A 72,089-nucleotide genomic window follows, 5' to 3' on the forward strand; every position below is an offset into this window, starting at 1 on the left:
CTGCAACGCCTGCTTAGATTTTTGCTGCCACAGCTGCAACAGCAGCAACCCCTGCAACACCTGCATTTAATTTTGCAGCAACAGCGGCAACCTCTGCAACAGCGGCAACACCTGCATTGATTTTTGCAGCAACAGCTGCAACAGCGGCAACCCCTGCAACACCTGCATTGCATTTTGCTGGAACAGCTGCAACAGCTGCAACACCTGCATTGATTTTTGCTGCAACACCTGCAACAGCTGCATTGATTTGTGCAGCAACTGCTGCAACATCGGCAACCCCTGCAACACCTGCATTGCATTTTGCTGCCACAGCTGCAACACCTGCAACAGCGGCAACACCTGCATTGATTTTTGCTGCAACAGCGGCAACACCTGCATTGGATTTTGCTGCAACAGTGGCAACCCCTGCAACATCTGCAACACCTGCATTGATTTTTGCTGCCACAGCTGCAACACCTGCAACAGCTGCAACGCCTGCATTGCTTTTTGCAGCAACAGCTTTATTTGTCAGTCTTCTCTCTGGTGCCAATCAAGACTCTTAACACACATGTGCCAGAATGTTGAAAACTAAATACAATCACTTGGTATTCACTTGTCTGTTCATGTCTATAATGTGAAAACATACACCAATCACGCTCAAGTCTGTGTGGTCCAGGTTTATGTATTTGATTTACCAATCAAGACAGTTTGGCTCTATGAAAACTGATGTACTTATATGATTCTGTTTTCTTCAAGTGTGTATCCTCCTGGTCGAAAAGCGTCAGCTAAATGCAATGTAATGTTTGATGGTGCTATATCACTTTGATATACAGTAGAGCAGTGGTTCTCAAACTTTTTTCAATAATGTACCCCCTTTTTATTTTTTTTATTTTTTATTTATTCTAATAAAATCATACAAAAACAAAAACGTATATAATTCATACACACACATGAACAAAATTAGTAGAAGCGGGAGGGCTGAATCATAGCTTATGGGGAGTAGCCCTCCCGTGCATTATCATTAGCATCAATATAATAATGGCACTTATTTCGTCAAAAACGTATAGAAATTCAGGAGTACAAACAAAATAAAGAAAACTGGAAATAAATAAATAAATAAAATAAAAGTTAGGGCAAGAAAAAAAGTAAATGCATATATAAGTAATACTGGGAATATCAAATACTTGTTAGCTGGAGTAATGTGCAAATATAATTGTTTTTACTTTAGTTTTGAATTGTTGATGACTAGTAAGTAATACTTGAAAGGTCTGGGTGAAGTCCATTCCACGTTCTAACTCCGGTTATGGATAAGGTGTGTGATTTGATGGTTGTGTCTACAGGCAGTGATGTACCTGAACGCGTTCAATGAACGATCGTTCATGAACGAATTTTGGGCGAACTTGAACTGAACGTACTGTATTTCCGCTAAATGAACGTAATTGAGAACGCGTTCATTCTCAGCGCTGTATAACGGCGTTCAAAAGTGCGTTCATTCGCAGCACTGTATTATAATGGCGTTCAAAAGTGTACCAGATTTCATATGCCTTTCAGCCGAAAACCCAGTTAAAACACACCGTAAACAGGCTTCAAAATAATCCGGAAAACCACCCAATCTGGCAACAGCAAGCTGCCTGTGACGCGTACGCGCCTGTCACCCCTGGCTATCGCACTAAAATATAAATATACTAAATATATCAGACTCCTCACAACAAACAATGTGGAACCGCGGAACCGGCGAGCATTGAATGAATGAATGAATGAGTATGGACCAGTGGCGGCGCTAGGGGGTGGCTACTTGGGCTCAAGCCCCGGATGTGTTCTGAAAAGCCCCGGATGTTTCACTTACAAAAAAAATGTAAAAAAAAAAAAAAAATTATATATTTTTTTTGAAAACGTCTCGGGAGTAATGTGCAGTACCGTAGTCCACCAGAGAGGCAACCACTGTGGGACATTAGCCTGCGTACTGCGTAGCCTGCCCTGAAGAAGAAGTGATCCTTCCTAGTGCCTGACGAGTTTTAAGCTAATAGCCTATACAGTTATGGATATTAGAAAGTTATTGTCATCGAAGCAGCCGGCGCCACAAGCTGCAGCAGCAGCAGTATCAGCAGCTGACAAAAATGTCATCACCAGCAGTCAAGAAAATGGATGATGTTTCAGGTTTGTTAATCTAATGGTGATATCTGCACTCTGGCTGACTGAGTAAGAAGTGAAAAAGAGTGATGTAACGTTAATGTTATAGCTACTAAACATGGAGTAACCACACTAAGTATACCCTTATATGTTAGTATGTATACAGAACATGACTACAAATTATCCTAAGTTTTAACGTTAACCCTTCATACCTCAGTCTACTTTTAAGACACTAAAGTAACGTATTCCAATTTTTATTTTGTTTTTGCGCGTGGAATTATACCGGCTCTCGTTTCAGTACACATAACAACAGAACTGACAGGCAACCCTCTGAATCAGACTCCGATTGGCTGTGACTGCATCCACTCAGAGTGTCCGATTCAGAAACGTGACTCTTACACTCTTTACGTCACAAACAAGATGGTGGATGGGAATAGATCTATAAAACAATAAGCAATGCGCCAGAATCAAGGTGAGACTATCCGCATCCTTTAAAAAACCCTACGCACATTCATTTCACCTTAATAAGTAAACGACTATTTGAGTGAGTTAAGGCATTAGTTTGCTTCATTAAAGGGTGTTAATGAGTGTTCTCCAGTGCCTTTTGTCCGCTTTAAGGTGTTATTAAGGTAGGGTTAATGTTGCTCTCAAAGTGCACCAGATTGATGCTTTCAACTTCAATATTTAAAAAAAATCTTCCCGGGGGAGCATGCCCCCGGACCCCCCAAGAGGAGGCGACGACCCCCCTAAAGGATGTTCGGTCCACCCCCCACTTATAAAAAATAGCACTGTACCCCTGCACCGCCCCCCCCCCCCAACCCAACGACTCCTGGGCTAAGCCCCGGATCTCCTACAATCCTAAATCCGCCTCTGGTATGGACGAAGCCGAGAGCAGCTGCAGCAGCACTCGCGGCAGGGGTCGGCAACAGGCGGACCGCGGTCCGGATCCGGACCCAGTCGCCGACCTATACGGACCCGGAGCTATAATCAATACATTAATAGGGACGCTGATTTGGGTGACTTGTGTAATTCGTGGAGAACCGAAGAGTTTTCGTTTTGGGGGTGGGGGGGAGGGAGTCAGTCCGACAGACGGACAACTTCTCACTTCAAAAAAGAAGAAGAAATCTAGACCGCAAAAATAATTAAACAAGCGAGTACCTGTTTTTCCTGGCCAAGGACAGGTTCATGAACACAACACGAGCGTAACGTGTCTTCACGTGGTATATGTCTCGTCTGAAAGGAGTGCTGACGGAGAGCACCGGAACGCCGCTCCAGCCCTTACAATATTGCAGTACCCATAAGCAGCCGTACACATGCCGCAGTGTTTGCGTGGCTGTGTCTTTAGTTGTAAACACAGTGGCGATCTGTTGTTATTAGCATCTGGTTAGCTAGCTATGCTAACGAATTTAAAGAGCTTTTCTACAGCCAGGTGGAGAGTTCACTCCTGAGAGGCTCAGTAACCTCAGTTCAGTGAGGTTAAGGCACACCTTGATATGATCATTATAGTTATTAATGAGACTAAATGAAAAACAGGTATAAAATACTATATGACAGCAACAAAAAAGTTGTTAAAAATAACAAGGATAGAGTTTAAAAGGGGAGTGATTTGTAAAATATCCAAAAAGGAAAATATGCTACAGTTCTGTTTCATCTGGGTGTTGAGAGATGTATCCATAGATCTCTTAATGTTGCTCTCAAAGTGCATCACATTGATGCATTTAACTTCAATATTTAAACATTACACAGTAAGTAATGTTAATTGACAATAAATATTGTTGTTTTTGAATTGTACTTTCTTTATTTGATTGGCAGTCAGTTGTTGATTACATGCAGACGTTGATAAAGCTACAGGTCACTTCAATATATATCACACTAATTTATGAAGCAACTTAGACATTTTGATGTTCCGGACCTTTGGGGACATCTTCTCTAACTGGACCTCGTTGCATTTTAGTTGAAGACCCCTGCTCTACGGCGTCGGCGTATAAGCATTTAAAAGAGTTTTACGTTAAAGTCAGTACTGACTCAGACGGATAAAACGGTGTGTAAACTGTGTCCGCCTGGTTTGAAAAAGCAAGTCCGTACATCGACGACGTCGACAACAAACCTTAAACGGCACATTGAGAATAAGCACACGACTAGCCTTTCACGGTATGTGTGAGTGGCGAATAAAAAAGAGAGCCAAAACAGATCCACTACCACCCAAATCCCATTAACATCGTACAGGAGACAAATAATAGCTCGCAGCAACGTATTGAAAAAATAACTATAAACTATAAATTAGTTCATTTTTGAAACCATGAACTTTAGTTCAAGATTTGGAATTATGAACTATGAACTGAACTAGTTCATTTTAAAATGTGTGAACTGTGAACTGAACTAGTTCATTTAGAAAGTGAACTTTCCCAACACTGTCTACAGGGCTTGCTACACAACCAGTTAGGATGCCTGGTTGGGTATTTCCTGACTGTGGTTTGGAACTGCTTTTGAATGTTAGTAGGCATTTTGTTATGGTAAATGTTGTGCATAATCAGTACTGTTTTAAGCTTAACTATATCAACACATTTGAATAGATTGAGTTTTTTGAATATGGGAGTTGTGTGTTCATATTTACCAACACCACAGACTATTCGTGATACTTTTTTTTTAGATGTTATTCTTTTTTTGTAGATTTGTTGCGTACGTGTTTCCCCATATTTCGGAGCAGTAATAAAGGTAAGGGAGAAATAGACTGTTATAAAGAGTTCTGAGTATTTTTTCCTCGAGAATGTTCTTAGTACGATACAAAATACCTATTATTTTTGACAGTTTAGTTTGTACATAATTTATATGGTGCTTCCAGTTGAGTTTTTCATCAACAATGAGTCCTAAAAATGTACATGCACCAACTTTCTCTATCTCAGTATTGCAAATCCGTATAATACAGTCATTTCTACTCTCAGACTTTGTATTGAATAACATGTAATTTGTTTATTAAGGGATAATTTATTAACTGCAAACCAGTTACATAGTATTTCTAATTCTGCATTAACAATTTTAACAAGATCACCAAGATTATGATGGGAGCAGAGAATGGTGGTATCATCGGCAAACAAAATGAATTTTAACATGTCTGAGGTGTTGATAATGTCATTAATATAAATCAGGAACAGTTTTGGACCTAAGATTGATCCTTGAGGGACTCCACATGTTATAGGAAGATTGTTTGATTTCGCCTCGTCTATGTCCACATATTGTAGCCTATTTATCAGATAACTCTTGACCCATTCTTTGGCTTGACCCCTTATGCCATAATGTTCTAATTTGTGAAGCAGTATGGTATGGTTCACAGTATCAAAAGCCTTTTTAAGGTCAATGAATATACCAGCTGTAATCATTTTTTTTCAATGTTGTTGGTAATTTCTTCAACCAATTCAATTACTGCTGAAGAAGTAGAGTGATTTTTCTGAAATCCATATTGGCTGGGGCATAGTATATTAATTTGCTGAGGAATGACTCCAGACGGTTGTTAAAGAGTTTTTCCAGGATTTTTGAGAATTGTGGTAGTAAAGAAATCGGTCTATAATTATTAAAACTAGATTTATCACCAGATTTGAAAACCGGAATTACCTTCGCGATTTTCATTTCATTGGGAAAAATACCTTGTTGAAACGATTTATTGCATATATTTACTAGGGGGGCTACAATATTTGGTGCAACTTGTTTAACAATATTCATACTAAGTCCTAAATAATCTTTGGACTGTTTACTATGTTGAGTATTAATAATATCAAGCAGTTCATTTTCTGTGATTGGGTTCAGGAACATACTCTGTTGGTTGCAGTTTTTCAGAAAATCATCCACTTTAGATGAAGTTGGGCTGATTTTACTCGCCAGGTTGCGGCCAATTTCAGTAAAGAACTCATTAAAGCTATTTGCAACATCCGTTGGGGTTTTTCCTTCAGTTTGGAATTTCTTGAATTCGTTTCTGTTGTCAGTTCTTTTCTTCTTAATTATGCTATTTATTACCTTCCAAGTGGTTTTCATATCTCCTATGGCATTTTCTAATTTTTCAGAGAAGTATCGTTTTTCACAGTTTCTAAGGATTGTAGTCAATTTGTTTTTATACAATTTATAACGGCTTTCATCTTCAGTGCTTTTACTTTTCAAAAAAGTCCTATATAGTGCATTTTTCTTACAGCAAGCGTTTTTCAGTCCACGAGTGAACCAGGGTTTTGAGTCATTATTATTCCTGTTGCCAATCTTAATTTTAATATATGGACAACATTCATTCATGTTTTGCATGAAAATCCTTACAAACTCATTATAGGATTTGTTTACATCTTTAATCTCAAATACTTCTTGCCATTTTTCATTTTTTAAGTTAATATTTAATTTATTTAGAGAACTGTCATTTAATGTCCGCTTATGTATTTTGTTCTTTGTTATTTACAGGTTCTCTTCCGCAAATTGTGAATATTGGCAGGTGATCACTGACATCAGTGATGAGGGCCCCACTATGATGTTCCGTTTCAAGGACGTTAGTGAAAATGTTATCAATTAACGTTTCAGTAGTGCTAGTTAACCTGGTTGGTTTGGTTATTAGAGGGAGAAGCCCGAGAGAAGAAAACATATCCATGAAGTGTCTCGCCTGTTGGAGCGAGTTGTATTTTAATAAATTAACGTTGAAATCTCCACACACATAAAGGTTTTTAATTCTATGAGGTCTGAGCATTTTTTCTACTTGTTCATTAAATTCCTCAAGATTGCTTCCAGGCTTTCTATACATGCATGAGACGAGTATATGTTTGTTCTGTTTTAGCTCAATGTCTACGGTGACAGATTCAAGGAGGTTGTTGCAACAGAGGGAAAGACTCTCTACCAATCTCGCAGAGAGTGTGTTTTTAACAAACAGTGAAACCCCTCCACCTCTTTGGAGCTTGCGATTCATATGAAAAGCCACATAATCGGGTAAAAAATTGTCAACAGTGTTTGAGTCTGTTTGCCAGGTCTCTGAGATTGCAATGATGTCAAAAGATCTATTTATGAGTTGAAGATATAATTTGATTTTGTCACTATTTGAATTAAGGCTACGGGCATTAAAGTGTATTAATGAAAAGCCATAGCTTTAAGTTCTAAGTTAAAAAGTGTTTCACTATAGTAGCAGCAGTTGTTGGTAAGATTCCTGAAGAAATTAGAGTCTGGGTCAATGTGGGAGTCGAAACAGTTCTGTCTTATTAGATTTTCATCAAAGAGATTTAAATCCTTAGAGTTCACTCCGGTCACTGTGGTCACTGGGACTGGGTGATTTGAGTCCATGGTGCATACACGGAGGTAAGTTCATGACTGATCATACAATACAGAGGATTTATATTAACACACAGGACAAAATACAAAACTGAATATAACGGATTATTATCGAGTGGTCGATGTAACTTTTGACTCACGCTTAATGAATGAAGTGAGGGAAAATAGCGCATAGATGTAATTGCATTATTTGTCAATACTTTACCAATATCCTCAGAGTTCATTAAAATATAGATAAGTCCTTACAGTCCTTCACAATCGATACTTTTCCTTCGTTTGTTTTAATGAATATTTTACAGTCCCTGATCCAGGTAGCTTCGATTTTGTTCCTCTTCCTCAGGTCTCTCGCAGTTCTTGCGATATCCGCGTTCCTTTTCGTGAGGTGCTCGTTAATGTAGATTCCGGTCCCTTTCAGTTTCTTGGCATTTATCATCATACGAACTTTTGTCTTTCTGCTCACAAGTTTTATGATCACCCTTTGGAATCCACTTTCCGACGGCTTCCCAAGTGTGTGGCAGATCTCAATCTCCTCAGACTTCAGGTACACGCCACGATCGTTAAGTGCCTCGAGCACCTGTGTTTCGACCGAATCATGTCCGTCTTGTCTGTAGAAGGCGCAGAATCTCCTTTCACTACCTGGGAATATGGTTTTATGATTTTTAATCCGGTCACGATAACATCCTCTTTTCGGGTGTGTTGTTCAAGCTCCTCGATCCTTCTCTCCAGCGTGACAATCTTCTCGTCTTTTTCCTTCATTATCCTCTCCATGCTTCCGATCGTTTCCAGCAGTTTTTTAATTGTTATGCTGTCATCCTTTCGGGTCTTATTTAAGTCACTTATATCCTTGGTAATACTGGATAAAGCGCCCTTCATTTCTAGGAGATCAGCGTTGGCTGCATTCGCAGCATTCGCTCGTGTCTCCATCTTTTGAAAAAAAATTCAGCCAAGTACCCCCTGATCAGCTCAAAAACTATTTGTTAAGGAAAAAATGCATATATAAAGAGGTGCAGTGGCCTACAGTGCTGCACCATCAGTGTCTGATTTATTAAAACAACAACATTGTAACTGAGAAAAACTTAAATGCTACATTTAAAATGTTTCCAATCCATCACTAAATTCATGGCAAACCAATTTTAACATCATGCAATAACCAGGCATGAGAATCACTCACCTTTCGGCGAAATTCGCCGTTTTGAATCCAAAATAGGTCGTTTGTGTGATTCATGTAGATCTGCAATAAAATATTTTTGGGGTATGGGGGGGGTCTGGGACCCGGAGTAATCTGCGGCCGCGAGCTGTTATGTGCCATCATGACACGCATGGTGTTCTTTTTTTATATATTATAATGCAGCGCGAGCTGTGTGCTCGAGTCTTCCTGCCTGTCGGCTCTGCTGCTCCGCGATGATGGTCTAGCTTCAGCAGCCACATTACCGACGGGTGCGTTCGTTAATGTTAACTGTGCGGTCGGGAGTCACTGTGGTACAGACTGGACCGCTGGTGAACAGCTGTTGAACGGGCCGTTCAGAGCAGAGCTCCCTGTCGGAGCGCAGAGCGTGATGTGCACTGAAACGTTTTTCTGTCGCAATATTATCGTTGAGCTATCTAGCTAGCATACATTGTCACTATCTGCTAACGTTAGCTTTAGCCTTCGTTTTCTAATAGTTTTTTTTTCATAGGCGATAAACGGAGGTGGTATAAGTATAGATCTTGTACTTGAGTAAAAGTAGCAGCACTCAGATCTTGTACTAGAGTAAAAGTAGAAGTACTCAGATCTTGTAATTGATTAAAAGCAGAAATACTCAGATCTTGTACTTGAGTAAAAGTAGAAGTACTCAGATCTTGTACTTGATTAAAAGCAGAAATACTCAGATCTTGTACTTGAGTAAAAGTAGAAGTACTCAGATCTTGTACTTGATTAAAAGCAGAAATACTCAGATCTTGTACTTGAGTAAAAGTAGAAGTACCAGAGTGTAGAAATACTCTGTTAGTAAAAGTACTGCATTCAAAATGTTCCTCAAGTAAAAGTAGAAAAGTATTCTCATCAAAATATAGTGAAAGTAGCGACAGTAAAAGTAGTCTTTGTGCAGATTGGTCCATTTCAGAATAATATATATGATATGTTTTATAATGATTGATCATGAAAGTCTTCTCAAAGCTGGTAAAGGTGCAGCTAGTTTGAATGACTTTGTATACTGCAGGGTAGCTTGTGGATTTACTCAAGGTGGAACTAAAGTCTGATTCAACACTTGATTAGATTTCACATCATTCATCCACATCTGTAAAGTAACTAAAGATATTAATACATGTAGTGGAGTCAAAGTACACAATTTACCTCTGAACTGTAGAGGAGAAGAAGAACAAAGTAGCAAAACATTGAAATACTTAAATAAAGTACAAGTATCTCAAAATTGTACCCAAGTATAGTACTTGAGTTTATGAATTTAGTTACTTTACACCAGATGCCATAAAGATAGAAAGACTCAGCCTTGCACAGAGGCATGACAATAGATTTTCAAAATGCTCAACAGTGCTGCCAAAATTATAAACTGACTGCTACACAATTAAAATAAATGCTTTTATATATTTCTATTAGATGTGACTCTTTAGCATTTCTGTTATTATTAACACTGCTGCTTTAGTTGTTTTGACTGCTAAAATCCTCTGTTATTCCTCATTTTAAAGCCGATATTCCGTGGGGTCGGGGGGGCTCGGGTCCTTGTCACCTTTTCCATACCCGATGAGTTTGCATCCCTGATAATACTTAGTAAGGAGGCCATAATATTTTTGACTCATGGCCGAAGTTAAGTTTCTCCTGCTCTCCCCAGGTTGGCAAAAAAATGCATCTCAAAATGCATCAGATTGATGCTTTAAAATATGGAATATTCCAAATGTTCTTCCGGGGGAGCATGCCCCCGGACCCCCCTAGAGGGATAATATCCTTCTCACCTTTTTCACCCCTGACCCGTTTTCATGCCTGAATAACACTGAGACGACATTAGTTGCATTGAACTCATCTTTTTAATAAATTGTACTTACAATGTAGTGAGAAACATGGGCTTGTGCTTCACTGAGGAACTTTGTCATTCTGACAGGGAGGCAAACTGCAGTTATTACACTTCACGTCTTGAAATATGTGTAACTCTGTTTGTTAATATAAAACACTCAAGTATGTGTTATGTACAGGTTAATGTATTAGATTTAGTACCAATCAAGACAGTTTGATGGTGCTATATCGCTTTGATATACAGTAGAGGGTTTAAAAGCTGTTATAACTCCCACCTGTCGAGTACGGCTGTACTGAGGTGTTTTTCCTCCGGAGACGTCGCGAAGAGACGGAGCGGCTCCACCTGTTGCTGCCTGCGATCTGCGATCAACGGAGGCCTGCTCCCGCCTGTGGAGTGCGGCTGCACTGGAGAGGTTGTTGCCCCGGGGTCGTCGCGGAGAGACGGAGCGGCTCTACCTGTTGCTGCCTGCGATATCTGCGATCTACGGAGGCCTGCTCGTCGCGAAGAGACGGAGCGGCTCCACCTGTTTGCTGCCTGCGATCTGCGATCTACGGAGGCCTGCTCCCGCCTGTGGAGTGCGGCTGCACTGGAGAGGTTTTTGCCCCGGGGTCGTCGCGGAGAGACGGAGCGGCTCTACCTGTTGCTGCCTGCGATCTGCGATCTACGGAGGCCTGCTCGTCGCGAAGAGACGGAGCGGCTCCACCTGTTTGCTGCCTGCGATCTGCGATCTGGGCCTGCTTTCCACCTGTCCTGGTTCTGCTGTTGCAGAGGCCTGCTTTCACCCCGGGGATACCACGCTGCTGCTTTCGTCTGTCCTTTGCTGCTGTGCTGATTTTGATTCTGTGTGCTAGTCTGGGAAAATGGCCCATATCGGGATGCTGCTGTGCCTGTTAACTATTTTGGACTATGAGAAGATCTCTAGTCATTCTGAGGAGTCTACTGGATTCAGGTCTGTTCTGCCACCCGCAGTGGGCATCCCCTGCAAAGGTTCGGATGTGTTACACAAACAATTACCGGTTGCCTTGTCACAGTCAATCTGCTCGAGAAAAAATGGTTGTCTTTTTTGTTTTCCTGCGATGATGGTTCTTCAGGACTGCTTCTTAAGCTCTAATCACACTCTCGCAGACTTTTCCGGTGATTCTAAAGTAGATGACAATGTATGTGTGTCGCTTAAGAGGAAAAGATGCCTGTTTTTTTTGTTGTTATTACTGTCAGGAAATGTACAACCTAACCCTGGTCCGCCCAGTAGTAATAGTCAGATCGCTACTCCTGCTGATTTTAAAGCTAGATCTGGGTTGGGTTTCATCCACTTGAATGCGCGCAGTCTGTTAGGTAAACTAGATTTTGTCCGTATCTGGGCAAAATCGACTGACGCTGACGTCATTGTCTTATCAGAAACATGGCTAAACAAATCTATTTTGGCCTCTGACATTGCCTTAAATGGTTATAATGTGTATCGTACCGACCGGCCTAATAAAGGTGGTGGCGTTGCCATTTATGTTAAGAATAAGTTCAGTGTATCCACAGTAGTTTCCAAATCTATCAGTAAGCAATTTGAATTTTTAGCCTTAAATATAGAAGTGGCAAAGGGTCAACAGGTCATGGTCGTTGGCCGTTACAGACCCCCCTCAGCTGTCAAAGACTCCTTGTCTTCGCTAGCAAATATTTTATCTCAACTAGACTACAATGAAATAGTGCTACTTGGAGATTTTAACTGGGACTGGTTAACTGCAGTGTCAGAGGATTTTAAAAACCTTTGTATCTCTTTAAATGTTACTCAGATTGTTGACAGTCCTACTCTCCCTAATATTAAGTCCCCAAATAAATCCTCCCTAATTGATCTCATTCTAACTAATATTCCCTATAAATACTTAGCTGTGGGAGTATTTGCGAATGATCTGAGTGACCACTGTGTTGTAGCCACAATTAGGGACACAAAAGTCCAAAAGGTTAAACCACGTATTATCATCAAGAGAGACATAAAACATTTTGTGGAGCAGGGTTTTGTACATGATCTTTTTGGGTTTGATTGGGGAAAAATCGATTTGTGTGCTGATGTCGAGACTGCATGGTCTTATTTTTATCTTGGTTTTATGGAGATCATTGATAGACATGCACCCCTGCGTACATTTAGAGTGAAGGGACGAGACAATCCTTGGTTTTCTGCTGAACTGTCTAGACTCCTTCATGAGAGAAACAAGGCCTGGGCAAAGGCTAGGAAATCAGGCTCAGAGGTAGAATGGCTGCGTTTTAGGCAGCTAAGAAATAGATTCACTTCACATGTCAAAAGTGCTAAATCTAAGTATTATCTGTCAGTTACCACAAAGAACCTGAAAAACCCTAGCAAATTCTGGAAAGCCATAAAATCGATATCCACCGGTGATATCCGTAATGAGCTACCTCCGTGCCTTACCACAGCATCTGGCACTATATCGGATAGGGCTACCATGTTAAATTGTTTTAATGAGCATTTTGTGTCCTGTGGCTCTCTGTTTCATTCTGTTTCTAATTCTGCTTCTGTGAACACCACAGTCGGTGACAGAGAACAATGTGGTCTGGAAAACCCTTTCAGTTTTACTCCTTTTACTATTGATGTTGTTCGTGAAGTCTTAACCAAGCTAGATCCTAAAAAGCCGGCTGGTCCGGACAACGTAGAACCTTTATTTTTAAAGATAGCTGCAGATTTTATTGCTCCACCTCTTACTACTCTTTTTAACCTCTCCCTCAGCACGAACAAAATCCCAAAAGTATGGAAGTCAGCTTATGTCCTGCCACTACTAAAAGGAGGGGAGGCCACCTTATTAAACAATTATAGACCCATCTCTAAATTAAATAGTCAGTTCTGGCTAAGGTTCTTGAACGCTTAGTGAGTGAACAAGTAAAGGAGTTTTTATGTACTGACATCCTGTCTAAACATCAGTCAGGCTTCAGAAAGCAACACAGCACCATCACTGCCACAATGAAAGTGATAAATGATATTACGAGTATTTTAGATAATAAGCAGAGTTGTGCAGCTCTATTTGTTGACCTATCCAAAGCTTTTGATACCGTCGATCATCGCATTTTGAAGCAGAGGCTGGTCAGTAGTGGCATATCCAGCCATGCAGTGGGGTGGTTTGTGAACTACCTCTCTGAAAGGTCCCAATGTGTTCAGTTTGATGGGCTGTCTTCTGAGTGGTTAAACATCACTAATGGTGTACCACAAGGTTCAGTTTTAGATCTGCTATTATTCTCTATCTATATTAATAGTTTAGGAGAAAATGTCGAAGGAGCAACCTTACATTTTTATGCGGACGATACCGTTATGTACTGTGCAGGTCCCTCGATTAACGAGGCTGTTGTTAAATTACAGGCTGTTTTTAACATTATTCAGGCTCAGCTCTCTGAGCTTAAGCTTCTTTTAAATGTGGATAAAACCAAGGTAATGCTCTTTTCTAAAGCTAAAAATACACTGGAGACTGCTTTGGATATTGTAACTACGCAAGGAATACAACTTGAAGTGGTTACCTGTTACAAATACCTGGGTATCTGGCTTGATGATTGTCTCACTTTTAAATTTCATGTAAATAACCTGCTTAAAAAGCTGAGGGTTAGGCTAGGTTTCTTTTACAGAAATAAGTCCTGTTTCTCGCTTGAGGCCAGGAAAAGGCTAGTCACTGTGACCTTTTTACCTGTGCTGGACTATGGTGATTTGTTATATATGAATGCACCTGCCAATTACCTGAGCAAGTTAGATGCTGCGTATCACAGTGCACTGAGATTTTTGACAAATTGTAAAGCACTTACGCATCACTGTACACTGTATACCAAGGCGGTTTTGCCATCACTTACTGTACGGAGGCTCAGTCACTGGTACTTTTTCATTTACAAAGCCATGTTGGATAAACTACCATCTTATATCTGCTCCCTGATCTCTCTGCAAATTGAAAGTACTTATTGCCTGAGATCGCATGCTGTGGTTTTATTAAATGTGCCAAGTGCTAGGACTGTCTTAGGGAAGAAAGCTTTTAGATGTGCAGCTCCACTAACATGGAACAGTCTGCAAAAAGAATGGAAAATTACCAAGCTAGTACCACTACAGGTTTTTAAAGCTCGGTTGGATGCTACAAAATCAGATGCTGTTGGTACCTGTACATGTGGTTAAATATGTAAATTGTAATCCCTGTACATGTTGCTGTATGATGTCCTTTTGTTGTTCTGTGTTTATGTTTTCATGTCTTCTTGTGGAACCTACTGCTGCAGGTCTCCCTTGAAAAAGAGATCATTGATCTCAATGGGATTTTACCTGGATAAATAAAGGTTTTGAATTGAATTGAATAAGGAACATATTCATGGTATGGGTTAAACAGTGAGGTAGCACATTTCTCTCCCCAGTCATGTGATAGCCCCCTTCCTTTTTCATAAGGGTTAGGGTTATAATGTAAAGCATTTCAATAATTTTCATGGATGTGTCTCATTCTGTTATTTCATGCAAATGAGTATTTCCTTAAGTCTGTCCACAATGTCTTTTACTTATAAGTAAATCTTGCTGGCGTGAATCGTATAATCCTTGCTAACATCTTGTATTTCTTACCCCAAATAAATCCTATTCATAGACCCTTTTCATAGCAGAACACATAAATGACAGTTCCAGCTATTATTGCAATGCAGCAATTAGTAATACTTTGAGTGACACCTTTGTTTGAAAGGCTAGCTAGAAGTTAATATATCATTATTTTAAAATGAAAATGTATTTAAGTCAGACATTTTAGTACAATCTCTTTTTGTGTGTAGGTGCAGCAGCATGGCTTAAATAATGTAAATGGTTGAAATGCTTGACAATATAATTATAACCCTAACCCTTATGAAAAAGGAAGGGGGCTATCACATGACTGGGGAGAGAAATGTGCTACCTCACTGTTTAACCCGTACCATGAATATGTTCCTTAAAACAGCTTTTAAACCCTCTACTGCAGTGGTTCTCAACCTTTTTACACCAAGTACCACCTGAGAAAATAGTTATCTCTCCAAGTACCACCATATGACCAATGTTAAAATACAGTCCATGCACAGTTCATGCAGGACTCGGAGGCACTCACTCACTCACACACCACAAGTGAGAATATAAAGAACAAAATAATAACTTATTCTCACACAACGAATGACAACTGTACATACATGTAATTTCCTATACCAAAGTGTGAATGTAGGCCTCCTGCAACAACCTACATTGTAACAGAACATTTCCTATTGGGAATTCCAACCCAGTCTCATAAAAAAACGTGTAATAACTACGTTGGTCCACAACGTAGGAGGTAGTATTTCTACAAAAACGCCTCTGAAATTGTAAGATCCCTACGTTTTTTTTCACCATTCATTCCAATGGCTGGCGTCTATGTCACGTGATCTTCACATTTCTCCCTGCAGAAAAAAAAACATGGCCGAACTTCGTTTTATTCTCGTTGTAAAATGCCTATTTTAAAGTTAGTTTGGCCATTAAAATGCGTTTTGATGTAATTTGATGCGAGAAATATGAGTTGTTATTTCAGATTATGTGTGCAGTGGATGCACATGATCTTTAGTTTGCTAGTTATTACGAAGATTACTTCAGGATATTGTGTCGATACAACGTTTTCATTGTTACCAAGGTGGTTGCTAGGGACGCTGCTATCGATATTATTTCTGTTATGTTGTGTAACAGTTTAATGGTGTAATCTTTATTGCTACCCCCTTTCACGTCAATGTAGTGTTGGTCCACAGCGCAAACGTATTAGTTTAACAAAATCCGCATCTAAAATTGTGGGATAGATATGTTATTTTCCCCTGTGCAATTCCAGTCTCACATCTCACATCACATCGTCATAAACAAATACCGGAAACAGACCGAAAACACTTTATTCCGAGTGTGCTTGCTTTTCTCTTTGAAAGTCATCACATAACGGCATTGTAATACACGGTTCGGCTCAATTAAATATTACATATCTGCCGTAGTTCTCTATTTATAGAGCCCTGATGAGAAGACTTCTAGACAAACATGAGGAACTGCCGCCAACACTGAAAACGTGACATGGATCATAAATATATCAGCCATTAAACAACATCTTACATTTCTTTTCACACAATACGTCTCCTTGCAGTATCAACACTAATTCGGCAGACTTTTATATTCGATCCAATTGGTAGATAGGCTGTATTTACACCATAAAGGTGCACAGCTGATATAAAGGGACACCTGGTGGTTAAAGCATGTTATTGAATTTCATTATTTTTATTATTAGATATTAATAGGATCCCTATAAAGTATATTCATTACTCGTTATTCTCTACTAATAGTTAATTAAAGACTGTATATAATGACTATTTTGCACATCCCTTTCAAGATGTCAAGATTTTCTAAGGTTTATTGATATATCATATTCACAAACGGTGTAGTTATGCAATGAATGAAAAACTTTGTGTATACCTCCAGCAATGTGAAGCACTTATTTTAACTGATATTATACATATGTATTATACTGTTATAAGATGTATGTAGATAGTATAAGAAATGTGCAGAATACGACCTTAATGGTGGAGGTACACACATATTGATAGATGTCTTGTAATGCACTGTTGAGGAACCTGCGACCAACGTTTTTCATCTCCGGCCTTGTCAGGTATTGAACAATCGGGTGGACCCGTTCAAATCCAGTTTTGGACAGTCTGCCGTGGTTCCATCCCATTTCAAGTGCTGTTCGACGCTCGGCACACTCTCCAATCACAGAGCTTGAGGACTATCATGGGGTTTGTCCAGTCTATGGGTTTGTCAAGCGAAGCGGAGAGAATACTTACTTCCGGGTGTAATATTCTGTAAAGCAAATGAGCTGCTCCGACCCTCGGTCTTGACGGACTCCAACTTGTGTTTATTAATCAAACAAATAAATAAACACAAGGATACTTATGTGTTATTGTTGAGTAAATGGAGAATTGCACAGGGGAAAATAACGTATGCCACAATTTTAGACAACGTTTGCGCTGTGGACCAACACTATACATTGACGGGGAAGGGGGTAGCAATAAAGATAACACCATTAAACAGTTACACAACATAACAGAAATAATGTCGATAGCAGCGTCCCTAGCAACCACCTTGGTGACAATGAAAACGTTGTATAGACACAATTTCCTGAAGTAATCTTCGTAATAACTAGAAACTAAAGATCATGTGCATCCACTGCACACATAATCTGAAATAACAACTCATATTTCTCGCATCAAATGCCATCAAAACGCATTTTAATGGCCAAACTAACTTTAAAATAGGCATTTTACACCGAGAATAAAACGAAGTTCGGCCATGTTTTTTTTTCTGCAGGGAGAAATGTGAAGATCACGTGACATAGAGGCCAGCCATTGGAATGAATGGTGAAAAAAAACGTAGGGATCTTACAATTTCAGAGGCGTTTTTATCGAAATACTACGTCCTACGTTCTGGACCAACGTAGTTATTACACGTTTTTTTGTGAGACAGGGATGGGAATTCAGTTCCACAATAATAATGAAAGCCTCCAGGACACGCTTCGTCTCCCGACTTACGAAAACAGCCGAAATCGGCCTGGTGTGTCAGGGCCTTTAGGCAGTGGTTCCCAAACTTTTTGTGCCCAAGGCACACCAAAGGACAAGTAAAAATCTCAAGGCACACCTATTGTGCAAAATAGCCCTTATAACACGTTTTATCACTCATATCATGTAAAATATCTGTAAATGTGCATAATTATTTACTAATGCCAAATAAAATGTGACAAAGACAACTATATTACTCATGAAATATTTATTAACGAAATATTTCAGAAATTAATTTGAAACGTTATCAAATTAGGCTTCATCAAAGCAGCAACACACTCATTTAAACCAGACAGGTCACAACATTAAAAATGAGACAAAGGAAATTCAGCACAGAGAACTGTCAATGCAAGGAAGCTGCATTGTCCATGGTCCTGAACTACAAATTATAAATGTAACATTTCAGCAGAGATGGGGTCGTTACTAAAAAAAAGTAATATATTACATATTACTTTTTTTTAAAAAGTAATATATTACACTACTTCGTTACTCGTTACTTTACTCGCAGGGCCGGCCCGCCCCTCCCTGCAGGCAGATCACGCAGACTGCTAAAGTTTCAAATGTTCTCTTTAGTTCAGTTTCCATTGTCGCATAAGACTGATCCAGATCCTGAATGTTTTCCTATCTGACCATGGCTGTTCTCTGTCTCCTGCTATCTGTATATTTTGCGCAGTCTATCTCTGCTCACTCTGTTGCGTCGGCGTGTTCTCCTGCGTGTTGGCCATGTGTTGCACTGGAACCAGACACCGCAAAGACTTCAGCCGAGCACGTACGAACTGCGCATGCGTGAGTGGCAATAACTCTCCTTACCAGCAGTCGGCGGTAGTGTGTATTCGTCATTCAAAACAGGCAACAACCGGAAGACAGAGAAGAAGAACAGACTGATATAAACAAACAACAACTAGCGTGTGCGGTAGCTCCACCTTAGCATGTGTTCTTTGCAGGTGCTTGTTGAGGTTTGACGTGGTGTTTACAGCAGTGGATAACAGCTTCTGGCCTGGACACAGTTTGCACCTCACCGTCACATTCCTGTCAAAATAATGGGCATACCTCCACCCCTCGAGAGTTATCGCTGACTCAGCCATGTTTATGCAGCACTGCACGTGGAGATGTGGACGCGCAAGTCGCGCAGATTACGTACATATAAACCTACAAAGTACTGATATAGTAAATTAAAAAATAATTATTTTTGTGTAGTTGTATATTGCAATAATAACGTATGGTTGTCACAAATCCCACGGCACAACCGGACTTGACTCACGGCACACCAGTGTGCCGCGGCATACCGTTTGGGAACCACTGGCCTAAGGGCTAATAGCTCATCTTCAGTCTGCTGAATCGTGCTGATGCTTGTATTGTGGTGTCACGTGTGAGGAGGACATAATTCACTGTGTGTTTGGTGTGTGTTGCAACCCGGACCCGTTAGCGAGGGCACCGGGTTGGTTGTTCATTCATGCTAGCTTCACATGCAGTAGCAGCTAAGATATACCTGTCTGATGTTTCAAGATAATAAAGTATGGAGTTCTATACTGAACACCCCGCCTCCGACTCCCATTCATCGGCTCTACACTATTGCCATTTATGTGGTGGCAAAGTAAAAAAAAAAAAAAAAGATAACAATTAAGGACAAGTGTGTGCTTTTTCAGCTTTTGACCTCGATCGCAGCCTTCTCTCCATTCTTTGAGAAAATGCCTTCTTCCTGAGTCACTTCTCTCCTCCATCACAGTGGCTGTGCATATCACTTTTGCATTGCTGGCGGAGCCTGCGCTTGTGCTCGATTGATGACTGTCCTCCTCATTCACTTTCGCTGGTAATATTCTCCTCTGTACCTCTCTCACAACATCATTCAGCTTTCTTCTTTCTTTAGCTTGCTTGCAACGTTTGTTAATCATTCGTTATAGAGTGCCACAGTTATAGAGTGCCACAGTGACGCGTCCTAAAACCCGGAAGTAAGCTTCTTCCGGTTCCCTCGACACAAAAGCAATGCAATTTCTCCATAGGATTTTGGAAAATAGCTCGAAATAAGGTCTGTGGTTGACACACATTTAAGAGACAGATCACGTTTTGTTCAGTCGGATAATCTCCACATGTCTACCCTACTTTTATAATTTTCTAATGATAAATCTAATCGATAGATTTATGATTTGAAAAATTCCGGGTTTTAGGATGCGTCACTGTGGCACTCTATTAGCAAAGCCAGAAATACATTTAAAAAAAAATTGTTTCTAAATCTAAAAACAACAATAACCTATTAGAACTTATTTAAACCACAGTTTCAATTATCTCAAGCTTATTTTCATTCCTTCATTTATTTTGTAATTAATGTTATTCAATCAAGCCTCAAACTGATGGCACTTGTCCCTATAGCCTGTTTTAAATTGAAGTTGTCTGAGGTCCTTACCACCAGCTGCTCTCGCATAAACAAGTATTGTACCAAATGTGCACAATGTAGTGACTGCTACAGTGACTGCTTTTTGTTTACTTAGTTGTGTTCCCTGTATTTTATATGTCTGTGTTATGTGTAAGAACGTGTAACGTTGCTGCCTTCTTGGCCAGGTCAGCATTGTAAATGAGATTTTGTCTCATTCTTTTCATCTGGTTAAATAAAGCTTACATCAAATGTAAAAAATTAATTAAAAAATGATTTTGTATATGTCAGATTCCTCCGCTTACCACTAGCGGGAGCTGGCGTACCACCAGTGGAACCACTGCTCTACTGTATATCAAAGCAATATAGCACCATCAAACTGTCTTAAATGGTATTAAATCAAATACATAAACCTGTACCTAACACAGATTTGAGCGTATAAGTGATTGGTGTATGTTTTCACATTATGAACAGACAAGTGAATAGCAAGTGATTTTATTTAGTTTTCAACATTCTGGCACATGTGTGTTAAGAGTCTTGATTGGCACCAGAGAGAATACAAATAAAAACCAAGGCTGTGAACCAGTGGGAGAAGTGAATAAAATAAACTGGTCATTTATTTAGGGATTGGCTGCCAGGACCTCTTCAAACCAGGAGTGGAACGCACAAAGTTTGACGTAGACCCCGGGGTAATTCGGCTCGGCACATCCCTGACCCCATGACACCAGGCCGTGCACCTCTCCGTCACACACCAGAGGGCTGCCGGAGTCACCCTGGGGATGAAACACAGAGTGTGTGAGCATGTGATTTATTCTTCCACACACACACACAGCTGAGAAGAAGTGACTGTAAGACTCACGTTGCATGCGTCTTTGCCTCCCTCCATGTATCCGGCACACACCATCCTGGAGGAGATCATGCCGGGATAGGCGTTCTCACAGACCTGCTGGTCCACTATGGGCACGTTCAAACACTGCAGGAGGGTGGGCATGTACACTGTAACACACACAACAGAGGACGTCATAGAAAACTCCTAAAAAAAACTATTTTTAAGGAAAAGGCTGTCAGATTTTTAAATGTAGTGAAGTAGAATTTTTATCATGCTATTTTTAGGCAATAGCATAGGTCTCAGATATATACAAATATATAAAAAACATGTCTATGAGGTGTTTTGGTCAAAAAACCAAAACAGATCACCCATTCTAGCCATGCCTCATATCCCTCTATTTCTCCTCCTGTTCCAAAAGTGCTGATTCTGGGTATAAACAGGTCTCTCTTGAGAATGACACCCTGTGTCTCGATGAGATTTTCACCTGTATAAAATAAATAAATAATAATGATTACAGGTTAGCTCTGAGTGTTAGCGATGCTAATGTAAACACCGACCATATTACGTCCAAAATAGTCGGGCGTTTTTTCTGATAGCAACGTCCGCCGCAGATATTACGTCATATCGGCCGCAAATCTGGATCAGCTCCAGAATCAGCCCGTTTTTAGAGATTTGGGTACGGAGGAAAAGAGAAAGGGTTTTATTTTCTGACGCTGCGTGAGTTCCCTGACACCCTGGGGACACATCTTTATGTATAAAAGACATCAAAAAGTGCATTTTGCATGATAGGTCCCCTTTTAAATAACATTTAAATGTAAAAAGTTCTTCAAGATTGTACTTACGTACTTGAGTAAATGCACTTTTACACACGTTTAATTTGAAGGTAACAGCTTGCAGGCAGATTATCTTAAATGAAATGTGCATTTGTTTTGGTTTGTTGCTATAATAATAAAAATACTGTATGTTGTGTATAAAACCATCATATTTGTAACGCGGGGTTGATAAGTGTAAAAACTTCCCTTAGGCCTATTTAAAACAGATTAAAAAAATTGCAATTAATCGCAAGTTAATTATGGAAATCATTTGATTAATCGCATTTAAATATTTTAATTGATCCCAATAAATATAACCTATATAACAGGTCAGAAATATATACCATATCAGGAAGCTGAAGTTATTTTAGTTTTTTTGTACACGTAACACAATCAAGAATACATTTATTGGGGACTATTTTGTGTTGTTGATTGATACACATATGGCTCTATTAGTATCAGTTGGATGATGTATGTAGAGGGATCTAAAAATGTATAAAGCACAATGTGGTTCAGTGAAGTTTCTGGAAAACAACGGAGGTCAATGAGTGTGGTATCTTACCTTGTGTTATTATTACATGTTATTGCATTTGTCCAGCAGGGGGCAAACTCACTCTTGGTATTAAAAGAGCCTGTTGTACATGTTCCCACGAGGAAGTCCCGGCAGATGTTACCAAAGTAAAACCAGTTAAACCTACTCCTATGATGTTGACATGCAATTATTGATCTCAAGATACAACAATGAAGCACAAGAAAGGCTTTATCAGACTTTGGCTTGTTTTTTTTAACAATAAATGCACTGCTGCGTTTGAGCTTTTCATGGACTTTTTGATAGTGAGAAAGAAATACAGACTCTTGCCAGACTCAGTTAAGCTTAAAAGGTCAACTTTGACACCCCCAGTGGAGGATTGTATGGAAAGAAAAACACTGTTAACCTTGCTGTCCAGCTTTGACCTGGGGAAATCAAATGGTTTGAATGGTTCACTCTGTTCACTGGGATGGTCTCATTAAAGGTCCCCTATTATACTGTTTTTCATCAATATATTACAGGTCTCAGATATATACAAAACATGTCTCTGAGGTTTTTGGCTGGAAATACACAACAGATCACCCATAATCCCCTCTGTTTCAGCCCTGTTTCAAAAGTGCTGATTCTCTGTCTGTTACTTTAGATGAAAATAAGGAGCCCCTCCCCACGCCCCTCTGAGAGATATTTGGTTAAAAATAACACAATGGTGCTCTAGGAGGAGATGCAGGTGATAAGGTGGGGGGCGGGGGGGTTACCTTGGTTGGTGATTGGCTAATGGTTACACAAGCCAAACAAATCGGCTGTAAAGCGTCTTTGAGCACCTGAAAAAGCGCTTTGAAATTAAATGTATTATTATTATAGTAGCCAAAATCTGATCAGCTCATTTTCAGACAGGTTTTTATATAAATGGATCAGGACAAAAAGTGAGAGAATCTTTTTTCCTGAAACTTTCAGAATCTCTTTACAGAGACATGTTGATATAGAAAAGACATGAAAAAGTGGATTTTGCATAATAGGTGACCTTTAAGTCTGTTGTTAAGCTGTACAATACAACACATAATAATCAACCCACCCTCTTCTCCAAGCTTGGCCATACCCCAGCCGGACACAGAGCAGGAAAGCCCCCCATAGGGACACACTGTGGGCAACGGGATGGGGGCGACCGCCTCCGTCACCTCCACTGGGTGGTACAGCTTGATCAGCATGATGTCGAAATCCAGAGTCTGGTAGTCATAACTGCATACAGAAAATACAAAACACGCTTTAGACACCAGCTGTTCCTCTGCACTGACCGGATGAATGGCTCAGATGCGATTTAGGGTATTCAAAGAGAAGAAGGGGGGGATTTTTAAATGTTTCCCTCACCTAGGATGCCAGATGATGGTGTCGGTCTTCATGAGCTGCTCTGTTCCCTCAAACACTCGCAAGTTGTGATCGCCCAGAATGATCTGCATGGAATAGGGACTGAAAGAGGAGGTCCAATGTTATAGAAATATGTGGAAGCAGTGAAAGCTTTCAATATTCTGTTCTTTCATATCTCTACAACACTTCATCTCTCAATTTTCTAAAGACTACACTATATTTTTGTTCATAAAGAAAAGGAATGCATACATGTCGAGCAAAATAAGCTGTACAAAAAATTGGTTGCACATCAACATGTACAATATTTGAAAGTAATATTTTTCCCATCAATGTTTACTTACTTGTACCAACAGTGGGCCACAGAGAGCACCCACTGGTTGTTGATCAGCACCCCTCCACAGAAGTGGTACCCGTAGTTGAGGGAGGCCATGTATGGACGGGAGTGAGGCGAACACTCATAACCGCCAATGATCCTGCCATCTTCACGGGGAACTGCAGCTGTTACACACACACACACACACACACACACACACACACACACACACACACACACACACACACACACACACACACACACACACACACACACACACACACACACACACACACACACACACACACACACACACACACACACACACACACACACACACACACAAGCAGAGAAAGAGATACATTTATTTCTTAAATATCTTACACGACAGTATGTTTTCTATGTACTGTTTACTGTTTGTATGTGTATCTTTGTGAATGTGTGTATTACTGTGTATTTACCAGCAGCTCCGATCAGCAGCAGCAGAGTCAGCAGTGTCATGGTGTCAGGTGAATGCTCAGAAGACACCTCCACACACAACTCGGCTCAAATTTATATCCCAGCAGCACCCACAGTGCTTGCCCCATCCCCTCACCTCACCTCACAGCCCCCCCTGTCCTATTTCTCTGGACCCTATCTGTGTCCTCACAGTCTTGGCACTCACTTTCAACCCAAATGCACTTTCTTATCACACTCCTCATTTTGTGTAGGTCTCCAAACATGAAACACCTGCTTTTGGTTTCTCATGGGTCACTCATTTTTGGCAGGCTACAATATCAAACAGTGAAAACAGTTATATAACTGTCTTTTAGCTCTTGGCCCATATACAGTAGCAGGAACAAATATGGCCTTGGGTAAAAGCCAGAGGTGAGAACTAAATCATCTGTTGCCTAAAACAACCTGTTTTTCTGTTTCTGTGTCAGACAGCAATCAACACCCTTTAAGCTTAAACATATTGTGCTTTTGTAGATCCACGTTGAGCTGTACATTGTAATGCACATGCAATGATGGTAACTGGACTGACTGAATATGGAAAATCAGACACATATTGTTGCAATTGCCCCAACAGTATAACCTCAGGCTGTTTATCATCTGTTTTGCAAAGGCATTTATTTTTGACCATTTTCAGAATGCTAATGCACTTCTTTAGGCCTTCACTAAAATAAGGGGAAGCATTTGGAGGTGTTGTTATTTATCAAGCAATGGTTTTATTCGTACACGCCTTGAGATCAAATTGGGATGAATGTGGCTCGTGAACAAAAAAGTGTTTAACAATGCTGCTCTCTGATCTTATGTTCCACCATTATGAAATAAATGTTACACACCACCTACACAAAAATAGCCCCATTTATATAGGAGGTAGGTGCAGAAAATGATCTGTCAAAAATAGAGTATGGAAAGCAGCCGTCTGCAAGGCCAAAACTTTGCAAGATGTGGTTCACTTATTAACTGAACAGATGAACGTGGCACATAAGAAGATAAGGTTATTTTTCAGGGATTTAGGTGGGAGGATAAACCAGGGGGGCAGGTGGGTAGAATTGGGTGGAGGTATGGAGGAGTGGAGTAGGAGGGAGATTATTGACAGATGCAGAGGAGTTTAGGTATAAATTGAGTGAGTGACAGATCTTTCACCTCCAGTCTGGTCGCAGGAAAGCTTGAGTAATGATGATTGGCCTGATTGTTCTCGCACTCCTGGGCGCTGCAGGTAAAGCACATCTGCACAACCATTTTAGAATAAGTAAGACATTTAACTTTGATACATATATGGATTATTGTTATTGCTTAACACCACAGCTGCAGCACCTATGGATGACAAGATTGTGGGTGGATTCCAGTGTACAGCCCACTCTCAGCCCTGGCAGGTGTCTATCAATCTCGGCTACCACTTCTGCGGCGGCTCCCTCATCAACGACCAGTGGATCGTCTCCGCTGCCCACTGCTGGCAAAAGTCGGTGTTGTCAGAATCAGACATCCTTTATTCGTCCCACAGCGAGGAGATGTACAGTGTTAGGGCAAAGGGACTGTGCAGGCAAAAGGCAAACATAGGATTAGCAGAGTAACATATTAAATAAAGAGGTGTTAATAAAAGGATATCAAATGAGTAAACATCCATGGAACAAAAATACGTATCAGAATTATAAAAAAGTAATAGTAGTAAATAGGTAGCAGCAATGGACAACATTTATAGTGTGTAAAATGTAAAAACAGTGTATATTGCACATAGCACAATCATCCCTTCAATCGTAGTGAAATAGTCTGAGGTAGTGAGGTGGCGTACAATAGTAAATATTGCATATAAGTGTTATTGCAGAGCAGTCTGTTAGAGTCCGTATAATTGAGTGACTGGACAGTCTGACCGTTGCAGGAAGTATTTATATTAACATATACAAATGTTTTTGTATGTGCTGTGTGTTAAAGAAACTATGCTAATGTTGTTCTGTGTGTCTTCTTTTAGCCCTTACTCACTGATTGCCATTTTGGGTGACAACCACATCTGGATGAACGAGGGCACGGAGCAGTTCATGTCCGTGGACGCCATCTACTGGCATCAGAGCTACGACTACCAGACCCTGGACTACGACATCATGCTGATGAAGCTGGCGCACCCCGTCACCGTGAACCAGTACGTGAAGCCCGTCGCTCTGCCCAAATCCTGCCCTGCAGCCGGGGACATGTGCATGGTGTCCGGATGGGGAAACATCTACACTGATCAAGGTGAGGTGTACCTGATCGTCCCATTAAAGGTCATCAATATGTCATGGTACAATCATTTTCATTCTTTTGTGGTCCTATTGTTTGTCTTTGCTGTGGTTGAGATTACTAGAAGAAAAAAAAAGGGTAAAATATGCACTCATGGCCTTCCATAGGTTTAATACGTATTATAAGAAAAAAGCCTTTAACAAACCATTAAGTATTAATAAACAGTAGTTTCTGAACTGCTGTTATTAACTAAAACGTACTTAAAGTGGACTTCCTCACCTGCAACCAACAACCATATCTACTGTCACAAAAAACTCTCAAACTTTTATGAAATAGAAAATATATCAGGCACAAAGACACGATGAAAAAAGATAACAGTTGGCAATCATCTAATGCTTAAGATTGTCTCATAAGAATGTATTTGAGAGCAAACATGATGTATACAGTTTGCTTGAGGACAGAATATTGTAGCTCACCCTATGATGAGAGGAAACATTAAAGCACATTTCCCTACCGTTCAAAAGGATTCGCCAAGGTTTTATAATGGCTGCTGGATCCTTTCCCTCAGTTAGGAACCATCCTAAAAAGCGAGTGAAGCCAGTATAATGTTGGCAATGCACTTGATGGCTACATACTGCATGAAATGACTATATATTCAAAATCCAAAGCCAAACGTGTCCTAGCTAGTTATGGTTACTGTAGTATGATAGCAGTTATGGCAGACTATTTAAAACCAAATAGATGGTGATGTTGCCCATTTACGGTACACATATTTACAGAAAACAAGTAAATTGAGAAATCAAGCTTGAAAAGAGAGATGCTATATACAGTACAGTCAATAAATGTATGTTTCTGATAGTCTGGAGTCACTAATACCTCGGTGCATTTTAACACATGATATAAGGCTGAATTGGGGTGTTTTTTGTGTCCCTCCTAATCATTTTGTCTCGCTCTTATCTGCAGTGTTCAACCCATTTTACCTCCAGTGTGTGGAAGTCCCCATCCTTTCTCACAAGGACTGCGATGGCTCCTACCCCGGCCTGATCACTGACCGCATGGTGTGCGCTGGATACCTGGAGGGAGGCAAGGATGCTTGTCAGGTATTTTCAAACAATTACACGGCACATACAATGAGGTTATATTGAATGAGGTGGAGGGAATAAAGTGATGTCTCTCTCCTGCTCAGGGTGACTCTGGTGGTCCTCTGGTGTGTAACGGAGAGCTGCAGGGTGTCGTGTCCTGGGGCCAGGGCTGCGCTCAACCCAACTACCCGGGCGTTTACACCAAAGTCTGCTCTCTGATGCCCTGGATCAACGATATTCTCTCCACATACTCCTAGGCTGTGATCTCCCATCACAGAACTACAGGAGTGGGGAAATCAGGGCGAGATTGAAATTGAAGGAGACAGGAGGCGGCGGTGGGAAGTGTCGAAGAGAGAGGCAGCGGAAGAGAGGCTGAGAGTGAGACACAAGGAGAAGCCGAGGGGTAACGAAAAAACATGCGAGATGTGAGATGTCAAGGCTCAATCAATAAAAAATTGAACATTTTGTGATGCAACAGTCTGTTTCTTATTGTCTATCTGCTCCCAGTGTAGATGTATTGTTTTATGAGTACTGGATTTCAATTCAGGGGTGACATTTCCAACAAAAAACAAATATAAACCACAGTCAAACAAGAACAGCTAATGTCAATAAACAGAAACATTTCACAGAATTGCATTAGCTTGAGGGCAAATGAAGTGGCAACCCTTGGTTTTGAAAAGATAAGCTAACAAAAGTCTCAATTTATTTTAAACATTTTCCTAACGAGTTTGTAGTTTACAAACTAATTTAAAGTCTTCAATACAGTACGATGTTCCTTTAGTAATCTATGGTCCCATTTACAGTAAAATAAACAATAAAGGACGTGCATGGCTTCCTTTCCATGTTTATTCCTTGGACCTTAATCCCTTTTACAGTGTTTTATTTAGTTAATTAAGGTGTATTGTAAAATGTCATGTTTCAGTGTTGGGTTGAATTTAGCTTTATTCTCTTGTGTCATATCTTGTTCCAAAAAACCAATATGTCAATAGTCCAATTGTCAAACTCAAGGCTTTGAAATCTTATTCTGCAATCCACTGACATCACAGTGATTATGTCAAATTCTTATCTAAAGTGTATTGTGCTTTTCCTTAAACACACATCACCAAACAATCTCTCAATAAGATTTCCATCAAAATAAGACACACAAACTGTAGCTTTTACCAGTTAACCTCTGCATTCTGAACTGGTTCTTTGAGTCTATTCTTAAGCGAACATCTGATTACACTGAAACTAAAAGAACAGTTTCTTTCCTCAGCTGCTCTCCTTTTAAATCTATATCAAGTTTTGTGGTTGCATGGATTTTGTTGGTCATGTGGCTGCAGATAACTCACACACTGTCCTTTATTGCTTTTCAGAAATGTCATTTCCAATTTGTATAACAAAGTCTCGCACATGTTATCAAGATCATTATCAATTTTCAGGAAAATCCTTGTTTGCTTTTGGATAGGAACAATGTGTGCTTGTATCTGTGAAATCTTAAATGGGACCTATTATGATTTGGGTTATTTTTCTTTTTCCGTAGTGTGTTAGCGACTGGTCATTAGGGGCACAGCCACCTAGTGTCAGCAGAAAGTAATTCAAATAATAATTCCAAAAAAATTCAAATAAATGCAAAAAGAAAATACATCTTAAAATATATTTTAAGACCATGTTTAATCATCTGATTTGTCTGTACATTGCTGTTTTAGTCTGTGTTCTTCTAATTAGTGTCTACAGTGTGCCTATTGAGCCGTTTTGAGTGACGTGGGTCAAGCCCCGATCTAGCCCCTCTCTCTCACTGTCAAAGTGAATGGTTGCTGTAAAAACTACACTGCGCATGCTCAGAGTATTTTTCTATTCAATGAGTGCGGTGAAAAAATATTCACCATAATAATAATAATAATGCATTTTATTTATATAGCGCTTTTCACAACTCAAAGACACTTTACAGTATGAGGGTTACCATAGGGCAGTGACCATCAACTGGCGGCCCGCGGGCTACATCCGGCCCGCCAGACATTCTCATCCGGCCCGCACGACAGGGGGTGACCCACCACTTTTGTAGCCACTGGTTATATAGGTCCAAAGGTTCCTCCAGAGTGGTCCGTGTACTTTTTGTCAGTTTGATTTTTCGCTTGAACCAAAAGCCAAAGTGAAAAAACGGGAAACCAAAACCATGTTCCCGTTTTTGTTGTCTGAATCTTAAAAGGGATAACGAGAAAACCTCATTAAAAAAAGGTCTGTGAACCTTTTATTAGTTTGATTTTTAGTTTGAAGCAAAAAACAAAACCAAAGCCGTTTTCCCGTTTTTGTTGTCTGAATCAAAAAATGGATAACAAGAAGACGGATTTTTGGTTTTTGATAACAACTTCATAAAATGTTCCGTTTTGTATTGAAGAATGAAGAAAAGCAGTCCAGTGGACCGGAAGTTAAAGAACATCTTTCAAAATAAAAGACACATATAATGGCAATGCTGGAAAAGTTCAATCCTGGAACCCAGAAGTCTGACGAGGATACGTTTATTTCTGCATTCACATGCAGATATGTTTCTACAGGGTCGGTAAATCCAGTGTCCAGCTTGTCGCTGTGTGACAACCATAGACTGGTGACAACGTCATGTTTGTTGCATACCTGCAAGATGTACCTGTGACAAATGTCAGCGATGTGAACAGAACTGTCGCCCTACTTTCACCTGCCCCCAGCAGCAAGCAGGAGAACGATATATTATACAGTCGACCTCTAAAACAGTTCACACAGTAAATGGAACAGTTGTTAAGCATTATATTGTCCAACTAATAATAATAATAATAATTCATTTATTATCAAGGCTCTCAAGGTCGCCGTAGTAACTAGTTTACATTATGAATTTGATGTTTGTCTAAACTGCTAAGAAGCTGACAGCTGAGTTGGAACAGAAAGACATGCAGGCCAGAGGAGGATTTAGGATTGTAGGAGATCCGGGGCTTAGCCCAGGAGTTGTTGGGGGGGGGGGTGCAGGGGTACAGTGCTATTTTTTATAAGTGGGGGGTGGACCGAACATGCTTTAGGGGGGTCGTCGTCTCCTCTCGGGGGGTCCGGGGGCATGCTCCCCCGGGAATATATATGTTTTAATATTGAAGTTGAAAGCATCAATCTGGTCCACTTTGAGAGCAACGTTAACCCTACCTTAATAACACCTTAAAGCGGACAAAAGGCACTGGAGAACACTCATTAACACCCTTTAATGAAGCAAACGAATGCCTTAACTCACTCAAATAGTCAATTACTTATTAAGGTGACACGAATGTGCGTAGAGTTTTAAATGATGCGGATAGTCTCACCTTGATTCTGGCGCATTGCTTATCGTTTTATAGATGTATTCTCATCCACCATCTTTGTTTGTGACGTAAAGAGTGTAAGAGTCACGTTTCTGAATCGGACACTCTGAGTGGATGCAGTCACAGCCAATCGGATTCAGAGGGTTGCCTGTCAGTTTTGTTGTCATGTGTACTGAAACGAGAGCCGGTATAATTCCACGCGCGAAAACAAAATACAAATTGGAATACGTTATTTTAGTGTCTTAAAAGTAGACTGAGGTATGAAGGGTTAACGTTACATCTTAGGATAATTTTTAGTCATGTTCTGTATACATACTAACACATAAGGGTATACTTAGTGTTGTTACTCCATGTTTATGCTATAACATTAACGTTATGTAAGGTAACAGCCTTGACAGGCCACTAGGTGTTGCTGTTGCGCAGCAAATTGTTGTTTTTTGTCCATTGTGGGACACCGTATTTCTCTTGTTGTTCTGGGTGCGGCCGCCATCTTGGCGCTAATGTTTATATTCACTCCGCAAAAGGTGAGCAGTGTTAATGGCGGCAAATAATTGTACACATTATTATGTTAAAAACGTCCAAACATTCCATTTATTTAATTAATGGGTTAGTTTAAATGTTTATTTACCCGTTTGTGTATGTTTGGGAGTGAGATGTTTATGTTTTGTCTGTTCATTTGGTTATTGTCTTGGTTAGCATGTAGCTAATGCGCTAATGTTTATATTCACTCCGAAAAAGGTGTGTCAGAAGAGCTGCCACTGTGAAGAATAAATCGCTACTCAGCGTCTCCACCGCAATCCGATCTGCTGTGTCCTGTTTTCCACCCCTCTGCATAACATCCCATCACCAATAACAAACACAACGCAGAGTCCCATGGTGTTCAGAGAGGCTACGGGACATTTGGGTTACAGTTACATCACTCTTTTTCACTTCTTACTCAGTCAGCCAGAGTGCAGATATCACCATTAGATTCACAAACCTGAAACATCATCCATTTCTTCACTGCTGGTGATGACATTGTTGTCAGCTGCTGATACTGCTGCTGCTGCAGCTTGTGGCCTGCTTCGATGACAATAACTTCCTAATATCCATAACTGTATAGGCTATTAGCTTAAGACTCGTCAGGCACTAGGAAGGATCACTTCTTCTTCAGGGCAGGCTACGCAGTATGCAGGCTAATTTCCCACAGTGGCTGCCTCTCTGGTGGACTCCGGTACTGCACATTACTCCCGAGACGTTTTTTAAAAAAAAGAAAAAAATGTATTTAAAAAAAAAAGATTTTAAGTGAAACATCCGGGGCTTTTCAGAAAACATCAGGGGCTTGAGCCCAAGTAGCCACCCCCTAGCGCCGCCACTGATGCAGGCCATAATCACTGCTAGACGCTCAAAAGAGCTGTTACCTCTTCCTCTAACTCTCTCTCCAAAAGTGGCCTCCATTGTTGTGCACAACAAAGTGTTCAAGCTCAGGTTTCTAAGTGATCTAATTGGTTACATGGCTTTTAACATGTGCATTCTGGATGCAGAGGTTTGATAATTGAGTGTGGTATTTCAATGGCAGTGTTTAGCAAACAACACACAGGCTGTCGGTTTTGAATAACGTTTCTAGTGTTAATGATAGTGTGTAGTTATTTGCAAAAAGTGTATTTTGGAATATCAAACTTAGGGTAAAGCAGACAATGTGCTTATGATTTAGCATATCTGTTCAATAGATGAAAGGCAACTTGAGATTGTGGTTTCAATAATTATGCCAAAAGCACCAGTTAGTGTCTTGGTAATTGCACAAAGCTAATAGGCCACAAATAATGAAATTGTTCTCATAAAAAAAAATTCTCTGATAATTCATATTGAATATAATCTATCGTTGCAGCTTTAACCACACTATTTAAAATGTTGTTCTCCTCCATATTTTATTTTAGTTCATATCATAACCCTATTAACCAACCTGCACCATATGTTTGTTCCTTCAGGCAGATTCTACTTTACCTCACAAGAGTATGAACTATATGTTATTACTTTTTTGTGTTAAATAAAGCAATTTTGAAAAATTAATTGTACTGAATGTTGGTAAATGTTACAAAAGCTTTTTGTCTTGATCAGATGTTGAGTCTGTTACAAATATGATCATTGCTTTACTGTATGTATCTGTATCTCACTACTCTGAACAACTACAGTGATTTAAGAAACACCAGACATAATTCTCAACATACATGTTTATTGACATGAATCGTAATATATCAACAGACATTGCAGGCACCTGTGAATGTAGGTAGAGACACACAGAGGTATGCTGTCTCTTGTATCACTTGGATCATGTCACTGTCTCTGTATATGTGTTGAATCAGCATATTTTCCTCTTTAGGTGACCTCAAGAGACTTTAAGATGATAGTTTGGATTGTTTGAAGTGGGGCTGTATGAGGTTCTTATGCAGTCAGTGTATAACCTCCAGCAGACAGCGGTCGGTACGACCCCAGTTAGTAGGAGAGACAGGAGTACCAGCACAGCAGCAAAACCTATTTCATCCACCCAAAAATTCCCCACCTGAAAAGAAATTGCTATATTTAGCGTTAAATAACGTACAGTTAAACTGATATAGCTTGTGGTGGATAAAATAAATGTTGCTTCTGCCCACATCCTCAGCAGTACATGGCTCTGCTGTGCCGGGGCTCCTGTATGTTTCTCCATACGACTACCACATACTACCCCACTTAAAAATACCAGAACTATCCCCTTAAGGGCAGCTGTTGATGTTCACAACAACAAAAAACGCATGCAGATGGTTGTAGTCTGTAGCCAGCTGTGGTAGATCTGGCCGTGGTGGAGCATGGTGGTGGGTAGCGGTGTGACTTCTAGCTGTCATGGTGATGTTCATATGACAAGGGACTGCCATCTTGAAATGTACTGAGAGCAGAGTCCACTAGTGGCACCTCACAGGGATAGCAACCCAGTCTCACAAAAAAACGTATAATAGCTACGTTGGTCCACAACGTAGGACGTAGTAGTTCTACGAAAACGCCTCTGAAATCGTAAGATGCCTACGTTTTTTTTCCCCATTCATTCCAATGGCTGGCTTCTATGTCACGTGATCTTCAAATGTCTCTCTGCAGAAAAAGAAACATGGCCGACCTCCGTTTTATTCTTGGTGTAAAATGCCTATTTTAAGGTTAGTTAGGTCATTAAAATGCGTTTTGATGTCATTTCATGCGAGAAATATGAGTTGTTATTTAAGATTATGTGTGTAGTGGGTGTACATGATCTTTAGTTTGCTAGTTATTACCAAGATTACTTCAGGAAATCGTGTCCATTCAACGTTTGCATTGTTACCAAGGTGGTTGCTAGGGACGCTGCTATCAGTGTATGCTCTGAAATTGTAATATTATAACGTCTTTGCCCTCATTTATTTATATTGCTGTTAGCGCACAACTCGAACGTAGCAGTTTAACAAAAATGCCTCAGGAAATTGTGTACATTTAACGTATTTTAAGTGTGGCCCGAGCGAGACCTTACGTGTATTGTTAGTGTTAGCATCTGGTGCTAGCTAGCTACGCTAACAGATAACGGATAAGGAACTGTACATCCATGTTCGTAATGCGCAGGTATTTGTTGTGTACTTAATGGCAACGCTACAGGCCTCTCATTTCCTGTGAACCCGGAAGTCATAATAGTGTAATATTCCACAATAGGAGTCGAAAACAGGCCTCAAATTCTTAGGTTTAATAGCTACTTTGGTAGCATACAGGTTCAGAGGTCACAGGTTACAGGTCGCAGGTTTAACGTCACACAACAGGGTCAACGTCACACACTCTCCAGCCCTCCCCCCTCTGCTCCCCCCCAACCACAGGCCCGCACATCTATGCGGCCAGCATTACTGTGCAGCTCTGTGATTGGCAGAGAGACGGGCAGCGTCTATCGGTAGAAAACGGACCTTTGGAGTGCAAAGTGTGTGTTTATATATATATATATATATATAACAGTATCATTAAATAATGCTGTGTGTGTATAAATGAATGAATACATCTGTGTATATTTATGAATAAATACATGTGTGAGTACATATAAGTGTGTGTGTATATGAATAAATGTATATATAAAATAGTATCATTAAATAAATATATATATTATATATATAAAATAGTATCATTAAATAATGCTGTCAGATAAATGAAGTAGCCTACACAGTAATAGTCAAGGTTATATTCAATATTCTGCACTTACACCAGCTGATAAGATATTTAAAACGTCTTTTGTTTGTCCTGAAAACGACATTTGAGAATACACACAGGCTAGTTATAGATGATAAAACACCAGTAGTACAATCTCAGGACTCTTCGATATGCCTTTGATTACAGGATCGTTTACTTTTGTCACTACCCGATCCGTCCCCCTGCCCGATCGGTACTGCGCATGTGCGAGATGGTCCGCCATATTGGACAACTCCGGACGGCAACACACGATGGACACTTGACACAGTGGCTTTTAGCAAAGCTCAAAAATAAAACGAGAGAGAGATGAGTTATTGTTATTACAACGTGACTTCACTATTATTTAACAACTCTTTGTATTGGGTTATTTTATTTGGGGTTAAGTACATTGTCAGAATAAGTGAGGAATGAATTTAACTTCTGTTAGACAGCCATATGCCATACATTTGTGCATACATTCACAGTAAATATGTATTCAGTATGATAGCTGTCTAACAGAAGTTAAATTCAATTCAAGTACATTGTCTCCCATTAATTAAATAATAAAGGGCACGTTAGCCCATCCCATGCAGTTTAAACATGGTATTTGCTTCTTCTTTTTTCTGCAACTGTTTGATGATGTTCCTTTAATAAAAAAAATACTATTTACCCATTTCAAGTTGTTTATTTATATATTTTGTTGATGTCCATCAAGTGGTTTTAAATTATTATTTCATTTTTATTTGAAGAAGAAATTATACAAGTATGAAAATGAAAAAACAATTTTACAATAAAAACAAAAGGCTTTGAGGTTTTTCAGTTGAATAACATAATTTTTTATTACAAAGTAACATTCAGCAAGTATATACAATAACGGTAGCAAAGGAAGGCATATAACCCAAAAAAACAATCAAAACAGATAAAATAGGGTCAAGCAGCACAACGGTTTTGACAACACGTGCAATTATCAGTCCTGCTGTTCCTCTGTTGTGGTATTGTCCTTCTCCACCCACTGTAGGGGCCACTTCTTCCCACTGTAATACATTGTAAAGATATCAGCCATGAACATAATTCAAAATATGGCAATATATGTTACACCTCTGTCAGATAAAAATGGTAATCAAATGCTTAGACTAATTAGTTATTGGTACATTTGCAGTGCAATTTAAAATACTACATACCACGTGGAACAAGGTTCCCACTCCACCAATTGCATTTGCTTCCCCTAAAAAATGATCGAAAATATTTGTACCATTTCAAGCAAAAAGATGTAAGTTATGTTGCATTCAAATCCCAAAAGTGTGTCTGTAGCATGCTTTAGATGTACATTATATTAACTGACACAGTGACCTCTATTTATGACGAACAAACCTTTTGCCTTTTGGTTTTTACTACAGTCTTCACTGGGTAGTACTGCTCTCCTCCCACGATCTTATGGCTGCATTCTGAAAGAGCAAAATAATGTATACTCGTTTTTTGACCTTATAGATGTTAATGTTACTTTTGCACAATTTGATCTGTAATTTATAAAATCACTTTCAGTTTGCTTTTATTCTCATAAATTATATTTCCACAATTATTTGAACATGTCAACTGTTTATATAAAACTGCAAAAACTTTACACAAAAGGACAATCATAACATATATTGTTTAAAATATATATATATTGACTGTGGTGAGTCGTTCGTCCACCACCGTGAAACAAATGATGATTTTTAAAAAAAAATTGTTTCTTTATTGATAAATAGTTGTAAAACAAAAATGCCCTCAAAAGTATTTGTTTAGAAAAGACAACAGTTGACATTTTTAACACTTCTCTATACAGAGAAAATATACTAGAGCTAGTGTCTTTACTGTCTAATCCCAATTATAATTGAAGCTAAATAACCTTCAAAGTGTTGGGGGTTCTTCTTCTTGAGCTTCTTCCTTGGAGACACGTCTGTTGAGATGAAAGAAAAGCTTTTGTGAAGAGCTGTTATTATACTGTACACTTGATGTTACTGTTTAAAATATATCATTTAGTTTAAAACAGCACTGTTCATTTGGCTAATTGTCAAGACTTACCAGAAATGTTTCTTATTTTTAATATTCATATCATAACAGCAGTAAAAAGTCATCAATAATTCATTTCACCTGGCTCCAAAACAGCTAGTGTGCTACGCATGCTTGGCACCCCGATTTAAAGAGATACCGCTCATCGTTTTGCTTATTGTTGTTGGTGTAGATGGCCCTTAAGGGTTTATTTTTAACCTTTAGTAATGTTCACTTAGTTGTACAACTCCTTAGAAGTAGCTTCACTGTTATCATCAGGGTTAGGAAGTTACTAGAGAAAGATATATATATAGGAACTAGTCATTTGTAACCTGTTACCTTTTAAAAGTGTCCAACACTGGTCATCATCTAACATCAACATGTTTAGAGCGCAGAGAAAATCTTGTTTCGCCCAAAATATAATAATAATATAATAGAGATTGAAGCTGAATATTTGCTTGGATAAAACATGTTGTGAAATTTTTTCTTGACTTCTGGGCTTTACAACACTGGAGTTAAAAGTGAATGGTTGAAACGAGTCAAAAAACGATACTACGCGGCCAACAGTGGAATTTTATTGTTTTAAAAGTATAATACTAATAATATTAGTGAAGCATCATTCTTATCTGATATTATGCTAAATAAACAAAAAAAGATATAAAAGCTGCATAGTATTCATATGATTTAGTATTGAAGTATCAACATTAAGAATGGGGTTTCAAAGCTTTCCTCTATTCTGTACAGGCCTAGTTATATTTTTAACCCTGCAGGGTTGCAGCTGAAATACTAAGACTAGAACTGACATAAAAGCCATGTATCAACTTACATGTTACCAACACATTAAATTATCCAAATACACAAATGTTATTAGGTTATATCTACTTGTGCCCTTCATAGAGCAGTCCTATTAATTTAAACATTCACACAGTAAGGTTTTTTTTGTCAGCAGCAACTGTGCTGCTTTTAGTCTGGATTATGAGTTTAAATTCTTCATATTAACAATATTACAGTCTGATTTTCGGTTGTAAAATATGCCTCTCTGCTTGCAGTTGACCTAGTATACCTGTCCATGTTTACCATTGGTCATATGGGGCAAACACTTCCCCTTTATGTGAACCTGCTCATGGTGGGAAAACCCTGGGTTATGTGACAATTTAGCTTGATTGCGGCTATTAAGGTTAGTGAAGTAAGGTAACGCAAAAATACCTAAAGTATGTGCATTTGCTTTGGAGTATTGTCCTCTGGATGTATTGCTATTTAAAATTGCCACTAAAACCTACCCTGTTTCTTTTTTGCTGCTGCAGTCCTTTTTGTTTGTGCTGCTGGAGTTGCAGGACCTGTAGAGGGTTGTATGGCAGGACTAGTAGGGAGCAGGACTGCATAAGTACTGCTGGAGGGTCGGTCTTCTGGACTGGATGAGGGAATGGTGGTAGGAGCACTTGTGGAGTGTTCCGCGTCCAGACTGGGTGAGGGGATGGTGGTAGGAGCACTTGTGGAGTATTCCGCGTCCAGACTGGGTGAGGGGATGGTGGTAGGAGCACTTGTGGAGTGTTCCGCGTCCAGACTGGGTGAGGGTTGTGGGTTAGTCCAACCTCAATGACACAAAAAGACAAAACTATCAGAGTAATGTTGATTTGTTTTGCATTCAGCAGCTCAATTTCTACTTTGAATATATATTTATACAACATAGTAACACAATTGTTTCTGATGTCAGCTTCTTCTTAACTACACATTTATTTTACCTAGACTGTGTGTGTATAATTAAATGAATTGTTGAATCATTAAGAATTTTTTTGCCATAAATTGTTCATGAGCATTTTAGAATAGACTGAGCTATATGGTAACATTTGAAATGACCACAAATATAATTGCTTACCATCTACTAACACCTCATATAAAGCCTTCATCCGGTGAAGGCATTTTGCAGCCTGGTCCGACAGATGCCATCTCGGATGTGCAACATTTGTCTTCCAGGTGGAAGGCTTTTTCCCTGGTTTTGAGAGAAACACCATGGCCCTATACCCAAGGGTGTTCAGTTTCTCAACCTAAAAAAAAAGATTTAAATGTAATACAGAAATATTATCAGACTTAATTTTGTAAACTACAATTACAGACATAAACACACACCAAAACAGATGCCTCATCAAGAACATGTGAGATGGTTTTGTTCTTTTTTTGTTTTTTTAACCAATCGTCTTTTTTGGCCTCAAATTTTGCAGTTTCTTGGCCAGTCGTTGCTTTCTCGGCTGCAGTGTTTTGCAGAACTTGCAGGTCTTGGTTGACACAGCAATGACTGCTTTGCAGCTGACGCAGGTTGTGTTTGTTGACCCTCTTGGCATCTTGAACCTGCAATAAAAACAAGCAAAAATATAAACACCAAATTGACAAAGGAACTAAATAACTTTAATATGATCAAATTATCAATTTGTCATGTAGGCCTACCCTACTTCAATGTTTCAGTGACATTTCTGCCAGAATACTGGTGGTGGATTACAGGTGACTCTTTCATGCCTTCTGTTACCCACCTCTATAGTACACAATACCAGTATTAACCTGGTTAACCATGCAAAGTAGTATCGGAGAGAACCATCTTGCACCAAGTCTGTACAGGCAGGTCTAGAAGATCCATTCTGAACTATGTACAGACAGGGGGTGGTTGTTTTGTTTTGTAGTGAAAGTTTACACTTATTTTGTTAAAATACCTATGACATATATATATAGTATGTATTTTTACTATTTCAAATGTTCACTGTAGATGTTCTTATGACTGACAAAAGAGGAATTAAGTATGGACAGTGTTCTTGGACAGACATCAATCGGTACCACATTAGTGTCAGCGCATACATCTTGTGCATGAGATGCAGACTAAATTAAAGACATTGCTTATACTCTGTTCTATTTGTATTGGCCTACTAGTAGGCCTACTAACAGGTTTTCAAATATTGCTCAACTGTTTTCAAGTAATAATATATTTCAGCAATACATCAATACATAGTATCAATACTGACATCATTGTCTTTGGGGATTTAACCTTATCATTAGTAAAACAACAATCTATCTAAAAAATCTCTGGCCCTGTCACCCATATTTAATGCAGTTGTTAAATGCCGCTAACTAAAAATAAAATAAAACCCATAAAAAATAGTTCGATTAGCTGAGGGTATGTTTGAGAGTGACTGCTAGCTGCAACTGCCAAAATTAGGTACAATGGATGCTGCCACTTTCATTTTGAGCTATAAAATACAAAATAGCTCCGTAAACAAGTTTAAGGTAGGCCTATTACCGCACGTCCGCACCCTATAGCTTACAGTTTAAGATGCATGTTAATAAATAAGTGGCTGTTTTGCATAAACATCTTTGCGTTGTTTAACATAACGTTACCCGTTATAGGCAAACTAAAAAGTTGGTGTATATTTAGCTTTTTAATGCATAGAAATGTGTGCTCATTACCTACCGTTCAAACTGTCCAGCTTAATAATTGGTACCTCGGAAGCGCGCTAATTTCGCCCGCGCAGCATCGATGTTGACACCTCCCCCCTCTCAGAGGTCCAGCGGCTGAACTCTGTGTGACCCCGGGCAATTGACAGACAGACAGAATTGTATATGTTGTGTAACTATTTAATGGTGTTATCTTTATTGCTACCCCCTTCCCCATCAATGTATAGTGTTGGTCCATAGCGCAAATGCTCCAGAGATCTCGGAAATATGTTGGCACTAAACAATTAGTAAATAAACAAGTAAAGAATTGATGAATATTTCATATGCTCAGACACACACTCACAAGCGCACACACACACACACACACACACACACACACACACACACACACACACACACACACACACACACATACAGTGTTAGGCACTTGCCGCCAACACTGAAAACGTGACGTGGATCATAAATATATCAGCCATTAAACAATATCTTACATTTCTTTTCACACAATACGTCTCCTTGCAGTATCAACACTAATTCGGCTCACTTTTATATTTCATCAAATCGGTAGATAGGCTGTATTTACACCATAAAGGTGCACAGCTATATAAAGGGACACCTGGTGGTTAAAGCATGTTATTGAATTTCATTATTTTATTATTAGATATTAATAGGATCCCTATAAAGTATATTCATTACTCGTTATTCTCTACTAACAGTTAATTAAAGACTGTATATAATGACTATTTTGCACATCCCATATATCCCACATATCATATAGGCCTACACAACTGTGGTGTAGTTCTGCACTGAATGAAAAACTTGGGACGCAGGTTCCTCAATAGTGCATTGCAAGACATCTATCAATATTTGTGCATACCTCCAGCAATGTTAACTATGTTGAAGCACTTATTTTAACTGATATTATACATAATGTATTATACTCTTATAAGATGTATGTAGATATTTCATCTCCAGCCTTGTCAGGTATTGAACAATCAATAAATAAAGAACACAGAATTATTAAATATAAAACACAGAATTTGTGTGATTATACTAAATGATTTACAAATAAACACCACTGCATATTTAACTGTTACACATGCTGATGTAACGCAAATGTTTCCAACTTGGGATCAATAAAGTATATCTTATCTTAAGATGATCGATGGCTACTGCCATATTGCCAAGTGCATGTTTCAGGCTTATCAATTAATGTAATGTAATCAATTAACAACAGGGGTTACAGACATAAGACCAGGGCACAAGCAATTTTCACCCATGTATTAATTATATGTTTTAAATGTGAGTGTTTCCTGTCCCCTAAACCTCCAGGGATGTACACAGTTTAATACTGGCAACTTCTTATTATGGGAAATACGAAAACGTCTTTTAAAACTACAACTCCCAGTAGAGACGTGCCATATAGAGAACATGTTGCGAAACAGAATAGCCAGCATGTGTAGTTCTGGGGACGGGGTGGGGGAGGGGGGGACGCGGTGGACCCCTTCAAATCCAGTTTTGGACAGTCTGCCGTGGTTCCATCCCATTTCAAGTGCTGTTCGACGCTCGGCGTAACCCTCGGAGCACACTCTCCAATCACAGAGCTTGAGGACTATCACGGGGTTTGTCAAGCGAAGCGGAGAGAATACTTACTTCCCGGTGTAATATTCTCAAAAGCAAATGAGCTGCTCCGACCCTCGGTCCTGACGGACTCCAACTTGTGTTTATTAATCAAACAAATAAATAAACACAAGGATAATGTGTTGTTGAGTAAATGGAGAATTGCACAGGGGAAAATAACGTGTCGGCTATGCCACAATTTTAGATGCGGATTTTGTTAAACTAATACGTTTGCACTGTGGACCAACACTATACATTGACGGGGAAGGGGGTAGCAATAAAGAGAACACTATTTTACACAACAGAAATAATATCGATAGCAGCGTCCCTAGCAACCACCTTGGTAACAATGACAACGTTGTATAGAAGTAATCTTCGTAATAACTAGCAAACTAAAGATGTACATCCACTGCACACATAATCTGAAATAACAACTCATATTTCAATACAATTTCAGAGGCGTTTTTGTAGATAATCACCACTCTGAAATGCACTAACTCTTCCCAAATACTGTGCAATTAACTGATGGACTACACAATATATTTACACTGACATGAATGTACTGGTATGTATGCTGTGTGTCTCTGTCATTGTCTCTCCCTCTGGGTGCCTGCATCTGTGTTATTGCACTTAAGGAACAGTTCTCAGTCATTTCATTACATTTTTGTATAAAGAGAAAGTCAATTCTTATTCCGTTTTTATTAAAATTTAAATCTGTACAAAAGCAACCAATGACAGGTATGCACATTCTTGCAGCAATGACAACTGTATTCATGTTTCACCAAGGCATTGTGAGACAGGTTCTTAGGGATTTTTATGATAGCAGATATGTAATTTTACAATGATGGCAAAAGCTTAACCGCTGATGTGAAATCAGTACAGAAACACATACCCTGATTGGTCTAAGGCAATGCATATATAATTTGGTAACCATCACAATACATATGGACGTGAACTGATAATTGTCAGTCAAGGCAAGGCAAGGCAAGGCAAGGCAAGTTTATTTATAGAGCACTTTTCAACGCAAGGCAATTCAAAGTGCTTTACAAAACAAAACAAAGACATTAAGCATTAAAAAAGAAAAGCTAATCAAATAAACATTAAGAAAAAATACATGGATAAAAGTTACAGTGCAGTCTAAAATATAAATAGTTCAATTAAACATTACAAGAAAAAGTACATGGATAAAAGTTACAGTGCAGTTTAAGATATGAATAGTTCAAATAAAAGCAGCGACAAAAAGAAAAGTCTTCAGCCTGGATTTAAAAGTAGTCAGAGTTGCAGCGGACCTGCAGGTTTCTGGGAGTTTGTTCCAGATATTTGGAGCATAATAACTGAACGCTGCTTTACAATGTTTAGTTCTGACTCTGGGGACAGAAAGCTGACCAGTCCCTGAAGACCTGAGAGATCTGGATGGTTCATAGTTTAGCAGGAGGTCAGTAATGTATTTTGGGCCTAAACCATTCAGTGCTTTATAGACCAGCAGCAATATTTGAAATCTATTCTTTGACACACAGGAAGCCAGTGTAAAGACTTCAGAACAGGAGTGATGTGATCCACTTTCTTAGTATTAGTGAGGACTCGAGCAGCGGCGTTCTGAATCAGCTGCAGCTTTCTAATAGATTTTTTAGTGAGACCTGTGAAGACACCATTACAGTAGTCCAGTCTACTGAAGATAAAGGCATGGACAAGTTTTTCCAAATCCTGCTGTGACATTAGTCTTTTAATCCTAGATATGTTCTTTAGGTGATAGTAGGCTGATTTAGTAACTGTTTTAATGTGACTGTTGAAACTCAGGTCAGAGTCCATGACTACACCTAGATTTCTGGCTTTATCTGTTGATTTGAACATTGCAGACTGAAGCTCAGCGCTAACTTTTAAACGTTCTGCCTTGGCTCCAAAAACCATTACCTCAGTTTTATCTTTGTTTAATTGGAGAAAGTTCTGACACATCCAGTCATTGATTTGTTCAATGCACTTACTCAGTGTTTGAATTGGAGCATAGTCTCCTGGTGAAATTGTTACGTACATTTGTGTGTCATCTGCATAGCTATGGTAACTTATTTTGTTGTTCTTCATTATCTGAGCCAGTGGTAGCATGTAGATGTTAAAGAGAAGAGGCCCCAAGATGGAGCCTTGAGGAACCCCACATGTCATATTTGTCAACTCAGATGTGTATTTACCTATAGAAACAAAGTTGTTTCTGTCCTTTAAGTAGGATTTAAACCAATTTAGAACTGTTTCCGAAAGTCCCACCCAGTTTTCCAGTCGGTCCAGTAATATGCTGTGGTCAACAGTGTCAAACGCAGCACTGAGATCTAATAATACTAGCACTGAAGTTCTGCCACTGTCTGTGTTTAAGTGGATGTCGTTAAAGACCTTTACAAGAGCAGTCTCAGTGCTGTGGTTTGGACGAAAGCCTGACTGGAACACATCGAAACAACTATTTAAATGCAAGAAATTACTCAACTGTTGAAAAACAACTTTTTCAATGATTTTACCTAGAAATGGCAGGTTTGATATGGGCCTGTAATTGTTCATTACTGAAGCATCTAGATTATTCTTTTTTAAGAGCGGTTTAATGACTGCAGTTTTCAGGGCCTGTGGAAAAATACCTGAGTGAAGAGATTTGTTTACTATATGAAGTAGTTCTGAGGCCATGCAAGGCAAAACATCTTTGAAAAATCCTGTTGGAATAATATCAAGGCAGCAGGAGGAGGATTTCAGAAGTTGTATAATGTCCTCTAGGTTTTTATCATTAATCTGATGGAATTGTGTCATGATGTCTGAATTGATGTTAACTGGACATAGAGACAACACATTTGCTGTTCCTGATGCAGAGGCACTGACTGCTTGTCTGATTTTCTGAATTTTGTCAGTGAAAAAGGAGGCAAAATCATTGCACGCCCTGGTGGATAGAAATTCAGAGGCTACTGACACTGGGGGGTTAGTTAGTCTGTCGACGGTAGCAAACAAGGCACGTGCGTTTTTTTTGTTTTTGGTAATGATGTCAGAGAAGAATGATTGTCGTGCGTCTTTCAATTCCAAATTATAAAGGCCAAGTCTCTCTTTATACATTTCAAAGTGAACCTGGAGATTTGTTTTTCGCCACCTGCGTTCAGCTTTTCGACATTCTCTTTTTTCTGTTTTAACGGTCATGGCCTTTCTCCATGGAGATATTTTCTTCCCAGTCACTTCCTTTACCTTAATTGGAGCAATGGCATCTATAACATTTTTAATTTTTGAATTAAAATGATCTACTAGCTCATTTACTGAGGTGTTAGCAGGGGCAAGTGTGGAAGAAAAATTCTGAGTAAACATTTCCCTAGTATTTTCAGTTAAACATCGCTTTGTGGTTACCTCTTTTTGAACACTTGTGTGAACAGAAATAGAGCTCTCAAAGAAAACACAGGAATGGTCAGAGAGCGCAACATCAGTCACCACAACCTTAGAGATATTCAGACCCTTTGAGATAATTAAGTCCAGAGTGTGCCCCTTATTGTGCGTGGGCTCCGTCACATGCTGAGTCAGTCCATAGCTATCAAGAACACAAAGCAGTTCTTTAGCCCCTCTGTCCTGGGGGTTGTCAACATGGAGTGTTAAAATCACCAACAATGACTAGACGGTCAAAGTCAATACACACTATAGACAGCAGTTCAGTAAGGTCATCAAAACATATATATTATATAGATATATATAGATATTTAGGAACAGAGCTCGAGAGGAGCATTTCAGCTGAAGGGCCACATATTCAAAAGAATCAAAGTTTCCATACGATGTCTTCCTGCATTGAATGGAATCATTGAACAGAATAGCAACTCCACCCCCTTTCTTATGCATTCTTTCCTGACTCATAAAACTAAAGTTGGGAGGGGTTGATTCGATAAGAACAGCTGCACTGTTATTTTGTTCAATCCAAGTTTCTGTTAAAAACATAAAATCAAGATTGTGCTCAGTGATAAAATCATTGATTAAAAATGTTTTTCCTGCCAAAGACCTGACATTTAATAAAGCTAGTTTAAGTTCGTTAAACACACTATCAGTCGTGTTTTTTGTAACAAGCTGTGGCTGACATGGAATCACTGCTAAATTAGATAAACTTACACAAACGTTTGAGTGCTTCCTGTATCTAAGATGATTCACCGCTTTTAATCTATTACCTATCAACACAGATATCGAAGCTACTGGCAGGCAGGGCCCGGGCATGTCCTGGAAAGAGTTGAGAGTGCCATACGCCCTTGAGCCTGGACCCAGCAGATATCAGTTTGCAGATTGTTTTGGTTTGGATGATTGTGGTAGGCATGGTGATGAAGCCGGGGGAGATGGTGCGCGTCTCTGCTTTGGTGATTTTGGTGGGCGTCGTTGAGGAGCGGGGGTAAAGGACATGCTGCCAGCCCTGCGTATCGCCTTAGTCTGGTCTTTGAAATCCAGGAAGGAATCGGTGCCAGCCCTCTGTATCTCCTTCTTGTGTTCCACGATCTCCAGGAGGGTGGGCGAGGGTGAAAGGGTGAACGGAGTATCCTCAAAGGCGTTGACAGGGGGGGGGGTGACGGGCGGTGGGGACTCCTCCGTGTGTTTCATAGGTCTCCCATAATCAGAACATTCCTCAGGCGGGTGCAGTGATACTTCTTCAGGGTTTTCTGCACGATGTGTTGTGTCTATCTCCTGTTTTGATTCCTCTTGCCGCTTGTCCTTGGCAGAGGGAACAGATTGATGACGCAGGCAGTTGAATATGTTAGAGATAAACAATTTCACTCCTGACTTGTTCAGGCAAACTCCATTTGCCTTGAAAAGATGTCTGCGGTCCCAGAAAAAGTTAAAATTGTCAATAAAATGCACAGAATGGTCAGTAAAGACAGTTGAAAGCCAGGTGTTCAGTGCAAACAATCTGCTGAATCTCTCCACTCCTCTTCTGACTGGCGGTAGAGGGCCACTGAAGAACACCTCTGCATTTAGAGAGCTGGCAGTTTCCAACAGACATTTAAAGTCTTTTTTCAGCACTTCTGACTCTTGTTTCACAACATCATTTGTTCCAATGTGTAGTACCACATTCTTCACAGTCAGATGTTCTGCCCCAATATGCAGGATCTTCTCAGCCAAGTCAGAGACCACATCCTTGGGAAAACAGAGTACTTTGTTGTTGTTCTTACTACACAGACCTTTTACATCTCTTACAGCAGAGTCACCCACAATCAGAGTTTCAGGCCCAGTCGTTAGCTTTCCCTCTAGCCTTTTACTTTTGGAGTAGCTATTGGTCCTTACCCTGCTGTGTGAAGAGGACGGGTTATCCAGGTCATCAGAAAGAGATCTCCGGCTCTCGGTCAGCGGAGCGTATCTGTTCTGGATTGGCACACTTGGTGGTTTAGGAGGATTTTTTGTAATTCTCCCTTTAGCAGCTGTCCACTGCTGTTTAGGGGTTGAAGAGGCGCTCTTCCTGGGTGATAACAATGCAGGCCAGCCGGTCGCATCACATATTTCAGAGTGTTGGGCTCTGCCCGTTATCCTTCCTCCCAAATCCCATGAAAATGATTTACTCTTAGGCTTTGCACCCAGAGAGTTCCAGGGAGGACCACCACTTGTAGATTTATGACCCGGTACACAGCCCTCCTGTTCCTTGGAATCCTTGTAGCTGCTAACTAGCTGTGAGTTAGCATACCCTTTTCCATTATTTTGCAACACTGGTAAAGTGGTGTCATTCCCACAACATAGTCCATTCACTTCCACGTTAACTTCCAGCCGTTGCATTTTCATTTCCAGCACGGCCATCTTCTGTAGAAGTTTGTGGAAGTCATCTGTAGAGAACGGAGGCATTTTTCTACCAACTAGCTTAAGCTAAATAGCATGCAGTAGCCTACCAGGCTTTAGCTGTTGCTAGGCCACGCTACTGTAAGACTGGGGTCGCCGTAAAAATGTTGAAATATGGCTGAAAACCTCCGTCTATTTACGAAGATGAACTGTCCCAGTGATAGGTTAATGTCCAGGAGCCGCTGCTCGAAGTTTTCAGAGAATAAGAATAGGAAAATCAGCATAAAAAGTAAGCAGAGGCAGGAGCAAGCAGAAAAGCGTCTGCACTGTAAGAAAGACCCTTCAGTTCCCTTCAGTCACTGGAATTAGATGTACCAATTGGAGCTTCTGATGATGCAGGATGACAATCATTAGTTTATTTAGTCAGTCTGTAGAGGTGTAATTTATCTTGGTTAGTTTGTGAAAGGTCAGTGTGAACAGGACCAGAACTTTAACAAATGCATTTATCTTCCTTTGTTCCAAGGTGTTAAAGCAGCCTTATAGCTTGAAGTCATTCACTGCTGTCAAAGTTCTTCATCAGTAGAGGAGCTACTGTCAGAGGGCTGCTCTTCGGAGGAGTCATCCAAAGACACCGTTTGCTGTCCCAAAATGCATTGGTATGCAATACGTGCCATGGCCTGCTGCGCTTTCACTTTGTGGAGTTGTTTCTTTAGAACACAAAGTAGCCCCTCACGTCCTCTCTCCGTCAACGCCTCGGTACTGCCTGAGAATGTATGGCATCAAATAAATAAATCATCAAATAAGCTAAATGTTATTGCCAGACCAAAACACTACCAACAACAATAATCATTTATTGTACTAACTTTGTCCAGTGATGCTTTCAGAAAGCTGGGAGGACAGGTGATCAATCTTTCCTGCCACGCTCCTCATGTACTCCCAGTGCTGTTTGACTTCATTAACCAGAATAACAGCTTCTTCTTTCAGTCTGGTCAGCAGCATTACCTTGTCGTAAACCTTTTTTTTCTGTACCATATCACCATGACCTGCAAAATACATCAAAGCATTATCAATTATCTTACATTGGAAATATTACAATTACAACTCCTGGTCCTCACTTTCAAAGCCCTCCACCATCTGCCCCCCCCCCCTACCTCTCTGACCCACTATAGAAAATAAATGTATTATTATTATTTAACATAAGCACAGAAATAAATCATGCATATGTGCCAGATTTAGCATGGCAGGTTTATGGCATTACATATATATGCACAGACAAAAGCATTTTAAAAGATATAAAGTCTGCACATTTAATCATGAATTTATAATATTTAGTTGTTACAATGATAATATGAATTATACCATAACCACTGTTTGCAATTTTGTTTTATTTTGTTGTCGTCCTACACACCAGTTTCCAATATTATAATTTGACTAATTGATTGATTCTGGTTCAATCAACAGCTTAAGGCAAGTTTGAAGAACAACTTGAAAACATTGAAAAATGAAACTATCTAAATTATCTTGCAGAGTTTTCAAATGCACAAAATACACCAAATAAATGTATACACATGGTTTTGCTTACATTCCCATTTCCAGGAGTAGTTGTCCTCAGCCAAGAGCTCGTTAGGAGGAGGGAGTTTGTCCGCTTCCCCGGCAACAGCATTGTGTTCAGTGATGGCATCTTCCAAGGCTTTCTTCTCTTCGACAATCTTTTTTCGGAGTTTGTGTCTCCGCTTATTGCCACCTGCCAGAATTTCAACCAACATTTTGTTTTACTTTAATCTTAATTACACACCAACATGTTTCAATAGATCAGCTATTGTTTACCATCTATGAAATATTAGTGAATACATTTGTTTCCATATCTAGGCGTGCGTATACTTAGAACAGAGGGACAGAATTTATCATTTATTTATTCATTTTTATGGCATTTTACGCCTTTATCTGACAGTAAGAGAAAGGATATTTGGGAGGGAAAAATAGGACAAGGGTTGCCAGCAAATGGTCCAGCCGGCTGAGAAATGATTGGAGATTCGCTCCTCAATGCATTTGCATAGAAGTGGTAACGGATGACCCCAATTAATCTATACCTTAGTTGTTTTTAAGCAGCAACTCCATTGTTTATAACATCAATGGGACTATAGAAATTCACTATAGTCACTGGACATTTCTTTTTTATATGACAATAAAATAAACAATATTCCCATTGCTGGTTTGCCTTAGGAGGCATAAGGCAATCAATACTCACCAGACTGGCGATACAGCTGATATTTTCGCTGCTTGATGCTCAGATACAGTCCTTCAATGGTCTTCTGCAGGTCATTTTGAATGGGTGTTCCTTGTGAAGAGAAGTATAACAATTATTTCACATAAAACTCTAATTAAACCCTTTCACGGCCATATAGCCTACAACAGAATAGAGAAAAATATGCTTTTTTTTATTGTGCAAGAAATTATTTTTTCACAGTACCTGTAGTCCACTGCTGAACATCAGATACCCACTGCTGTACTTGGTCGTCCTGTAGTGACAATTCAGCGGTGAGTTTCTCCAGATCCTCTGTTGCTTCTGTAATCCTTTTTTTTAAATTAACATATTTGTGTAGTCAGTACCTTCATGTATCTTTTAGCCAATGTTTGCTCAAGGTTTGCTGCCTTTCGCTTGTTCCAGCCACTTGCTTGGATTGTAAGCATATCCGTGCGAACTGAAGACAGAATTTATGTTAGGCCAGGAAACCAAAAATACAATAATTGAGTTTGCATGAAAAATACTTACCAGCTTTTGACATGTACTTCGAACATATGGCTGCTCGAGAGAGGAAGCTGTTCACCTGTTCAACCTCCTCCCCTATTGTATTCCCTGCTCCTTTTTGATTCCGTCCTCCCCATCGCAACTGTAAACACATTTAGACGACGGTTACCATTTGGATAACAGAAAAATTAAGAAAATGAGTAATGTTGTCTTCTGCCAATTATTGTATTTACCTCACACAACCATGAATGTGCTTTGGCATGCATGATGGACAGAAATGGACGCATGTTCAAAAGGTTTTGCAGCTCTGGACAGTGGCTCGCAACCCTCTGCAGATATGGCCAGTATTTGCAGACCACATCAGAGCAAAAAAACTGTACATTCCGTGAAGAAAGCTGTTTCTGCAGATATAAAGGATATGCAAACATTTCTCCACGGAACATATTCAATCCCTTAAGCAAGAATCCATGACGGCAGACAGCAACCTCCACGCCTTCCTCATCTAGTTTGCTGGCAGACTTGTTGGCAGTCTCTCGGGCAGCCGACCACTGACCGGAACCACATCTTCCTTTTGCAGGATTCTAAAACAGATGAAAGAATATAGAGACATATAGACAGGAGATTGGAAGTATGCTGAAGACATTGCCTACACAATGGGGACATCATATTAATACACAACAAAGGCGAGAAGCATGCTACAAGTGTTCATTACACTTACAAATGCATGTCTTAAAATATGGGGAATGTAAAATAACTTTACGTGTCTTGTTGTCCAATGGATGTAATCGACAAAGGATGACACTTCAGCATCCTTGGCTAAAAACACTCCGTCGAAAAATCCACAAGGTCTTCAAGAAGAAATGTTTTATTATTGTACAAAAGTACCATAAAAGGCACTCTAAAATTTCAAATCGAGAAAATTCTACACACCCTGGTTGGCTCTTAAAGCGGTAGAGTTTACGGTTCCCATCGACTGCGACAGCCAACATAGAGGGTGTGCATGAAGGGCACTGAAAATGCTGCACCTGAGACAGCCTTTCGACCTCAAATTTGGCATAGGTCCATTCCAGAAAGGACTTCTGCAGTGTGTCGCCACATATCTTACCACTCTAAAAGCAAATAGAAAGGATTTTTTTTTTTTTATTAAAATCATACAAATATATTTTGAACTTACGCAACTACAATTTAAATTGTACAGTTACTTCCATCTTGTACTCACCCGACCGAAGAGCTTTGTACGATGTTCGAGCATGCTGACAAAAGCTTGCCGTGACATTCCAGGAGCAGTGATCTTGAGATCTTCGTAGGTAGTGAACAAATCCACTGCGTACAAGGTCTCAAAATTGACAGTGGCTGGCCAATAGCCACTTTCAACCAGATCACCCATGCCTATCGACCAAGTCTTTCCACAGGTGCAGTTTATTTGTGGAAGGAACAGATTGTATCGCCCTGAAATGTAAAGAGACAAATCATTACTATGATACAGTATCAACTACAAAACATTTTTGTTTCATACATTTCTTTGATTTAATTGGTGAGTTTAAATTAAGTGTGACAAAGAGCTAAAATGCATTTGAATCCCTGGCTCAAAAGCGGAATACATAACAGCAAAAAAACCAAATAGAAAAGTCTTGAAATGTTCTTACCATTAATTCCAATCAAAATGATTTCCTTTCCTGCGGAAACACTTGTTTGCCCAGTAGCACAATCGCAGCAGGGATGCATTATAGGTATGAAGCATTCTAGGAAAAAACAATTGAAATAGTCAATTAGATTCATAGGTCATTTATTATTAGCGTCTTTTGATCAAATACATCTTCCCCCAGGAAGTTTTTTTGAACCTAATTTACTAATTGTAGTATATCATATAATATAATCGATATCATATACAAGTTGTGTGTGATTTGTAGTTTAAAAAGTACCTCTTTCATGATATGAGAACTTTCCTCCCTCATCTTCCGTGATGTGAGTGGATGGTGACAGTGGCCTTAAGAACCCTTCTACCATAGAAGATCTGTTGTGGAGTACATTCGATTGGTGTATGGCAACATCACAGGCAGTGCAGGAAAGATCCAAGTTCCCATCAGCAAAAACACGTGGGTTTGCTATCCTGGCTCCAAAATGGTGGAATGAGCTCCCCATTGAAATCAGGACCGCAGAAAGCTTACACACCTTCCGGCGCAGACTGAAAACTCATCTCTTTCGACTCCACCTCGAGCGATAGAACTATTAACAAAGCACTTATATACTAATAAAGGACTGGCTTCTCTAAAGCCAGTTGAGTAGCACTTGAAACGATTGGCTCTTTGAAACCTGATGTTCTTATATGATTCTGTTTTCTTCAAGGTTGTGTCTTCCTGGTCGAATGTACTTATTGTAAGTCGCTTTGGATAAAAGCGTCTGCTAAATGCAATGTAATGTAATGAAAGAGGTCTTGGCAAACAATCTTGACATGTGACGACTGCAACCTTTTGTCGACAGCGTTGGCAAACCCCCTCTTTAGGTTTCTCAGAAGATAACATCTGATTAACCATAAAAGGCCTTAACAACGTCCACTTTTCCAAGGAGGATGCTTGTCGTTTCTTCCACTGTGAGGAGAGAGGTTCTTCACTCGGAAGTCCTAGAAGTTCTTGTACCTCTTGTATGAGGGAGTCTTAAAAATGAAGTAGAAAAAGTACATATATAAAGCAAGGGTCAATCTAGCTAACCACTACATGATAAGTGGGGAAACAATCATCATTAAGTGTAGGAAAAACATACCTAAGCTTTGGATGGTCCCAGTCTCGCTCTCTTGACCACTAGTAGACGGAGTACATACAAGATCTACACTTCTTGAAGCACCTGCAAAATTGTGATGATGCATTTAATAACTTCCTTGAAGAATATGTGAATGTATTGATCTACAATTAATTGATGTAAACAACAAACAAAACAAAAACACAAACCAGTGGCCGAACTCCGCTTCCGTTTCTCCCCAGTTCGCCTCCTTTTTGGCATTGGTTGACCGTCATGGTCCTCTTCAAGCCAAACCATTGTCCTTGTTTGCGACCCTCCTGCTGTTGGTTTACTTTGATCCTCCTTTAAAATCATTATCAGGACACAGAACATATTTCCTTAAAAAGTCAATCACCACCTACACATTATGATAATCTGATAAAACTTCACTATCATTGCATCATACTGTAACGTTCCACAATAGGAGTCGGAAACAGGGCTCAACTTATTCGTTTTAATAACTCCTTTGATAGCATACATATATAGGTTCATCGGTCCACTCCCTCACTCACACACCAGTAGGGTCAACGTCATTCACTCTCCAGCCCTCCCCCCTCTGCTCCCCCAACTACCACACCGGCCAGCATTACTGTGCAGCTCTGTGATTGGCAGATAGACGGGGGATGCTTGAGTGACACACACAGCACCCTATACCGTGGCTGTTTCTCAATATTGAGTAAACCTGCTGCAGAGCAACTATTTCAAGTATACTACGTCATCGAGTGGCGCCGAAGGACTGTTTAAATGCATGTTAAATGCCCAGCATTCTGCGCCACTCTATGACGTAGTATACTTGAAATAGTGGCTCTGCAGTATAAACGGCCCGGGTCGCTACACTACCTTCGGTCAACAAATATATAGAACTGTGCTTACATTATAGGCCATGCTATTTATAGCAAAAGAGTACGAACAATTATGGAAGAATGTCGAACGAAGCTAATGTTATCAGTGTTTCACACGTGCTAACCAATGCTAACGTTAGCTCTTCACTCGAGCGTTCACATTTCGGCGATACCTTGAAAATAAACTTACCACACAGTCATCCAAGAGCACATCAGCAAGAAATATGGCGTCATTTTCTTCCAGTGGATTCATTGTGCAAATCAGAATGTATATGACGACTTTCCAATTGAACTGCTAATGTCGCTTCTGAGACTTTCTGCCTATTTAAAGAACTTCCTAAAACAGGCTGAAACCGGTATTGTAGCATGCCCGTCTCTCTGCCAATCACAGAGCTGCACAGTAATGCTGGCCGCATAGATGTGCGGGCCTGTGGTTGGGGGGGAGCAGAGGGGGGAGGGCTGGAGAGTGTGTGACGTTGACCCTGTTGTGTGACGTTAAACCTGCGACCTGTAACCTGTGACCTCTGAACCTGTATGCTACCAAAGTATCTATTAAACCTAAGAACTTGAGGCCTGTTTAAGACTCCTATTGTGGAATATTACACTATTATGACTTCCGGGTTCACAGGAAATGACAGGCCTGTAGCGTTGCCATTAAGTACACAACAAATACCTGCGCATTACGAACATGGATGTACAGTTCCTTATCCGTTATCTGTTAGCGTAGCTAGCTAGCACCAGATGCTAACACTAACAATACACGTAAGGTCTCGCTCGGGCCACACTTAAAATATGTTAAATGTACACAATTTCCTGAGGCATTTTTGTTAAACTGCTACGTTCGAGTTGTGCGCTAACAGCAATATAAATAAATGAGGGCAAAGACGTTATAATATTACAATTTCAGAGCATACACTGATAGCAGCGTCCCTAGCAACCACCTTGGTAACAATGCAAACGTTGAATGGCCACGATTTCCTGAAGTAATCTTGGTAATAACTAGCAAACTAAAGATCATGTACACCCACTACACACATAATCTTAAATAACAACTCATATTTCTCGCATGAAATGACATCAAAACGCATTTTAATGACCTAACTAACCTTAAAATAGGCATTTTACACCAAGAATAAAACGAAGGTCGGCCATGTTTCTTTTTCTGCAGAGAGAAATTTGAAGATCACGTGACATAGAAGCTAGCCATTGGAATGAATGGGGGAAAAAAACGTAGGCATCTTACGATTTCAGAGGCGTTTTCGTAGAACTACTACGTCCTACGTTGTGGACCAACGTAGCTATTATACGTTTTTTTGTGAGACTGGGTTGGGGATACCTATGGTGCAGAAGCAGCAGTGAAGTCCTTGTAGATCCCTCGCCCTTTGAGGGCAGACAGATCCAGCAGCTCTCAGCTCTCAGAGACATCAACACATAAACTATTCTGTGTGCATAGCTTACTTTCACATAACTACTAATCTCTCACTTTACTTTCTCTGACATTGTTCTCTGCTTTGGATTTGTGGACATCCCAGCCATGTTCTCTACCAGGCCTGGTTTTACACACTGTGGGTATAGATATAGTGTCACGATCACAGGTACAGATCAGAACCCAATAGCACGACTCAGATACAACCAGTATATAGTAATGTTCAGTTTATTCCAGGTCAAGGACAGGCAGAGTCAAAACCAGTAAATCCGTCAGACAGGCAGGCAGGAATCGAAAACTGGGCAGGACAAAACTCGGGACTAGAGCACAACACTCACTGGAGAGCTTGGCGGAAACGACAAGACAATCTGGCAAAGGACAACTGATAATGAGGTGGTATAAATACTGTGGAGTGATGAGGGAATGAGTAACAGGTGAGGGGAAGGGCTGAGGAGACCAGGTGAGGGAAATGAGCTGATTACAAGGGCCTGGAGGAAAGCGGGATCTGAAATGACAGGAGAGTTTAGATGAGGCATCAAACAAACAATAATAGAAGTGTCTAACTTGTGACAGAACCCCCCCCCCTCTATGGACGGCTCCTGACGTCCTACGAGGTTGATCGGGATGGGCCTGGTGAAAGTCAGTAATGAGAGATGGGTCATAGATTGCGAGCGGGCACCCATGACCGCTCTTCAGGACCATAACCCTCCCAGTGTACCAGGTACTGCAACCCTCTACTACGTCGCCGGGACTTGATGAGGCGACGGACAGTGTAAACAGTCTCCCCGTCGATAGTCCGGGGTGGTGGTGGGGGTGTAGAGGGGGGCTGAAGAGGGCTCACATTAACTGGTTTGATCTTGGACACATGGAAGGTAGGATGAATCCTCATAGAAGGGGGCAGACGCAGGCGGACAGCTGCTGGATTGATAATCCTAGCTATGGGAAATGGGCCTACAAAACGGGGAGACAACTTCTTTGACTCAACTCTGAGAGGGAGATCCCGTGTGGAGAGCCAGACACGTTGCCCTGGGGAGTACTGTGGAGCTGGCTTGCGACGGCGATTGGCGGTCCTTTGATAACGGTCGGAAGAGCGCAGGAGCGCGGAGCGGGCCTTTAACCACATGCGTCGACATCGGCTTACAAACGCCTGTGCAGATGGGACGCTGGCCTCCCGTTCCTGTGCCGGGAAAAGGGGTGGCTGGTATCCGCGGGAGCATTGGAATGGAGAAAGACCAGTAGCAGAACTAGGAAGGGTGTTGTGGGCATACTCAACCCATAGAAGCTGCCTCGACCAGGAGGAGGGAGTGGAGGAAGCTAGACAGCATAAGGCAGTCTCCATCTCCTGGTTCATTCGCTCTGCTTGACCATTGGACTGGGGATAAAATCCGGACGAGAGACTGACACTGGCTCCCAGCAGCCTGCAAAGCTCGGACCAAAAACGAGAAGTAAATTGTGGTCCCCGATCAGACACAACGTCACTGGGGAGACCATGCAGCCTGAACACATGTTGTAGCATGATTTCAGCCGTTTCCTTGGCAGTAGGTAATTTGGTTAATGGAATAAGCCGGGCAGACTTGGAAAACCGGTCTATGACTGTGAGTATGACTGTGTTACCGTCTGAGGGTGGTAGTCCGGTGACAAAATCCAAGGCGATGTGGGACCAGGGACGATGAGGGATAGGCAAGGGATGAAGAAGACCGGAGGGAGCTTGGCGTGAGGTCTTATTTTGGGAGCAGACTAGGCAAGCAGCAATGAATTCCTTGGCATCCTTCTCCATGGAAGACCACCAAAATCGCTGTCGAATCAGGGCTAGGGACCGTCTCACTCCTGAGTGACAAGCCAGGCGAGAGTTATGACCCCACTGGAGAACCTGGGTACGGAGAGTGGCAGGAACAAACAGACGGTTAACAGGACAGGCACTTGGGGCTGGGTGTTCAGCATGAGAGCGCTTGACCTTATCCTCCACCTCCCAGGTCACCAGACCAATGACACATGTAGAAGCGATGATATTCTCAGAATGAGATGGAGAGCTCTCTGGCTGGAACTGGCGAGACAGGGCGTCAGGTTTGATGTTCTTAGAACCAGGTCTGTATGAAAGAGAAAAATCAAAGCGTGTGAAAAACAGAGCCCACCTGGCTTGACGAGAGTTCAGCCGCTTAGCTGAACGGATGTACTCCACATTTTTGTGATCCGTCCAGACCACAAAAGGCTGCTCTGCTCCCTCCAACCAGTGTCTCCATTCTTCCAGGGCAAGTTTCACTGCCAACAGTTCTCCATTTCCAATGTCGTAATTTCTTTCTGCTGGAGACAGCTTCCGGGAGAAGAAGGCTCACGGGTGCATCTTCTGATCCTCGGCCGACCGTTGAGAAAGAACTGCCCCAACTCCAGTGTCCGACGCATCTACCTCTACAGTAAACTGCCGAGTAGAGTCTGGAAAAATCTAAATGGGAGCAGAGGTGAAGCATGACTTTAACTCACCAAAAGCCCCTTCGGCCACCGAGGACCACCGGAAGGGAATGTTCTGAGAGGTGAGAGCTGTGAGAGGGGTTGCCACCAAACTGTAGTTTTGAATAAACCTCCGGTAGAAGTTGGCAAAACCCAGAAAGCGTTGGAGCTCCTTGCGTGTTGAAGGGCGTGGCCAGTCAGTCACCGCCTTGGTCTTTTCAGGATCCATCTTGATGTTTCCGGTGGAGACCACAAATCCCAGGAAAGGGACTTCTGTGGTGTGGAACACACACTTCTCGGCCTTGACAAAGAGGTGGTTCTCCAAGAGCCTCTGGAGGACTAGGCGAACATGGACCACATGCTCCTGTTTAGACTTGGAAAAAATCTAAATGTCATCCAGGTATACAAAAACACAGATATTGAGAAGATCCCGCAGAACATCATTCACCAACCCCTGAAAGACTGCAGGTGCATTGGTGAGTCCAAAAGGCATGACTAAATACTCATAATGTCCACTAGGAGTGTTAAATCCCGTCTTCCACTCGTCCCCCTCCCTGATTCTCACCAAATGGTACGCGTTACGTAGGTCCAGCTTGGTAAAAATAGTAGCGCCTTGTAACAGTTCAAATGCAGAGGAAACAAGTGGAAGGGGGTACCTGTTCTTGACAGTGATGTTATTGAGTCCTCTGTAGTCAATGCATGGGCGCAGAGTCTTATCCTTCTTACCCACGAAGAAAAAACCTGCACCAGCAGGAGATGATGAAGGCCGGATAAGCCCTGCATCCAAAGAGTCATTGATATACTTCTCCATTGACTTAGTTTCAGGAGCCGATAAAGAAAAAAGTCGACCTCTAGGAGGAGAAGTACCAGGTAACAGGTCAATAGGACAGTGTGACGGAGCGGATCACAGAGTGACTGACTCCGCCACTGACAGCCGTAGCGGCGACACACACACACATACACACCAAACATGTCCTGCTCTCTTCCGTTCGTCAATAAATCAGGTTAAATCATCACTAAAACGTCCACCTTTTCCCCCCTTCCTTTCTGTAGCGTGACCACACGTGCACACTTGTGAGTCTACAATTATTTCAACATACATTTAACTATATTACACCATACTTACGTGGGGAGCGGCGGGCGGAGTTTCACCGCCGTCTCCCCAGCAAAGGGAAGGTGGAAAAGACGGAGGCGCATCACTTCCGTGATTTAAATAGGATGTAATTTATTATTTATTTTGGGTTTATTAATTATGGGGAATGACTGTTAAGACGTAGTTAACCTGTGTATGTTTGGTTCAGATAGTTTCCTCATGTTTGAGGAAATTACATTTATGTTGACAATGTGGTTTGGAGATAATTGTGTAACCGGTTGACGGTAAGCCTGTGGGGAGGGGCTATGGGTACAAAAGGGACGGTGTTGGCCCTGGAAGAGTCATTCGGGAGATTGTCGCAGTGAAGGCAACAGTGAGAATGTGTTTACTCCAGGAGTAATAGACAACCAAATTTGGTAACTTTGATTTTGTTTATTTAAGTTATACTGTTTCATTTTTATCAAACAGTATATATTCTTTTGTTGCTGTTATAAATAAAGTTTTGGAAAGCTTAAACAACCGACTAAGCCTATGTTTCCAACGGACAAATAGAACCCCGTCACAGACAGTCATTAGCACGATTAGGCAGGAGTGAGGTGGCCCGAACTTTGTTAAAGGCCTCTTTAAGGTCCCAGTAATCCTTGGGAACACCGGAAAGGTCTTCACACTCAGAGATCCTCGGCTGACTGGAATCAATTGAGGAACTAGATCTTAAGCAGACAGCATGACAATGAGCACTCCACTCTCTAATAGTCCCTGAAGCCAAATATATATGAGGATTATGCCTCCTTAACCAAGGAAACCCCAAAATGACAGGCTGATGTGGTGCATGGATAAGGTGAAAAGAGAGTGTTTCGCTGTGATTACCTGACATGCTCATTTGAACTGGAGTTAAACGGTGTGTCACTCTGCAGAGAAGACGACCATCTAGAGCTGTAGCATTGATGGGCTTCTCCAAAGTCTCCCGACCAAGTCCCATTTGAAAGGCCAGTGTTATGTCCAAAAGACTGGCATCAGCACCAGAGTCAATAAGAACTGCCACAGTGTGCATTTCCCCCAAGCAGCTCAGCTGAGCATGGGTTAGGGGTCGGGAGGGCATTTCTAAATTCATCATACGGCTCACCAGCGCCCTCTGGATGACTGGTGAGCCCTGTCTTTTACAGGACAAGAGAAGGCAAGATGACCCTGCTGGCCGCAGTAAAGACAGCAGTTGTCCCGCAGGCGGCACTGTCGTTCTGCCTCGGAGAGCCGGGTCCGCCCCAGCTGCATTGGTTCAGACGAGTTAGAAAATCCTCCTCTCACCTGTTCAGTAGCATGCACTGACGGGAGAGGCGGAGCCTAAGGGGCGACGGAGAAACCCCTCTCTCTCCTCCGCTCCCGCAGACGGCAGTCAATGCGGATGGAGAGAGCCACCAGCTCATCTAAATCAGCAGGAAGGTCCCTAGCTGCCAGCTCGTCTTTAAGGCGATCCGACAGACCGTTGTAGAAGGCATCGAGAAGTGAAGAAGCATTCCAGTTACTCTCGGCGGCTATGGTACGAAACTCGATGGAGTAATCGGACACAGATCTCCCTCCTTGCACCAGGTTAAACAGTCCACGAGCTACCTCTCTTCCGGGTGTAGCGTGATCAAAAACTTTACGCAGTTCATCGGAGAATACGCTTACAGACGAGCAGGCAGAGGATTGTCTTTCCCATTCGGCGGTACCCCAGTCTTTAGCTTTGCCCGTGAGAAGAGAGACAATATACGCCACCCGGGATCTTTCTGTTGGGAAGGCGGAAGGCTGAAGCTCGAAGGCGAGGGAACATTGGACCAGGAATGGTCTGCACGAACCTGGGGCTCCAGAATAGCGTTCCGGAGGAGGCAGGCGTGCATCCGATGCCGGAGGACTCTGGATTCGAACAGCGGAAGCTGGAGTTAGTTCCGGGCCATGGACCGTTGCAGGACGGGTCTGAAGATGATCACGGAGATTCACAAAGGTCTGTTCGAAACGAGCGGCCATCTCCTGCATCGCTTCAGCCATGAAGGTAAGCTGCTGCTCGTGGCGTTGTAACACGATATCGTGCGAAGGCGGTTCTGTCACTGAGTCGGCTGGATTCATGTTTGGCCAGATTGTACTGTCACGATCACAGGTACAGATCAGAACCCAATAGCACGACTCAGATACAACCAGTATATAGTAATGTTCAGTTTATTCCAGGTCAAGGACAGGCAGAGTCAAAACCAGTAAATCCGTCAGACAGGCAGGCAGGAATCGAAAACTGGGCAGGACAAAACTCGGGACTAGAGCACAACACTCACTGGAGAGCTTGGCGGAAACGACAAGACAATCTGGCAAAGGACAACTGATAATGAGGTGGTATAAATACTGTGGAGTGATGAGGGAATGAGTAACAGGTGAGGGGAAGGGCTGAGGAGACCTGGTGAGGGAAATGAGCTGATTACAAGGGCCTGGAGGAAAGCGGGATCTGAAATGACAGGAGAGTTTAGATGAGGCATCAAACAAACAATAATAGAAGTGTCTAACTTGTGACATATAGATAGATAGATATAGAAATGACGAGATGATGTGTGTATGAGACATGATGAGTGTGTAGTTTTAGAATTTGAATTACAATGACATTATTCTCAGACTTGCCATAGTTCTTGGTTTGTACCACTGCTGCTCTGCTGTGCAGCTGAGTACTGGGGAGCCACTGGGAGTCCAACCCTGTCTCCTAAATATTACGTTCCTACAGAACTAAACTGCATTCTCAATTACGTTAAGCAAGAAACGTATTTTCTCCCACGTTACGTTCGTTATCAACGTATCTCAAATACGTTTATTTTCTACATATCTTTGCTATTTATTGTCTTGCTTATAATAATGATGATAGTCATTTATAAATGTCATTTTAGAGCACACATATGAAATCAGTAGGCGAGGCTGTAATTTTGCCAGCTGTTACTCTCATGAGCGAGGCAGAAAATAATAATTTTTAACATGCCAAAAAGCTGCTGTGTCGTTTATTGCACCTCAAACGTTAAAACAAATCCAGTTACGTGTTTCTGTACTTCCTCTAAGAAGAAAGGACAGTAACAGAAGATCTCTGTGACGCCAGATGTGGTGTTGTTAATGCGATATGATATCCGAAAAACATTTCAGTTTAGGATGGCCGAAGACACTACACTACCCATAATCCCCAGGCTATCGTTTGGGACTACAGTCCCGTTGACAAACCCCGTGATTAATTGTCAAGCTCTGTGATTGGATGTTGGAGTGGCAGTGCGCCAAGGTTACGCCGAGCGTCAAGCTCTTTGAAATAGAACGAAACCGCGGCAGACTATTCAAAACTGGACTCGAACGCCCCCCGAGAACTACACATGCTGGCTATTGTGTTTCGCAACATGTTCTCTATGGCACGTCTCTACTGGGAATTGTAGTTTTAAAAGACGTTTTCGTTTTTACAAAAATTAGAAGTTGACAGTATTAAACTGTGTACAGCCCTGGAGGTTTAGGCGATAGGAAACACATTGGTGTGTACACATTTAAAACATGTAATTACTACATGGGTGAAAATCGCTTGTATCCATAATGGGCAGCATTAATATATATTCTACTCCACTACAATTCAGAGGTTAACCTGGTATTTGTACTCCACTACATTTACTTTAGTAACTCTGCAGATTCTGATTAATGATGTGAAATATAAACAACCTTTAAAGCAGACTTTAGTTACACCTGAGTAAAATTCAGGGAAAGGTGATTGTCAAGTGCCAACAATCAGGAGAGATATTTGATAGTTGGTGCTTGAGAAGACTAAACATTTATCTGCAGATCTCTATAAAGTATATTCATTACTCGTTATTCTCTACTAATAGTTAATTACAAGACATCTATCAATATGTGTGTACCTCCACCATTAAACTGTCAAATTCTGCACATTTCTTATACTATCTACATACATAGGATTAATGTGTATAATATCAGTTAAAATAAGTGCTTCAACATAGTTAACATTGCAGGAAAGCAATACATTAGACGTTAAGTACTTTGTCAGGCTTAATATTTATCTGTAGATAGATACCCCCAAAGTGTTTTTCTTATTTTAAAGAAGACCTTAACCTAAAGTATTATTTAATGTTTAAATAGAGGTTAATTAGTTTGTATGTTTTGCACATCCTCCTATTAATATCTTTGTACATCATGCACTAAACTGTTTTATTGATTGATTGATTGATTTGTTATATTCTATATTTATATCACAGACCTTCTACTTTCCCCCTATGAAAGTATATGTACTCTTAATATTTAATATTAATATTTTTTTCATCAAATAACATTATTCAACAAAAATAACATTATTCAACAAAAATAATTCAATAACGTGCTTTAACCACTAGGCGGTGCACACAAGGTAAACACAGCATACTAATAATAACTTTGTATTAGGACACTTATGTATGTATAACATCTGAAGATGTGTAGTTTTATTCATGTTTTTACATAATTTTACAAGATATTGCTATACTATTTCTCTTGTTTTACTTCTACACATTAATATCTGATTTGTAAAACATCACAGACAGGAAGGCATATCCGTCATTTAATGGTAAGCTATTGAAATTGTGATTCCATAGATGTGTCTCCCATCACCCAAATTCCCTGACTATTCTCTCAACTCAGTATTTACATTCTTATATTCAAAGAAAATCAGTCCTTTTCTATCAGTTGTGCACCGTTATGGTGTAAATGTAACCTATCTACCAATTGGATCAAATATAAAAGTCAGCCAAATTAGTATTGATACTGCAAGGAGACGTATTTTGAGAAAAGAAATGCAAGGTGTTGTTTAATTTTTGATATATTTATGATCCACGTCACATATTCAGTTTTGGCGGCAGTTCTCCTGTTTTTCCAGAAGTCTTCTCATCAGGGCTCTATAAATAAAGAACTACAGCAGATGTGTAATATTTAATGCAGCCGAACTATGTATTACAATGCCGTTATGTGATGACTTCCAAAGAGAAAAGCAAGAACACTCGGAATAAAGTATTATTAGGGCCCGAGCACGATGTGCTAGGACCCAACGGCGTCCTAGCACGAAGTGCAAGGATACCTATTGTTATTCGTGGAATTCTTATTAGGGCCTGAGCACGTAGTGCAAAGATCTATTGAAATCGTCAGTATTATTATTCTTCTGTTACCGGTTCTGCACTTTCGACCTGTTTTTGAGGGGGTTACGACACTATTCATGTAGCGACATTTGGCAACGCCGCCAGGACCGGTGAAAATGTTAACATTCTGGATTCGATGGGAGAACATTTTTCAACTTGCTCTCTAGCGCCACCTGTGTAAATTCAGTGTTTCGAAAAATGTACAAAGTCGCAGCGTAAGTCTGACGGACCTGACATTTTGCACACTTATCCGGGTGGAGCAGCTCTACATATTATCCTCTCATATCCCGAAGCTCCGCCTACTTTGATTTTTTTTAAATTAGCATAATGTGAAAAACATTGAAATATTAACTTAAATTCCAATTTCTTGATTTTCCAAACCAAACTTAGTGCACAGCATCAATGGAGGGGCAGACACATTACCGTACAAAATGAGCACGAGGTGTGGAAAAATGTGGCCGACATCAATCAAAACGTATTAGCAAAAGGGTGTGGCCTACACATAAATGCTCACAATTCATCCAAAATGTATCCAAATATCACAGATTTCGGTGGATAGGTTCAGTGTGTCTTGGGGAATAGGCACAACAAACAATGTTCATTTCGAACAATAGGGGGCGCCAAAAACACAACTAATTTATATCTCAAGAACCGATGGACTAAAAAAATATATATTGTCATAGACATACTGGCAGGGTGAGTATAAACTGAGATTTAAAGGGTCGCAACCAATGAAAAATGTGGGCGTGTCCTATTCAGTTTTTTCTCGAAATCGAAGGGTTAAAAAATGTACCGAGCCATAAGTAGGGGAGAAAATGAGTTACGGCCTTTAAATTCGGAACGCATGTCACAGCCCACAACCTTTTCCAGACTGTAGAAAAAAATCGGACGTTTTAGCAAATATGTCTCAGTAGCGCCCCCTATTGTGCGGTAGTCAAATATAGTTTCTTCGAACTACCCGAAACTTGGCACAGAGATTCCTCATGGAAATGCGGACATATTTCAAAATGGCTTCCATTATCTCCGCCCCCCATGAAGTCGGCCATTTTGAAATATGTCCATTTTAAGCGCATTTTCGCATACTTGTCCTAGGAAAATGATCGGAAAAATTTCAAACCAGGACAAGATCAGCCCATATCCAATGTGATGCTAAATTGCGAATGAATAGTCGACTGCTCAAACGGGGAGCTCGTAAGCTAACGGAACATGTACCAATTTTGACGATTTAAATGCCACAAAATCGCTAAAATGACTTTCGGACGCAAAACTTGGAACACACGTCACAACCCACGTCTTTTTCCAGACTGTACAAAAAAAATGTACATTTTTGTACACCAGCTCAGTAGCGCCCCCTATTGTGCGATAGTCACATATAGTTTCTCCAAACTACCCCAATCTTGCCACAGACATTACTGATGGAATTGCGGACATATTTCAAAATAGCTTCCATTAGCCCCGCCCCCCAGAAAGTCGGCCATTTTGAAAAATCTGTGTTATTCATGCATTTTAAGCGCTTTTTCGCAAACACCTCCTCGGGAAAAGATCGGGAAAATTCCAGTCCAGGACAAGTTAAGCCCATATCCAATATCATGTTAAATTGCGAATAAAATAGTTGCTAGCTCAATCGGGGCGAACGTAAGCTAACAGAGAATGTACCATTTTTGACGATTTACATGTCTCAAATGACTCCAAACTACTCGCATATAGTTTTCCAGATATTCACGAAACGCTGTATACACATTGCAATTATGATGGAACACATATTTCAAAGGGCTTTTGATTAGCCCCGCCCCCCACAAAAATGGCAATTTCCAAAGATGGCCCGTTTTCATGCATTTTGCGCACATTTTCCCACACTATCAAGCTCCACATTTGTGGAATCAGCTTCCAATTTGTGTTCGGGCGGCAGACACCCTATCAGTTTTTAAGAGTGCGCTTAAGACCTTCCTTTTTGATAAAGCTTATAGTTAGGGCTGATTAGATTCAGCCCCTAGTTTTGCTGATATAGGCTTAGTTTGTCGGGGGACATCTTACTTCTTCCTTGTCTCTGTCTATACCTGTGTACTCTCATGTTCCGATTAACCCAGCTTCCCCAAATTCTTTCTTTTTGGTGTCTATATACGCCGGGATCCGGAGACATGGATGATCCTGCGGTCCTGTGTCCTGGATCGCGAGCCCTGGATCTTGAGTCGTGGCTGTGGTCCTGGATCATAGGTCCTGGATGGATATCCTCGTGGATTCATCTTCCTATTATACACACATGCATTTCCACACATTTGGACTACCTATGTTGCAAATGAATTATCTTTTCAATTTACACACCGCATCTATTGCACGTCTGTCCGTCCTGGGAGAGGGATCCCTCCTCTGTTGCTCTCCCTGAGGTTTCTCCCATTTTTCCCTTTAAACTGTGGGTTTTCTCCAGAAGTTTTTCCTTGTACGATGTGAGGGTCTAAGGACAGAGGGTGTCGTCTTGTTATACTGATATTCTGTACACACTGTGAAGACCACTGAGACAAATGTAACATTTGTGATATTGGGCTATATAAATAAACATTGATTGACTGCTCTTAGGGAAATTATCGGAAAAATTCCATTCCTGGACCAGTTCAGACCATATCCAAGGCGATGCTACATTGCGAAGGAATAGTCAGTCGCTCAAACAGGGAGCTCACAGCCTACAATGTACAATTTTCCAACATTTACATGTCAGATACGCTACTCTGTCTTCCACATCATCTGTCTCTCACTCTCACACACACACACACACACACACACACACACACACACACACACACACACACACACACACACACACACACACACACACACACACACACACACACACACACACACACACACACACACACACACACACACACACACACACACACACACACACACACACACACACACACACACACACACACACACACTCACACACACACACACACACACACACACACACACACGCTCACACACTGCTAGCAATGATGTTGAGCAACTAACAAGTATGTTTTGTCTTGACTATATTTCAACTATATGATAATAAAATAATATAGTATTTATTATATTGAATTGATTATGATTATGATTGTCATTATTAGTCGAAGTGGTTTATTTATTTACCATTTACCTCACTGTATACAAAAGTCACTGTGTTGACAACAGTGTTGTGCTAGTTACTGAAAACCAGTAACTTGTTACCATTACTAGTTACTTCATTTCAAAAGTAACTCAGTGACTTTACTGATTACTTACACCAAAAAGTAATGTGTTACTGTGAAAAGTAACTTCTTAGTTACTTAAAAAAGGGCTCCCATTAATGCCCTTATAGCCTTCATTTCAGTACTGTTATTGCATTGGAGAATAATACAATCTGTTGATCAACTTGACATGCATTATATGCAATCTGGATTGCATCGATATTAGCTGGCTTTCCATGTTTGTATATTCTTTCTCCAGGTAGTTGGAAACAAAAATCCGTCCCATATGCTGTGTGCCGCCCGGACATGCTATCATGCTAACTAGCTCCCTGAAAGCAGGTGACTCCACTGTAGCAACAGCCTGCATGTGTTCTACAACATACCGTGCGACGGCTTTATCGACTTGTCCCTGGCTAGCAGTCCCTTGGTTAAAATCCAGCCGCTGTTGCTTAGGTGCAGGTGCAGGTGGAGTGGCGTCGGCTGAGTCTCTGGTCTTAGCTACTAGCTTCGTCCCAGCATGTTGTTTCTGCAGATGTTTTAAGAGATTTGAATGACTGGTTTGGGCAGTAGATATGCTCTTTGACCCGCCAGGACACAATTTACATTTAACAGAAACGTTCTTTTCTTTGTGCTCGACAAAAGTGAAATAGTGAGAATATCTCCAGGTGGAGAAACTAGACTTGAGCTCCGCCGCCGCCATGACAGTCTTGTTAGTAAACAACACAAACACAGCCCGTCTCCGCATGTGACACAGGAAGTATTTAAGTACATTTACTCAAGTACTGTCACTCCTGTCGGTGGTGGTGGTGGGGGGGGGCTCATCTCACAATGTGGCTTGGGGCCCCAAGTTGGCCAGGGATGGCCCTGCATACTGTCCAGGGCTGACAACTTCGCAGTGCAGCTTTTTAGGGAGGATGTACATTGCCTTGTTGGTTTCATTGAGTCAGTTTATAGCGTTTTGTTTGGTGCTGCACCTCTGTCAATTACTCTAGATTGTTTGGAGTAGAGTTATTATAATGTCTACAGTTGCTAGTATGTATACATTAACTGCTAATGGCACGAAGCTGTCACTGAAATACGTCTCGTGAGGTATCTGGTAATGACTGACGTGATATTGTAATGTATTACCATTGACGTGGTGTTAGACCGGATTATTATCAGACAGACTGTTATCAGCTGTAGGCTGTTTGGAATATAGTTCTTTTTTAATGTATAGCCAAGTTCCATATGGGTCACTGGTCATTACTACCGTAGATATATAAACACTAGATGGCTCAAGGGGGAGTTGCCAGCGTAGGTCACTGGCGGCCATCTTGACACAGTCAACAACTACATTACAGCTGTTGTAAGGTGAGTGATCTGCACGAAAACACTCTTATGTTGCGTAAATCTTGACTGATTTACTAACGGATGGGTTTAGTATAAACGTTATTAGCATGGCTATGATACAGGAGACAACAAGAGATGTTGAGAAAAGAAGGTCATAACTATACATATAAGTATGCAGTATCATGACTACATCTTCGATGTGTCTAACAACTGCAACAGTTAGGAAATTGGTTGATAACTGAGCAATCTACGGTTATTTCAATCGTGCACCATATACATGATGTTATGAATGAGCGCGCTGCCTGTGCCACGATGGGCGCCATGTGGCGACGTCAGTCTCCATTGGCCAGCAGTGCGGGTCACTCATCTAGTGTTTACTTTATATATATATATATCTGTAATATTTGTGCGTCCTTTATCCCCACAAATTCACAATAGTGCTTATATCTCCAAGTTGTAAATGCACTGCTGCTCTCGCTGATACTTGCATGTGCCATTGTGTGCATGTGTATGTGCTGGTGGTGGGCGTTGTTGTGTATTTGTGTGTGTTAGCAAGTGTGTCTGTGCATTTTCGCCATAAGGCAAGGGTTCAGTTGGATCACATAATGTAACGCAGTAACGCACCCATTTCAATCACAGTAACTATAACGGCGTTAATTAATGGGAATAGGTAACTAGTAACGCCATTAGTTACCGCAATAAGTTGTTGCATATAACTGTGTTGTGCACACTCCCGTTCCGTTGGAGGCGGTAATGCACCTGCAACCTGGTTAGCCAACCACCAAAAAACACCAAAGGACACGAAGAAGAATACAGACTTCAGGGAGTGGCTTAAGTCAGGTAGGGCTTTCCCTGTGCCGGTCATTCACTTGCTGCCTCACCCCCACCAACAACACAGTCATCGAGCTATCCGCGTGTCCACGGCACGTAGGTAGTGATGGCGAGATGAAGCCTTATGAAGCTTTGAAGCTTTCCAGCCAATTGGTTCGCAAAAGGGTTCATCTCATGAGGCTTCATCATGGGCTTCATTTGAACACAAACCCCCCTGTTGGTCAAAGTGTGTAAAACAGGCAGATTGGACTTCTCAACAGTGTGCTCTATCTCATATCGAGTTCCCATTGAGTAAAGCCTTAGAATAACTCTAAACAACGAACATTAAATCATATTTTCATGTTAACAATATTGTATTTATTCCAGTTTAATGATTGTGATTGAAAAGCCTAAGGAGGCTGGTAAACATTGCAAAGAGGGATTTGTATAATTCCTTAATAATATTCATAAACGTAACCATGTTGTAGCCTGAGAAAGGCTAAACCATATCAAAGAATACATTTATTAACTACATTGTCTCATTTAGCTGTAGCTTTTATAAACAACAAAAAAGACGTATTGACGAGTCGTTGAACCAGGGACCCTGCGGTCATGAGTCAACTGCTTTCCAGCTGAGCCACAGCACACACACTAAAGCTCCCGGAAAAAACTGCAACATATGTATTCCTGTGTTTTTATTCCTACATTTATTTATGCTTGTATCTATTTATTATGACATGTTCCGACCTCTATAAGTGAGGGTCTGAGTTCTCTTAATCCATCGTGTCCCCGGGCCCGCCGGGTACAGGAGGGGTATTATGGTTCTTGAATACATCAATGGGTAATATGAGCGTCGTGGTTCAACCATACTGTATGGGTTCAACGGTTCAACCGATCTGAATGGCTTCGTGAAGCAGTCACGTGGTATCGACAGGCAGCGAGGCTTCGTTTGTCATGGATGACATCACTGGCCCAAAACGATACAAGCCTCGATACATGCTTCACAAAAAGCTTCGGGGATTACTCGACACACGCTCCGAAGCCTCGGCGCAATACGTAACATCACTACACGTAGGCTACGGCCAGATAACGTCAGTCATCGAAGTGAATAGAAACCCTTCTTTGCAGTGTAAAACGTGAGTAATATATTGCCAATTGTGTATTGCATTGTTGTGTGCAAGTGCTATGACGGTCATTGACATTGTGTGTTAGTATTGCAACACGTGGGTGTGTGCAGTGCTATTGCTACCTCAGCTAACCACGCATGCTTAGCTGGGCGACGTTTCTACAGGCCAACTTTATACAACAGCCACTGCTATTACTCATGCTGATATGGGGGCCTTTTAAACCAAAGTGATGAACAACATATGGCTTGCTTGGTGTAGTGATTGTGGACGTGGGGGAACGCCGTCCCCCCCCTCTTACTAGTGATGTGTCGGTCGTGAACGAGCCGGGTCAAAGAGCCGGCTCTTTTAATGGCGCATTTCCACTGCAGCGGGTAGCCCCGTTTAACCGTCCTCAAGCGGCCAGGCCAGTTTTTGGTGGCATTTCCATATAGCCTGGTACCGGCTAGCGGGTACTTTTTCCGGCCCCATAAAATCGTGGTTCTATCAGACCAGGCCGCGTCTATCGTTCCAACCCAGTTTAGATTTAACCACTTCCGCATTACGCAAGAACGTAGCTCTACGCGATAGCGTCATAGACTTCTTCTTCGGCAGTTATAGCGGTCGCGGTAAAGCAGGATGAGCAGGATATTGAATAGTTGTTTTTTGTCTTTCCAAAGGATTTGTTGACTGAAAGTAAATGATCAAAGCCATATCGAAGAGTCCTGAGATTGTATTACTGGTGTTTTATCATCTATAAATAGCCTGTGTGTATTCTCAAATGTCGTTTTCAGGACAAACAAAAGACGTTTTAAATATCTTATCAGCTGGTGTAAGTGCAGAATATTGAATAAATACATGTGTGAGTAC

General features: G+C 40.8%; 2 protein-coding genes and 1 long non-coding RNA gene across 3 annotated transcripts; 1 reads left to right on the forward strand and 2 right to left on the reverse strand.

Moving 5' to 3' along the window:
• Positions 1–20,828: 20,828 nt before the first annotated feature.
• LOC117461546 (trypsin-like) lies at positions 20,829–24,754 on the reverse strand. The gene is made up of 6 exons (XM_034103474.2): positions 24,656–24,754; positions 24,223–24,379; positions 23,885–23,983; positions 23,592–23,755; positions 21,209–21,345; positions 20,829–21,122 (listed from the first exon to the last, which is right to left on the reverse strand). The coding sequence occupies exons 1-6, from the start codon at positions 24,693–24,695 to the stop codon at positions 20,970–20,972; spliced, it is 750 nt and encodes a 249-aa protein (XP_033959365.1). The 5' UTR covers positions 24,696–24,754; the 3' UTR covers positions 20,829–20,969.
• A 1,065-nt stretch (positions 24,755–25,819) lies between these two features.
• Positions 25,820–28,441, forward strand: LOC117461549 (trypsin-2-like). The gene is made up of 5 exons (XM_034103477.1): positions 25,820–25,899; positions 25,989–26,142; positions 26,650–26,909; positions 27,858–27,994; positions 28,081–28,441. Exons 1-5 carry the CDS (start codon positions 25,857–25,859, stop codon positions 28,231–28,233), a joined length of 747 nt encoding a protein of 248 aa, XP_033959368.1. The 5' UTR covers positions 25,820–25,856; the 3' UTR covers positions 28,234–28,441.
• A 7,945-nt stretch (positions 28,442–36,386) lies between these two features.
• Positions 36,387–38,869, reverse strand: LOC117461553 (uncharacterized). The gene is made up of 4 exons (XR_004553710.2): positions 38,763–38,869; positions 37,340–37,390; positions 36,823–36,896; positions 36,387–36,485 (listed from the first exon to the last, which is right to left on the reverse strand). It is a non-coding gene; the product is annotated as an uncharacterized lncRNA (long non-coding RNA).
• Between the last annotated feature and the right edge of the window lie 33,220 nt (positions 38,870–72,089).

This window comes from Pseudochaenichthys georgianus, chromosome 16 (assembly GCF_902827115.2).
Source record: "Pseudochaenichthys georgianus chromosome 16, fPseGeo1.2, whole genome shotgun sequence".
In the NCBI taxonomy this organism is placed as follows: domain Eukaryota; kingdom Metazoa; phylum Chordata; class Actinopteri; order Perciformes; family Channichthyidae; genus Pseudochaenichthys; species Pseudochaenichthys georgianus.

Bases quoted from the DNA above. Each gene is read 5' to 3' on its own strand.
- LOC117461549 (XM_034103477.1), top strand. From the start codon at position 25,857: ATGATGATTGGCCTGATTGTTCTCGCACTCCTGGGCGCTGCAG. The intron at 25,900-25,988 runs GTAAAGCACATC...TTAACACCACAG, and splicing joins CGCACTCCTGGGCGCTGCAG to CTGCAGCACCTATGGATGAC. The intron at 27,995-28,080 runs GTATTTTCAAAC...TCTCCTGCTCAG, and splicing joins GAGGCAAGGATGCTTGTCAG to GGTGACTCTGGTGGTCCTCT.
- LOC117461546 (XM_034103474.2), bottom strand. From the start codon at position 24,695: ATGACACTGCTGACTCTGCTGCTGCTGATCGGAGCTGCTG. The intron at 24,380-24,655 runs GTAAATACACAG...TGTGTGTAACAG, and splicing joins GCTGCTGATCGGAGCTGCTG to CTGCAGTTCCCCGTGAAGAT. The intron at 23,984-24,222 runs GTAAGTAAACAT...CTCCTCTTTCAG, and splicing joins GTGGCCCACTGTTGGTACAA to TCCCTATTCCATGCAGATCA.